The 71,909-nt window shown below is 47.2% G+C and overlaps 1 protein-coding gene across 2 annotated transcripts; it reads left to right on the top strand.

Annotated features, from left to right (window-relative positions):
• The first annotated feature begins 10,388 nt into the window (after positions 1-10,388).
• LOC144124667 (alkaline phosphatase-like) lies at positions 10,389-57,094 on the top strand. Of its 2 annotated transcripts, XM_077657486.1 has the most exons (8): positions 10,389-10,522; positions 12,363-12,697; positions 17,627-17,860; positions 31,092-31,287; positions 39,289-39,429; positions 42,273-42,464; positions 49,806-49,916; positions 56,879-57,094. In XM_077657486.1, the coding sequence occupies exons 1-8, from the start codon at positions 10,438-10,440 to the stop codon at positions 57,079-57,081; spliced, it is 1,497 nt and encodes a 498-aa protein (XP_077513612.1). In that variant the 5' UTR covers positions 10,389-10,437; the 3' UTR covers positions 57,082-57,094. The 2 variants fall into 2 exon arrangements, with proteins under 2 accessions (XP_077513612.1, XP_077513613.1); XM_077657487.1 differs by lacking the exon at positions 39,289-39,429.
• The last annotated feature ends 14,815 nt before the right edge of the window (positions 57,095-71,909 follow it).

Below are 71,909 nucleotides of genomic sequence, written 5' to 3' on the forward strand. Positions count from 1 at the left end.
GTCAGCAGGCGCCTGTCGATGCGCAGTCGTCGTTGTCGAGCTCCTGATGCGCTGCAGAGCCAGTACATAGCAGTAGACGCGTAGATGGCCCGGCCCGGTAGACAATCCGGTCAGGGTAGGTGTCACTGCGCTGTCAGCTTCAAAAGCAGGAATACGTTTTAAGGTGTGTGCCGCCGGTGCACCGCTTTAGAACTGTGCAAGCCGACTCCGCGCTCCGATTTTTATGGCGTCAGCAGGCGCCTGTCGATGCGCAGTCGTCGTTGTCGAGCTCCTGATGCGCTGCAGAGCCAGTACATACCAGTAGACGCGTAGATGGCCCGGCCCGGTAGACAATCCAGTCAGGGTAGGTGTCACTGCGCTGTCAGCTTCAAAAGCAGGAATACGTTTTAAGGTGTGTGCCGCCGGTGCACCGCTTTAGAACTGTGCAAGCCGACTCCGCGCTCCGCTTTTTATGGCGTCAGCAGGCGCCTGTCGATGCGCAGTCGTCGTTGTCGAGCTCCTGATGCGCTGCAGAGCCAGTACATACCAGTAGACGCGTAGATGGCCCGGCCCGGTAGACAATCCAGTCAGGGTAGTTGTCACTGCGCTGTCAGCTTGAAAAGCAGGAATACGTTTTAAGGTGTGTGCCGCCGGTGCACCGCTTTAGAACTGTGCAAGCCGACTCCGCGCTCCGATTTTTATGGCGTCAGCAGGCGCCTGTCGATGCGCAGTCGTCGTTGTCGAGCTCCTGATGCGCTGCAGAGACAGTACATACCAGTAGACGCGTAGATGGCCCGGCCCGGTAGACAATACAGTCAGGGTAGGTGTCACTGCGCTGTCAGCTTCAAAAGCAGGAATACGTTTTAAGGTGTGTGCCGCCGGTGCACCGCTTTAGAACTGTGCAAGCCGACTCCGCGCTCCGCTTTTTATGGCGTCAGCAGGCGCCTGTCGATGCGCAGTCGTCGTTGTCGAGCTCCTGATGCGCTGCAGAGCCAGTACATACCAGTAGACGCGTAAATGGCCCGGCCCGGTAGACAATCCAGTCAGGGTAGGTGTCACTGCGCTGTCAGCTTCAAAAGCAGGAATACGTTTTAAGGTGTGTGCCGCCGGTGCACCGCTTTAGAACTGTGCAAGCCGACTCCGCGCTCCGCTTTTTATGGCGTCAGCAGGCGCCTGTCGATGCGCAGTCGTCGTTGTCGAGCTCCTGATGCGCTGCAGAGCCAGTACATACCAGTAGACGCGTAGATGGCCCGGCCCGGTAGACAATCCGGTCAGGGTAGGTGTCACTGCGCTGTCAGCTTCAAAAGGAGGAATACGTTTTAAGGTGTGTGCAGCCGGTGCACCGCTTTAGAACTGTGCAAGCCGACTCCGCGCTCCGCTTTTTATGGCGTCAGCAGGCGCCTGTCGATGCGCAGTCGTCGTTGTCGAGCTCCTGATGCGCTGCAGAGCCAGTACATACCAGTAGACGCGTAGATGGCCCGGCCCGGTAGACAATACAGTCAGGGTAGGTGTCACTGCGCTGTCAGCTTCAAAAGCAGGAATACGTTTTAAGGTGTGTGCCGCCGGTGCACCGCTTTAGAACTGTGCAAGCCGACTCCGCGCTCCGCTTTTTATGGCGTCAGCAGGCGCCTGTCGATGCGCAGTCGTCGTTGTCGAGCTCCTGATGCGCTGCAGAGCCAGTACATACCAGTAGACGCGTAGATGGCCCGGCCCGGTAGACAATCCGGTCAGGGTAGGTGTCACTGCGCTGTCAGCTTCAAAAGGAGGAATACGTTTTAAGGTGTGTGCAGCCGGTGCACCGCTTTAGAACTGTGCAAGCCGACTCCGCGCTCCGCTTTTTATGGCGTCAGCAGGCGCCTGTCGATGCGCAGTCGTCGTTGTCGAGCTCCTGATGCGCTGCAGAGCCAGTACATACCAGTAGACGCGTAGATGGCCCGGCCCGGTAGACAATACAGTCAGGGTAGGTGTCACTGCGCTGTCAGCTTCAAAAGCAGGAATACGTTTTAAGGTGTGTGCCGCCGGTGCACCGCTTTAGAACTGTGCAAGCCGACTCCGCGCTCCGCTTTTTATGGCGTCAGCAGGCGCCTGTCGATGCGCAGTCGTCGTTGTCGAGCTCCTGAGCGCTGCAGAGCCAGTACATACCAGTAGACGCGTAGATGGCCCGGCCCGGTAGACAATCCCGTCAGGGTAGGTGTCACTGCGCTGTCAGCTTCAAAAGCAGGAATACGTTTTAAGGTGTGTGCCGCCGGTGCACCGCTTTAGAACTGTGCAAGCCGACTCCGCGCTCTGCTTTTTATGGCGTCAGCAGGCGCCTGTCGATGCGCAGTCGTCGTTGTCGAGCTCCTGAGCGCTGCAGAGCCAGTACATACCAGTAGACGCGTAGATGGCCCGGCCCGGTAGACAATACAGTCAGGGTAGGTGTCACTGCGCTGTCAGCTTCAAAAGCAGGAATACGTTTTAAGGTGTGTGCCGCCGGTGCACCGCTTTAGAACTGTGCAAGCCGACTCCGCGCTCCGCTTTTTATGGCGTCAGCAGGCGCCTGTCGATGCGCAGTCGTCGTTGTCGAGCTCCTGAGCGCTGCAGAGCCAGTACATACCAGTAGACGCGTAGATGGCCCGGCCCGGTAGACAATACAGTCAGGGTAGGTGTCACTGCGCTGTCAGCTTCAAAAGCAGGAATACGTTTTAAGGTGTGTGCCGCCGGTGCACCGCTTTAGAACTGTGCAAGCCGACTCCGCGCTCCGCTTTTTATGGCGTCAGCAGGCGCCTGTCGATGCGCAGTCGTCGTTGTCGAGCTCCTGAGCGCTGCAGAGCCAGTACATACCAGTAGACGCGTAGATGGCCCGGCCCGGTAGACAATCCCGTCAGGGTAGGTGTCACTGCGCTGTCAGCTTCAAGAGCAGGAATACGTTTTAAGGTGTGTGCCGCCGGTGCACCGCTTTAGAACTGTGCAAGCCGACTCCGCGCTCCGCTTTTTATGGCGTCAGCAGGCGCCTGTCGATGCGCAGTCGTCGTTGTCGAGCTCCTGATGCGCTGCAGAGACAGTACATACCTGTAGACGCGTAGATGGCCCGGCCCGGTAGACAATACAGTCAGGGTAGGTGTCACTGCGCTGTCAGCTTCAAAAGCAGGAATACGTTTTAAGGTGTGTGCCGCCGGTGCACCGCTTTAGAACTGTGCAAGCCGACTCCGCGCTCCGCTTTTTATGGCGTCAGCAGGCGCCTGTCGATGCGCAGTCGTCGTTGTCGAGCTCCTGATGCGCTGCAGAGCCAGTACATACCAGTAGACGCGTAGATGGCCCGGCCCGGTAGACAATACAGTCAGGGTAGGTGTCACTGCGCTGTCAGCTTCAAAAGCAGGAATACGTTTTAAGGTGTGTGCCGCCGGTGCACCGCTTTAGAACTGTGCAAGCCGACTCCGCGCTCCGCTTTTTATGGCGTCAGCAGGCGCCTGTCGATGCGCAGTCGTCGTTGTCGAGCTCCTGATGCGCTGCAGAGCCAGTACATACCAGTAGACGCGTAGATGGCCCGGCCCGGTAGACAATCCGGTCAGGGTAGGTGTCACTGCGCTGTCAGCTTCAAAAGGAGGAATACGTTTTAAGGTGTGTGCAGCCGGTGCACCGCTTTAGAACTGTGCAAGCCGACTCCGCGCTCCGCTTTTTATGGCGTCAGCAGGCGCCTGTCGATGCGCAGTCGTCGTTGTCGAGCTCCTGATGCGCTGCAGAGCCAGTACATACCAGTAGACGCGTAGATGGCCCGGCCCGGTAGACAATACAGTCAGGGTAGGTGTCACTGCGCTGTCAGCTTCAAAAGCAGGAATACGTTTTAAGGTGTGTGCCGCCGGTGCACCGCTTTAGAACTGTGCAAGCCGACTCCGCGCTCCGCTTTTTATGGCGTCAGCAGGCGCCTGTCGATGCGCAGTCGTCGTTGTCGAGCTCCTGAGCGCTGCAGAGCCAGTACATACCAGTAGACGCGTAGATGGCCCGGCCCGGTAGACAATCCGGTTAGGGTAGGTGTCACTGCGCTGTCAGCTTCAAGAGCAGGAATACGTTTTAAGGTGTGTGCCGCCGGTGCACCGCTTTAGAACTGTGCAAGCCGACTCCGCGCTCCGCTTTTTATGGCGTCAGCAGGCGCCTGTCGATGCGCAGTCGTCGTTGTCGAGCTCCTGAGCGCTGCAGAGCCAGTACATACCAGTAGACGCGTAGATGGCCCGGCCCGGTAGACAATCCCGTCAGGGTAGGTGTCACTGCGCTGTCAGCTTCAAAAGCAGGAATACGTTTTAAGGTGTGTGCCGCCGGTGCACCGCTTTAGAACTGTGCAAGCCGACTCCGCGCTCTGCTTTTTATGGCGTCAGCAGGCGCCTGTCGATGCGCAGTCGTCGTTGTCGAGCTCCTGAGCGCTGCAGAGCCAGTACATACCAGTAGACGCGTAGATGGCCCGGCCCGGTAGACAATACAGTCAGGGTAGGTGTCACTGCGCTGTCAGCTTCAAAAGCAGGAATACGTTTTAAGGTGTGTGCCGCCGGTGCACCGCTTTAGAACTGTGCAAGCCGACTCCGCGCTCCGCTTTTTATGGCGTCAGCAGGCGCCTGTCGATGCGCAGTCGTCGTTGTCGAGCTCCTGAGCGCTGCAGAGCCAGTACATACCAGTAGACGCGTAGATGGCCCGGCCCGGTAGACAATACAGTCAGGGTAGGTGTCACTGCGCTGTCAGCTTCAAAAGCAGGAATACGTTTTAAGGTGTGTGCCGCCGGTGCACCGCTTTAGAACTGTGCAAGCCGACTCCGCGCTCCGCTTTTTATGGCGTCAGCAGGCGCCTGTCGATGCGCAGTCGTCGTTGTCGAGCTCCTGAGCGCTGCAGAGCCAGTACATACCAGTAGACGCGTAGATGGCCCGGCCCGGTAGACAATCCCGTCAGGGTAGGTGTCACTGCGCTGTCAGCTTCAAGAGCAGGAATACGTTTTAAGGTGTGTGCCGCCGGTGCACCGCTTTAGAACTGTGCAAGCCGACTCCGCGCTCCGCTTTTTATGGCGTCAGCAGGCGCCTGTCGATGCGCAGTCGTCGTTGTCGAGCTCCTGATGCGCTGCAGAGACAGTACATACCTGTAGACGCGTAGATGGCCCGGCCCGGTAGACAATACAGTCAGGGTAGGTGTCACTGCGCTGTCAGCTTCAAAAGCAGGAATACGTTTTAAGGTGTGTGCCGCCGGTGCACCGCTTTAGAACTGTGCAAGCCGACTCCGCGCTCCGCTTTTTATGGCGTCAGCAGGCGCCTGTCGATGCGCAGTCGTCGTTGTCGAGCTCCTGATGCGCTGCAGAGCCAGTACATACCAGTAGACGCGTAAATGGCCCGGCCCGGTAGACAATCCAGTCAGGGTAGGTGTCACTGTGCTGTCAGCTTCAAAAGCAGGAATACGTTTTAAGGTGTGTGCCGCCGGTGCACCGCTTTAGAACTGTGCAAGCCGACTCCGCGCTCCGCTTTTTATGGCGTCAGCAGGCGCCTGTCGATGCGCAGTCGTCGTTGTCGAGCTCCTGATGCGCTGCAGAGCCAGTACATACCAGTAGACGCGTAGATGGCCCGGCCCGGTAGACAATCCGGTCAGGGTAGGTGTCACTGCGCTGTCAGCTTCAAAAGGAGGAATACGTTTTAAGGTGTGTGCAGCCGGTGCACCGCTTTAGAACTGTGCAAGCCGACTCCGCGCTCCGCTTTTTATGGCGTCAGCAGGCGCCTGTCGATGCGCAGTCGTCGTTGTCGAGCTCCTGATGCGCTGCAGAGCCAGTACATACCAGTAGACGCGTAGATGGCCCGGCCCGGTAGACAATACAGTCAGGGTAGGTGTCACTGCGCTGTCAGCTTCAAAAGCAGGAATACGTTTTAAGGTGTGTGCCGCCGGTGCACCGCTTTGAGAACTGTGCAAGCCGACTCCGCGCTCCGCTTTTTATGGCGTCAGCAGGCGCCTGTCGATGCGCAGTCGTCGTTGTCGAGCTCCTGAGCGCTGCAGAGCCAGTACATACCAGTAGACGCGTAGATGGCCCGGCCCGGTAGACAATCCGGTTAGGGTAGGTGTCACTGCGCTGTCAGCTTCAAGAGCAGGAATACGTTTTAAGGTGTGTGCCGCCGGTGCACCGCTTTAGAACTGTGCAAGCCGACTCCGCGCTCCGCTTTTTATGGCGTCAGCAGGCGCCTGTCGATGCGCAGTCGTCGTTGTCGAGCTCCTGAGCGCTGCAGAGCCAGTACATACCAGTAGACGCGTAGATGGCCCGGCCCGGTAGACAATACAGTCAGGGTAGGTGTCACTGCGCTGTCAGCTTCAAAAGCAGGAATACGTTTTAAGGTGTGTGCCGCCGGTGCACCGCTTTAGAACTGTGCAAGCCGACTCCGCGCTCCGCTTTTTATGGCGTCAGCAGGCGCCTGTCGATGCGCAGTCGTCGTTGTCGAGCTCCTGATGCGCTGCAGAGCCAGTATATACCAGTAGACGCGTAGATGGCCCGGCCCGGTAGACAATACAGTCAGGGTAGGTGTCACTGCGCTGTCAGCTTCAAAAGCAGGAATACGTTTTAAGGTGTGTGCCGCCGGTGCACCGCTTTAGAACTGTGCAAGCCGACTCCGCGCTCCGCTTTTTATGGCGTCAGCAGGCGCCTGTCGATGCGCAGTCGTCGTTGTCGAGCTCCTGAGCGCTGCAGAGCCAGTACATACCAATAGACGCGTAGATGGCCCGGCCCGGTAGACAATCCGGTCAGGGTAGGTGTCACTGCGCTATCAGCTTCAAGAGCAGGAATACGTTTTAAGGTGTGTGCCGCCGGTGCACCGCTTTAGAACTGTGCAAGCCGACTCCGCGCTGCGCTTTTTATGGCGTCAGCAGGCGCCTGTCGATGCGCAGTCGTCGTTGTCGAGCTCCTGATGCGCTGCAGAGCCAGTATATACCAGTAGACGCGTAGATGGCCCGGCCCGGTAGACAATACAGTCAGGGTAGGTGTCACTGCGCTGTCAGCTTCAAAAGCAGGAATACGTTTTAAGGTGTGTGCCGCCGGTGCACCGCTTTAGAACTGTGCAAGCCGACTCCGCGCTCCGCTTTTTATGGCGTCAGCAGGCGCCTGTCGATGCGCAGTCGTCGTTGTCGAGCTCCTGAGCGCTGCAGAGCCAGTACATACCAGTAGACGCGTAGATGGCCCGGCCGATAGACAATCCGGTCAGGGTAGGTGTCACAGAGCTGTCAGCTGGAAAAGCAGGAATACGTTTTAAGGTGTGTGCCGCCGGAGCACCGCTGCAGAACTGTCGATGACATCCAGAATATCTACTCAGTGATCACTGACTGGATGTGGATGTCGGTTAAGCAGGGCCCCACACAGATGCGAGGTGAAAAAAAGGCATTCAAGTAATCGCAGATTCTTTGTTAAAGCGGTTGTTGGCGGTGATACCTGTATTTAATTTTCTATCAAGGTCAAGCTGATAAATACTCAAATTTCAGTGAAAGTACTCTCTTTGTAATCCGAATCCGGTAATTATTGTATATAAGCCAACTTCGATTTGTTCTTAGTGTTCCTTTCAGAACAAGAGCTTTTCTAAGGATGAGGACCTATATCACAATAATTATATTTGTGTTTTGTACTTTTTTGCCTAAATTTGGCTGTTTTCCTATTTATGTTTTACTGGCGGCACTAGTGCTTCCAGAGTCCTTAAATATTTACATTGTGATGAGGATTCCCAGCCACTTTGAAATGGCGACAGAAGCTCCCGCTAGGGGCACTACTGGTCATGAAAGGGTTTGGGAGCGGCGCTGGCTGTGGGGCTTTTGACACACATCGCTGCTGAGACTGTTTGCCACGTTTTCAAGTGAGATTACGTGTAATATTTTTGTGTTCAAGAGATTTTTCGAGGGAAGGACCTACAGAAGCAAAACTGGGGAGAAAGTTTTGGCGAGAGCAAACCTGTGTTATTTCTGCGCTGCGATAAAGAGGCCGCATGAAAACATGTTTCTTGCCACTGGTTCTAACCGATAGGGTCAATATTTCTCCAGCTGACTATCATACATGAGCGGCAGCGGCAGCGGCCACAGTCGAATATTGCGTCAGACAGCTCTTCCATATGCTTGGCTTTTTCTGAATGGAAAAGGATAGCATCTGTAAGAACAATGCAAAATCGAAGCTGCTCTCAAAAAGCTGCCGCTGAAAATTTCGCTGTAAACTGGCCTTGCAGTGAGCGACGCATGCAAAAAGTATTCAGACTTCTGACATAACTCAATGCTGCAAAGAATTGCAACTGTCACTATTTGTCAGTCACTTACCGCACTTCTCGTGTCTAAATACCGGCAGTTTTTAACGAGAATGTGCGACAGAATCTGACTGCATACTTTATAGTGTTACGGGGGAGGTCTCCTTTCTCAGACATCGCAATACAACCTCTCCGTCTGGCGTACGATCCATCTCAAATAACGCGATTATTTACGACCACACTCAGTGTTATGCCATCGTGGGAATTTCACGGGCACCTAGAGACAACATCTGCAAGTAATCTGAAGCACCCGAAATTTTACGCCTCGACTTGAATTATTCAGTTCGTAATTTAGGCAATAACTACTACGACTGTAAATACCGCATTGACGCAAACAATTTATTTTCCCCGCTTACGGTTGTCCGCCGTGCATATGGAAGCTGCAAACCGAAGTTGCACGCTTGAGATATCCCAGCAAGTCACGTTTATTTCCAATGCCTGGCAGGATTTATTCCAAAACATCAAACTTAAAAAAGAAAAGTTTGTGCCCAGCCTTCCTGTCCCACCCCTAGGCCAGAAAGTAACAGCAGGTGTCCTCCGCACCCACTTTCCTTGAAGGCTTCGTAGCCTATATTAAAGAGAGAAGGATATGCCCGTTGCCGTTTTATATCAACACTTTTTCACACAGCTGTCTTTTATCATTCGCTTTGTAATTTAATGATTGCTAGCGTTTGCAGGATCGTGTGCTGCCCCTGCATGTCACGCGTACTGCAACGCTTGGTCGGTTTTATAAACGAAAGGCATGTAACAAAATCCGCGCCCGTTAGTGCTTCATACTAAAGTTTTCCTTCCACCGTGGAGATTGTGCGCACATCTTCATTCGGAGCAGCATCTGCAACAGCAGCAGTGTAGGAGAGGCTCGTGCGTAACATCGAAACAGTATCCACAGCCTCGCTGTCAGCTCATGGCTACCTGCAACGTTTTGCAGGCTTTTGTCACTTCATCTCCATGATATCTCGAATCTGTGGCTACTGAATACGCCGGGACGCCATCGAAAATCCACGGTACGGCGTCCGCTTTTAGCTGCGGTGTCTCGAGTTGCGAAGTGAAAAGGCACCTAACCGATTCGCCTACACGAACGACATCACCCATGTTAAAACGTTTTTCATGGACACGGACATGTGGGGAGTCGGAGGTCAAACCCCCGTTTCCTGCCCATGGGTATGGCCCGCTTGCACCTTTAGCACTATTCGGTACCTCTAAGCAAGGACAACACCTTCCGTTGGGTTTGCCTGTAGTCGGAACGGCATCCAAGGAAAAAGATGTTCAGCAATCTTTGTGGCACTCACACGCAACGCGCCAGTCGCAGCACGCAGAATGACCGGCAAAACTTACGCGTCAGTCCATCACGAAATTATTCGCTGACAACGGCATTCACCTTCCGGACCCCCCCCCCCTCCCCCCCCCCCCCCCCGCCCGGTCGTCCTTGGAAGTCTACAAAGTTTTCGCAGAGAATTACTGCGAAGCATTATGAACAGCAAAAATGTTGAAGAACTCTCGTTCTGTTCCGCGGTCTTAATTTCCAGGAGGAGTCAGCCCGACGCGAAAGATATGTGAGAGGCTAATTACAAGGAATTCGGGACAAGTGCGTCCAGTTTCCTCGACTGCCCCCACGTGCCAAATGGCTTTAAACATAAAAAAAAAGTTGCGCACTGACGTCACCCGTGACGTAAGAAAGGAGGAGAATGACCGAGTGGCTGCAGAACAGGGTGTGATGGGCCGCTTGGCTTAGCTGTACTGGCTGGGCACCGTCCAAATTTCCCGGTAATGAGGATCGCAGGCTACGTTTTTATCTTCTGAACACTCCTGAAAGCAGCGCATGGTTATTAGTAGCTAGTACATAACAAGCCTCTAATGCTGGAACCCCAAAGAAACTCTGGAATAAGCGCTGTCTTAAGCATAAAAAGAAAAAATTAAGAATAAAAGAAACAAAGCAATGCTTGAATTGTATATTGGGTAATCCGTGAAATAAGGCAAGGAACGTCCATTACTGCTTCACAAACGCCGGCGCGAATGCCGAAGAAATGTCGTGCACAGTGCCCTTTACTCTCGTACATGTTCAGTTGTTTGTACATTTAATGAATAGAAATGTCGCGACAATAGGCTGTCAAATCTACGGCGGTCTTGAAATGCCACGCTGCCAGTCTAGCTCTGTGGTCGACACCGAAAGACACACGCTTTCACCACAGAAATGAATTTTATAGCGGTGTATATTTTCTCCACTCTCGCGCATACTGCCAGAGGTGCATTTCCTGTCCCGGACATGGCAAACGAAGGTGGGTGTTTGTTGTTTTCTGGCTTAAGTTCGTTTCATGGAAGACATATAAAACACCGATAAAAATTGAAGACACTGCATAACAGCAAGCCACGACAGTCAATTTCAGACAGATTTGATGACAATTTTCGCAGAGAGAAGAGTGGACGGAGAGCTCCTTCTAAGTGTTAGGCACTACGCTGCTTGAAAGAGAGATGCGCACATCGGTGCAAACTTTCAGTGGTCGTCGTTTCCGTTTCCCAAAATTCGTCATATGAACAAATCTACTAAGCCTTAGATTTGACGGTGGCTGAGTGGTTATGGCGCTCGGCTGCCGGCCCGAAAGACGCGGGTTCGATCCCGGCCGCGGCGGTTGAATTTCGATAGAGGCGAAATTCTAGAGGCCCGCGTACTGTGCGATGTCAGTGCACGTTAATGAACCCCAGGTGGTCGAAATTTCCGGAGCCCTTCACTACGGCGTCTCTCATAGCCTGAGTTGCTTTGGGACGTTAAACCCCCATAAACCAAACCAAACCAAACCTTAGATTTGAACAAGTGCAAAATAAACTTGAAGCACTAAATATGTCCTCCTGCGAGTCCTAACTATATATGTCTGAACACCAAGGCTTCTAAATCAAGCGTTGCATATTGCTGTCAATTTTTATTTAAACATAAGTACAAGTTTACATGCAAATATTTTTTAATTCTAACGAACGAACCACCTTTTTTCTATTTTGTCACGCTTGAAGCGGTAAGCTTGGTCCTATCTGCGCTTTTCCTACCTGCTCCCCAGACGACGTCCTCTTAGTATAAAAAAAAATTGTGGTAGGGTTTTAACGCAGTTAAACCGAGTAGACGTGTGAAAGCATGTGCTTAGACTGATTGGCTCAGGGTAATGGTTTGCTGGGTCGTCGGCACGTATGGCGACGATATTAGTTCGACAGTAGTAAAGGGTGGTTTATTGGGACGTGTGAAGCACCGGCGACGAAGACTTGCACAAGTCATCGATGGAGCAGCGGGGCGAAATGCGGGGTCACGAGGAGCAGTTCTCCAACTCGAGCGTCAGCCAGCCGTGTCAAGAGCTTCGTCGTCTTTGGCGCCGGCGCATGATCATCTTTTTCATTCCAGTAGTATTAGTTAATGAAGACGACGATGTGCAGTGCAAAGCGACATAGTGTGTATATTAGTTGCACAGTTGTATTAGTTGATGAAGACGGTGGTGTGCAATGCAAAGCGCGAAAGTGTGTTCCTTGTTAACACGAGGCGTGATCGGCTGCGGTGATAGCATAGTGCTCTCGTGCCGTAGCCAGTGAAGCTGATCTGTGCGCGCCACCTCGGTTTACAATCCAAGTCGCGGTGGTATTTATTTTATGTTTTGGCTAAGGTCACTCTCAAGGAAAAGCTTCACACAATCTCAATGAGAAGGTTTGACCTTGTAAAGTGGTGCTTTCACACTAAAACGGGCATATTGTTACGTGGCGGCCAGCCGAAGAATGGGGCACGAAGAACGATGGCCTGGCCTAGCGCGAGCGCCCACGCCACTGCCAGCTCCGTCTTCTTCGCCGCACTATGTGTTTCTGCGCCAGGAGAAAACAGCACTGTTTAGTAATCGCATTTATGACGATTTTATGATGTGAAACTTTGAGACCTATATCACTGGAGCTCAATCAACACTCTTTCAGTTATTGATGTGGCGCACATCGCAGGGTCGCTTGCTTTTCATAAATCAAGAGCATCAAGGCTGCCCATCATGTGCGCATACACCATCCAGTATTGAAAGTGATGGCTGTAAGACAGTGCCTTGCTTTTATCTCGTTTGACACGCATTAGAAACTACCATTCGTACATACGTTTTTACGCAGCAAGGAGGGAATACTGGAGTAGGCTCGGAAAGTCAGAGATCAAGAAGAAGTTGGACTTGCAGCGAAACACTAACCGCGCGAAAAACGTAATACTTTTCCTGGGAGACGGCATGGGTGTCAGTACGGTGACAGCCGCGAGGATCTTCAAGGGCCAATCCCAGAACAACTTCAGCGGCGAGGAGTCGGTGATGTTCTGGGAGCAGTTTCCTCACGTGTCTCTGTCGAAGACGTACGGACTTGATGCGCAGACTTCGGACTCGGCTAACTCAGCTACCGCCTATCTGTGTGGTGTCAAGGCAAACATTGGAACAGTCGGTGTCGACTCCACTGTAAAGGTACGTGGTGCATTTATTCACTATAAAATTAAACCAGCTTAACGCTTTGACCTTTCTTGCGGTGGTCGTTGGCTCTGCGGGAAACAGATAATTATCTCGCAAAAGTTCAAGTAGGTGTGTTGGAAAGCATTGAGCAGGTCCGGGTCAGATGGTGCAGAATGGCCAAAGTGTAGCGCAAAAATGGCAATGACGGGTAACGTAAACGAGCCAGTTGGTGATTTCGAACTAAGTTTATTTTTTTTTTTTGTCACAGATACGTTCCTCACAGTCACCGGCGCACAAAAACGCACAAAACAACCCGTCGCCACCCCTCTTTCAAGCCATGGAAAAAAAGACTGGCATTTCGGATTTATGATGTATCGCTGCTCATTGAGCGCTGTTGCAAGAAGTGCCTGCGGACGCCTTCGTATCCGCAGCGTTTCATCCCCGCAAGCTTCTAGGTTCCCGCAAGTGCGTCGGACAGGATTTTTAAAGAAAATATCAGATCCTCGCTGTTTTGCGAACAGACTACAAACAGTGCGCGTGCAAGCGACACTTTGGGAACTTCGCAGTCACAGGCGGCTAGCTTTAGGGGCGCGTGCGAGATCACACAAGTTGCCCACATGTACTGAAGTGTTGACGTATGTATGAGTCGCCCTTTGGAGAGCTGCCCTTTCTGAAATCAGCAAATATCATGACTGTCCGATGAACTTTCGATAATTGCTTTGTGATTATAAATTTTGAAAAAAAATGTGCAGCTTTGTCACGAAGCCAAACATCTGCAAAGTTTGCCGGCAGTTTGGTTTTAAGTTAGTTCTGCTTGCTACATGGCGCCCCGATTTGCTCACTGCAAGTTTGGATAGCAATGTTCAAGATACGACGCTGCGCTTCATTATTTGCGCGTATTCTCAGTCTACATCCTGAAAGAGATTTCGCATACCAGACGGCGAAATGGAAATAAAGGTGTTTTTGTCCGTCACAGTAACCTCAGATAAAACTTTTCCTTGTGCAGGTACACGAATATTTTCAATAAAGGTAAATGCATGTTTGGCTGCAATATAGCGCCATGTGGGTATGGTACCATCCTTATTGCCGCCCCGGAGCAATAAAGACAGCCCAGTGCATATTAAGCAACATCTGAAAAGGTTTTTGCGAAGATATAGGTTGCAAAGCTTGGAAGATGCGCAAAACTTTTGCGATAAAGGGTAGGTGAAAACGTTCTTGCGCAAGCACTGCCCAGCCACATATTGCTAGCAACGTAAAGAACTGTCAACCACAGATACACCGAAAACGCGACTCCAATTATAAAAAGGGCTGTGGTTTAGCTCTGATTAAACCTGGAGTGACACGATAGGTACAGCTGGCCGAGTGTAACTCGCTCAGTCGAATAGCAAAGTCAGTCTTTCGCCGCTCCGTTTCGCTCGGCGTTCCTTCAGCCGCTGCTCCGTACCACGTCACGTACCACGGGAAGCTCAAGGGGAGCCACGCTGAAAGCTCCAAATGCTAGCGTAGTGTAGCTATCGCTACAATAGAATACCCTTGCAACATGTTTTGATGAAGAACAGTTCTGACTAGTCGAGCGGTGAAGCTGTTGATAGACAGTTTTGGTATAGCGTGAGCAAAAGCTTTGCGTACGTAAGGAAACTGCTGGTCGCCAATGCGGATACTCAGTGCGCATAGTATTCTCTGCGGCTAGATTACGGATACAGCTTTCAAAATTTAACGTTGCAACCTTTACGGCGCCTGCGGGGAATAACGTTGACGACATGGCGGCGTCCTTCTTGCACACTTAGGGCCTAATACAGCATCGCCGGTTTAAGAGACAATTAGGCTTCATTTTTGAGAGGTTTGCAAATGTCAAGCTTGGAAGCTGAACTTTATGTGGTGTGTATTACCGTCATAGCAACGACACGGGGAGATGCACTTTTCTAGATATGCATCGCATTTCACATTCCTCTTTCTTTCCAAATTATTTTACTCTTTCAAAAACTAAATAGACTGCGCTCACAATTTTCATTAATAACAGCGGGAAATTTTTCCGCGGCGCAGCGCAAGTGTGCTTTATTTTCACAGGCACTAAATGGTGCCGGAGTGGTTGATGTTAGTGGACAATGCATCTGCCGCGCTCAACTACAGGTGCCGTTGACAAGACGTTTAGCATTGGGCCGCAACGAATTGCGCGCGGAAACATCAAGGGAAGCTACGGTAACTATTATTGTCTTATGTTTCGCTTGCGGAATAGCCATGTGTATCTGTTTCGCTTGCGGTCATATCAGTCAGGCGCTGAGACAGCGTTTCCTAACAACTAAAAATAATGAATTGGAGCCCTCTGTGCAATGCGTTCATAATCGCCTTGAAAGCAAAACTGAGACAACTAAGAGACCCTCAATGACACTGTTTATGGAAGATATCGCCGAAGAGTTAAGCGGCGATTTGGAGTGGCAGCGGCGTTATTAGGCTGAAGAGGAATTCCAGAGGTCGTGGCGACCTGCAGGGTAGCCGATGATTACTAATGTTGGATAAATGAGGACTAGAAGCGTAGACAAAGAGAAGAGCTGAGGTAATGGCAGTTATAATGAGCCTTGAGTACGACACTGTGAAAAGGTGTCCCAAGCTGCTTTCTACTCGGCCATTTCTCCGATAGCACTTAGTAAGTAGCGTCGCCCTTCTTGTAGCATAGAGTATGATTTTTCTTGATTCATCAGTTAGATACAGCTGAATATAGATAAAGGACCAATACAGAACGGTTTTTCGCTCCACCTGTGTTTCCGTTGTTAACAAATCCGTAACCAGAGCGAAGCAAATCACAGGGACACACAATTTCATTGTGGCTTGGCAATGCGATAGCAATCAATGCTGCTGATGCCTTTGCCAAAAGTGACTGGTGGGGATTCGTGCTTTCCGCACGCAGATCGGGTTGCCGGCCCGATGGTGCAGCACTTCGTGCGTTGCATCGATTACATCTCGCCATCGCGTCTTTATTCACCGCTCGCAAACGATACGACACTGGGCACCCGCGAGGAAAAAGAATAAAGTTGAGTATGGGCTGCGAAAAGGGAGTGCACCCCTTATAAAAATGGTCTACGGACAGTCTATAGACTCCCTATAGATATTTCTTTTTGTCTACTTATAGTCTATAGACAAATGGCTACTAAAAGTGTATGGCCATAAATCTATACGTTTACCCGCCGCGGTGGCTCAATGGTTAGGGCGCTCGGCTACTGATCCGGAGTTCCCGGGTTCGAACCCGACCGCGGTGGCTGCGTTTTTATGGAGGAAAAACGCTAAGGCGCCCGAGTGCTGTGCGATGTCAGTGCACGTTAAAGATCCCCAGGTGGTCGAAATTATTCCGGAGCCCTCCACTACGGCACCTCTTCTTCCTTTCTTTTTTCACTCCCTCCTTTATTCCTTCCCTTACGGCGCGGTTCAGGTGTCCAACGATATATGAGACAGATACTGCTCCATTTCCTTTCCCCCAAAACCAATTATTATTATTGTCTCTAGAATATCTATAGGATTTGTATTGCCTATAGATTGTTCCCTAGGGTTCATCTACAGAGAGTCTATAAACTTTATAGACAGATGTCTATTGACATCTATAGACCGTTTAAAGAAGATTTTGTAAGGATGGTCCGGGTAGATTGCACTTTCCCGCCCTAGCGGAGCCGCGTATGTTATGGCTGTGCTTGGTACAGACCCGTGTCATTCACCGCTGAGCGCGTGAAACTATGCCACTCTCTATACGATGCATCGAGGTCAGCGGCAGAAGTGCTTTGTGCTGTACGATTGTCTGTCGTGGCATGATCTTGATGAAACCCATGGTAAGAACGCTGCTGGCACCGATTATAACCTATCGTAGACAGTGCCCCGTCGGTGCTGCAGAGCATTTCATTCTTACAATTACTCTGGGGGGCGAGAGAGTTTTGAATTTTTGTGAACCGTGCGAGTAAGGCCTTTGAATCAGCCACCACTTCTGCAAAGAGTGGTACAGAATTACACGACGAGAAATACACAAGAGCGGCTCAGTGCGCTGGTGTGATTACAGCTCAGTGTTAACATTATGACGTTCAAGCCGCCGCACTACGGTCCGTTAAGAAGAACGCTACATTTTTCGGGTTCCTGATCAGTCGAAGAGGGTATCTGGACAAACTTAAGGTACGCAGGCTTGAAACTTGGAAGCATCCATCGCTGCGCAGCTATTTTTGAACTTGCGAAAAAGCTGTTGACACCTCTATAATCGTTTCTACTATAACTAACAAGTGACGCAAAGTAGAACTAGTGGAATGACAAAAATCTGCAGGGAAGCTCTTAGGCTTAGGCATGCGAAGATTGTCTCTTGGCGTACACTTTTATTTTTGTAGAGCGCTAATGGCAACGTCAGAAAGCTTCATATGCTTCTTTGTGTCGTGAATAAAACAACGCCCAGTTTTTATATTTGCCTGTGTAAACATTGTTCGCCCTTATTAAATGTTTATTTCTTGATTTCTTCGTCATTTCGTAGAGAGTACAGCTCGTGCGAAATAGGCTAGTACAGTCGCGAGCAATATGAGAGGGAACAAAATTCGAGCTTTCATTAGTGACCACTGCAAAATATTGTGTGACGAGTTTTTTTTTCTAAATTGTTTTCCTCTTGGCGTAGAATATCCAAAAGTCATTTTCTAATTTAGTTGAGAGGTAAACAGAAATTTGGCGATTTTGTGCAAAAAGATTATTCTCCCTCTTACTGCTCACTATTATACCTCTGTTATAGTCTACAAACATTCCAAATGTCGGCATTACGCTTTTGAAAACAATTGTTTCGCAGCAACGTGGGCGTCATATTAAGCCTCTGACACCAAGGTTTTTTTGCATTTAAATGCCCATGTAGCCTTTCTCTAATTGCGAGCTGCGAAAAAGTGCGCACAGTATTTGAGAGAAACAGCGCACTAACTCAGACCGAAATCCACGCAGGCCAAGCAGTGTCACAATGACACCGCAGCATACGTGGAGAGCATCATGAAGTGGGCCCAGGATGCCGGCATGTGGACTGGCATCGTGACGACAGCGAGGGTAACCGACGCCTCCCCCGCCGCGGCATACGCGCACAGCGGCTACCGTCGCTGGCAGCAGTACGTCCCAGAGAACTGCACTGCCCAAGACATCGCTCAGCAGCTCATATACGGGCTGCCTGGCTCTCAAATTAGGGTAATTCACTGCAAATATTTTTGGAAAGCTCAAAAAAGACAACATTGAACTACGTTTGAATGTGTTTCTGTTCCTAATGGATGGTAATTCAAGCTTTCAAGGCGTGCCTTTCGTTGATGCTTTCTAAACACGTTATTTCCTGCGAAGTGATCTTGATGCTCAAGAAGGCGACTGCTATGGGCGCATAACATCATTGTGCTGCTAGTGTAATAAAATGCGCCGTACTGCCTGCTTCCAACGCTCAAAAGTTGTTGTTAGTGTTAAATCGAAGCACAGAAAATAGATTAGAGATAGATATTATGTAGTGGCGTTTTTACCATTAAGGTCACATCGTCTAGCAGAATATTTATTATTTAGAAACGCCCAAAAAGTTATATGCAGTCGGCATACGCTGCGTAAATTGTGAGCAACGCACCGACATGCCTGACTTATGAAGGTGTGCATGAAACGAGCATCTTAAAGGGTGGAGAGATGGTATGTGCTTTGAATCTTCATGACATCTCCCCGAAGTCAGCAGAACATTACCTAATAGGTGTCGTCGTTTTCTGTCCACACCCCAGAATGTTTTTTTGTTTGTTTTTGGCATTAAAATGTCCTCTCTCCATTCTCTGCTCTTTCTCTGTTTCGCGAAAAAGCGCGTGATTCCAGTGTGAATTGGCGCCCCACAATTCATGAGCCACCTGCCATCGCACGCAATGTAGACGCAATTGCAATGCACAAACTTACCCCAGGCAGGAACGAACCTCGGGCCGCTACTGTGATGCGACTGCATCCAGTGTTTTCCGGCAGTATGCACTATAATTCGAAGCATGCTTCACTAAAGCTAAGCGAACACTCAGCCATCTTTCAGCAAGCAGCCCCATTTTTCATCTGGGTTTTCACACTGCTAATCTGCCATTTTTCCATTGATTCAACCACCAGCTGTTACCTCGTTTAGCCCAGCGCTCAGCAACCAAGAAAGTACATCATCGATACACGACTTTTTTCCATAGCGATTTTGTTAGATCGACCTCGTTCCACTGCATGGACCTCGTTCCACTGCATAGAGTTGGAGCATCTACATTGCGCAACGAAGACAATGATTTGGAATCGCAATGTTGCCTTAAATACCTACTATATGAAAAAACGATTGTATCTCGCATCTCGTCGTCAGAGGAAGAAATGCTTTGAAGGAAAGGCTTAGAGTATTCTAGGATAACACAGAGGGTAGCAGACGCGCTCATGCATTGGCCATGTTCTCGGACGTGTCTCCGCACTCGCCCACTACTTCATTCGAGCCAGACAGCGCAAATGGTGCTACCGACTGGCCTTCATGTTAAAAAAGAAACTCCTGTTAACAGAATTCAGCAGGCAGGCCTGCAGTACTGCTTGATACCGGCGACCAGAGCCGAAGGCCTCTGAGACTATGCTATTCCAGGTTGGACCTTACTAGAAGCATTTAATAAGGAAACGAATAAACACGGGTCCCCTCATTAGAATAGAAGCTGACAACTACCTACCACACGACTGCGGTAACCCCTGGCCTTAGCCTACAGCGGCTCCAAATCACTTCAATGTCAGATGGGCGGCGCCAGACAGGAGAAAAAGCTAACAACCTCTGTATCCGGACAGCCACCGTACTAAAATGAAAATGGCAGTATTTAAAGCAAGAGCCTTGTCGAGTGACGGTAGCCTAGCGGTGATGCTGAATAATGTACTCGGAAAAAGATGGCGTGCTATTCTTAGCAAAGTTAGGAGGGTTGATGAAGGCATGGGTGGTGTTAAAAGGCATACTCGGGACAAATCGGTGTTGCACGATATCCATAGATAACCGCGTTCTAATGACAAGGCTAGTTTCACTGAAAATGGGTTGTTTATAAGCAAGAAAAAAAAGCAATACAGATATATCGACCAACAGGCGTTTTTGTAAGCTAACTACCCGTGTGTAGCCTAGGCTGGCCAGCTCCGCTGTTCACTTCCAAACGTTCCAAATTGTTGCGCGGAAAAAAAAATCACATTGGGGTCCTATTCACTCAGCTAGGAATACTTGTTTTGTGTTTGAACAATTCTCAGCATGACCTGAAAGGGGAATAGAAACGTTTTTTGGTGAGAACAAATATGACCTCATTGTCCCTCCCCTCTGACCTCAGTGACGTAAAGACCTATTTCCCAACCACTTCAGTTCAGTGGAGCTGAGGACCGGGGCAGGGCTAAGAGCGTGTCGCGTAACCATCATTACTCCGAAAACGACGCTTAAAATGCTTTTTACAGCGGCAGATTTATCATGTTATGATCTGATAGCCCCGCTCGCTTATCCATTAGGGTGTTGCTATTTCAGCTACTCATTGTTTTCTCGCCTGCATCAAAACGACGTAATTATTTCTTTGTTGGCAAGACTTCAGTCTCACAATAAGGTATTTAGAGCAAGTACTTCAGAGTTGGTTTGGTAATTGAGTGAGAGGACGCCTCTGGTGCCCAGTACCCGAAGGCACTTCCGGCGACATGGCGACACATACTACAGGGCTATACGGATCCGAAATTTGAAGTCACATGCACATACATTCATTCTTGTCAACAGATATGAGGGAAAATCAAGGAGAGTCCACTGAGAGCAAGAGTGAGAGACGAACGGAAAGGCAGGGAGCTTAACCAGGCGACACCCGGTATGCTACCGTACACGTGGATTCATCTTTGGTACTATAGGCGCGAACACACACACAGAACACAAGGAAGGAAACGCGACAAAGCGCCCCCGTTTCCGTGGAAACGTGGAAACGGGAACGGAAGGAGAAATAAAAAGGGGAGAAAGCAAAGGAAGATCACTTTTCCACGTGTCCGTTAGCCATTACTTGCCGGGTACACAGGGCACACACTGATAGCTCACAACCTTGCACTCAGTTCTGAGTACTGTAAGAACCTGAAAAATGTCTCAAAAGTTGTCCACTGCGATGAAGGCTTACTCCAAGGACCCAGAATCTTGGCTTCAGTGAGGGGCCGACGATGTAAGGGGCTGTCTGTTGCAACCAGGAGGACACATCATCATCATCATCGTCATCATCAGCCTTACTACACCCTCTGCAGGGCAAATGCCTCTCCCATGTCTCTCCAATTAACCCTGTCCTTTGCCAGCTGCATCCACCCTTTGCCTGCAAACTTCTTAATCTCATCCGCCCACTTAACCTTCTGCCGCCCCCTGCTACGCTTACTTTCTCTTGGAATCCACTCCGTTACCCTTAAGGACCAGCGGTTATCTTGCCTTCGCATTACATGCCCTGCCCAAGCCCATTTCTTTCTCTTTATTTCGACTAGGATGTCATTAACCCGTGTTTGTGCCCTCACCCACTCTGCCTGCTTCCGGTCTCTTAACGTTACACCTATCATTTTTCTTTCCATGGCTCGCTGCGTTGTCCTTAACTTAAGCTGAACTCATTTCGTTAGCCTCCATGTTTCTGCACCGTAGGTGAGTACCGGTAAGATAAAGCTGTTGTACACTTTTCTCTTGAGGGAAATTGGTAAACTGCCACTCATGATCTGCGAGAACTTGCCATATGCGCTCCACCCCATTCTTATCCTTCTAGTTATCTCCCTCTCATGATCCGGATCAGCTGTCACTACCTGCCCTAAGTAGACGTATTCCGTCACAACTTCCAGGCTCCCGCTGTCAATTGTGAACTGTTGTTCCCTTGCTAGGCTGTTGAACATTACGTTGGTTTTCTGCATGTTAATTTTTAGACCCATCGTTCTGCTCTGCTTGTCTAACTCATTGATCATGATTTGCAGTTCACCTCCTGAGTGACTCATCAAGGCAATGTCATCAGCGAATCGCAGATTATTTAGGTATTCTCCATTTATTCTTTTTCCCAACTGTTCCCAATTCAGGCCTCGGAATACCTCCTGTAAACATGCGGAGAACAGCATTGGCGAGATCGTGTCTCCTTGCCTGACGCCCTTCTTATTGGAATTTTATTGCTGTTTATGGAGGACTGTAGTAGCTGTGCAGTTGCCATATATATCTTCCAGTATTTTGACATAAGGCTCTTCTAACCCCTCATTACGCAATGCCTGTTTCCACTGAGTCGAATGCTTTCTCATAAACAATGAAAGCTATATTTATATATAGAGGTTGGTTATATTCTGCGCATTTCTTTATCACCTGATTGATAGTGTGAATACGATCTGTTGTGGAATATCCTTTACGAAAGCCTGCCTGATCATTTGGTTGATTAAAGTCTAACGTTGCCCTTACTCTATTAGCGATTACCTTAGTAAATACTTTGTAGGCAACGGATAGTAAGCTGATCGGCCTGTTATTTTTCAAGTGCTTGGCGTGTCCCTTCTTATGAATTAAGATAAATTTTGCATTCTTCCAAGCTTCTGGTACAGTCGAGGTCATAAGGCATTGCGTATACAGGGTGGTTAGTTTTTCTAGCACGATGTCCACTCCATCCTTCAACAGATCTGCTGTTACCTGATCCTCCCCAGCTGCTTTTCCCCTTTTCATTGCTTCTAAGGCTTTCTTTACTTCATATTTCGTTACTGGCGGAATGACGCATTGCTGTGCACTGCTTTCTTTCTCATTAACGCTCTGATTACATTGGGTACTGTACAGGTCTGTGTAGAACTCTTCGGCTACGTTAACTATCTTATCCATATTGCTAATGACATTGCTCTGCTTGTCTCTTAATGCATACATCTGGTTTTTACTTATGCCTAGTTTCCTCTTCACTGGTTTTAGGCTGCCTCCGTTCTTTAGAGCATGCTCGATTATCTCCATATTAAACTTCCTTATGCCGGCTACCTTGCGCTTATTTATTAACTTTGATAGCTCTGTTAGTTCTATTCTGTCGGTAGGGTTAGACGCCCTCATGCTTTGCGCTTCTTAATCAGATCTTGCGTCACCTGAGATAGCTTTCCGGTATCCTGTCGAACCGTCCTGCCGCCTACTTCTACTGCGCAATCCGTAATTATTGAGGTCAGATTATCGTGCATTGTATGTACATCAAGATCGTCTTCCTCAGTTAAAGCCGAATATCTGTTTTGCAGCGCTATCCTTAACTCCTGTGCTTTACCTCTTACGGCTAACTCGTTAATGGTCTTCCTCTTCACTAGCTTCTTCCGTTACCTCTTCAAGTCTAAGCTAATTCGAGACCTTATCATTCTGTGGTCGCTACAGCGCACCTTTCCGAGGATGGCCACATCCGGAATGATGCCATATTTAGCGTATGGTATGAAGTCGATTTCATTTTTAGTTTCACCATTGGGGCTTTTTCAGGACCACTTCCTGTTTTCTCGTTTGCGGAAGAAGGTATTCATGATCCATAAAAGTTTTTTACCCGCGAATTCGACTAATAGCTCTCCCCTGCTATTTCTAGAGCCTATCCCATTGTCACCTACCGCGCGGTCGTCAGCCTGCTTCTTGTCCACCTTCGCATTGAAGTCGGCCATCAGTACAGTGTGCTGTGATTTTACTTTATTCATTGCCGATTCTACGTCCTCATAGAAACTTTCAACGGTCTGGTCATCATGGCTGGATGTGGGTGCGTAGGCCTGCACCACTTTCAGCTTGTACCTCCTATTCAGCCTAATTACTATAGCTGCTACCCTCTCGTTAATACTATAGAGCTCCTCTGCGTTGCCAGCTATGTCCTTATTAATGAGGAATCCCACACCTAGTTCTCATCTATCCTCTAATCCGCGATAGCACAGTATGTGTCCGCCCTTTAGTGCTGTATACGCTTCACCTGTGCTAACTTCGCTAAGACCTATCACATCCCATTTAATTCCCACTAGTTCCTCGAACAGCACTGCTAGGCTAGCCTCACTAGATAAAGTTAAAGTGTTAAACGTTGCCAGGTTCAGATTCCAATGGCGGCCTGTCCGGAGCCACAGATTCTTAGCACCCTCCGCTGCGTCCCAGGTCTGACTGCCGCCGTGGTCAGTTGCTCCGCAGCCGCTGGGGACTGGGGCCGAGGGTTAATTGGTTTCATCATAGAAGGTTGTGGCCAAGTACTACACCAGGGTGGCCAAATCCTGCTCTGGTGAGATAGTGCGTTGTCGGTTCTGGTCACTGAGATCAGGCCGCACTCCAGGCCTGGTTATGCAATTCCATCGACACGCGGATTTTTTTTAAAACCCGGTGGAGAATTGCGCGCCACCAGGATTCGAACCCCGGTTCTCTTGCACGCGAGGCGGATGCTCTACCTCTACGCCATCTCTGCAACGCCATCGCAGGACACGCTCACGCTGAAACCGAGGGCAGTCACAAAGTAGGTGTTCTATTGTTTCGTCGCACTCACAGTTCTCACACGCAGGAGAGTGCCATTGCGATTAAGTGGGAGCAGGCATTTGTAAACCCCACTCCCAGCCACAGGCGACACAACAGCGTAGCATCGCAGCAGGAGAGGCCGGACGGAGGACGAGTTGAAGTAAGGGGTCGAGGCGGTACAGATGGCCTGCGGTGTTTCCACGAGAAGACTATGATGCTAAAATCTAATTTCGGCCAAGCATTCGCAGATGTCTTGCTGCGTCGGCTCTTGTCAACGGTATCTGGTCAATGTTGGCACTGCCGTGAGCAGATCAAGCAGCAGCATCAGCTGCGTCGTTTCCGTTAATGCCACAGTGTCCCGGTATCCACTGGAAGACGATGTCGTGACCCCCTTCTTGTGCCTGGTGGTGAAGATGTCTTAATTCAGCTACGAGTTGTTCGTGATCACCATCGCGTAAAACATAATTAGGACATTGTAGGGCTGCTTCTGAGTCGCAGAGCACAGCCCATTCGTGGGGTGTTTGTGCACGGATGTACTGCACAGCCGCACGAAGACCGGCCAATTCCGACTCGGTGGAGGTTGTCCGATGCGAAGTTTGCTGGCTAATACTGGACTGTCTCTCAGGAATGACCACGGCGCAAGTTGAACTTGTACCCGAGACCGAACCATCTGTATACACATGAGCGCGGTCACTATATGCAGCGTGGAATAGTATGTAGAGTGTCAACTGTTTAATGGCCGGCGTCGATAAGTTTGATTTTTCCGCTTGCCCAGAATTCTAAGGCGCACACATGGCTCTTGCAGACACCACAGCGCAGAGGAAGGCCGTGCTGCGGGGGTGAACTGTCTTGGGATAGGCGACTGGTGGGCTGCTATAACCTTTGAAAACGCTGCGTGTGGTCTTTGTACCGCCACTGACACAAGGTGGTTCTGGGGAATCCTTGTTAGATGACGTATCTCGATATGCAGGGTGTCAAGGGTTATTTAAGTCAAAAGTGGGTAGTCCTTGGTGATAGTAATGGTAGCAACTGTTCATGCACTGCGAGGGAGACCCAGGCATGTGCGAAGTGCCGGACCTTGTAGAGTCTGGAGGGCAAGAAAATTCGTCTTGCATGTGCTTGAAAGCACGGGTGTGTTGTGTTGGGTTTAATGGCGCATAAGCAACTAAGGCTATCATGCGCCAAGCTCAAGGTCCAAGGAATTGTTTTCTGCAGATCTTTACAAAGATAAAAACTATGGCGGTGTAGAAAGCTTAAAAAGTTATTTTCTTCTACTTAGTATTCAGAGCAAAAACAAGATTTATAAATGGCCAACATTAAAAGTTGAAAAAAAAGGTTGGGGATCCTCATCAGCTGTCCTTGGCTGGGCAAGGACTGGAGGCCCCTATCTAATAAATAAAACAACCTCAGCCCATTTCTCCGGAATGGGAATGTGGTTGAGGTGTACTAAATACATCCAGACCAGTGGGTTAAAAAAATTAGTCTCTTTTGAGAAATACGGTTTCTTTTAGAAACCTAAAAACAGATGATATATCAATAATCGCATCATCTCCTAAGAGCAGTGCAGGATGAAAAGGAATGCATTCGTTATAAAATTGAGTAATTTTTCCTTAGTTTTTTCGGTTTCGCACAAGATAATAAGATGTGGTTAATTGTAACTACGTCTCCGCATTCTTCGCAAGCAGGTTGATCTTGTTTTGTTAGCAGGAAATTGTGTTTGAGGTGCGTGTGTCCTATGGCAGATAATCACTTCCTTAAAACGTTCCTGGTGGGTGCAGGACCTTCATTCACTTATAACTAGTTTTACATTGTGTAGTTAGTTTTTTATTTATTTTTATTTATTGTTTATTGTACACTCAGGGCCAAAGGCATTACAGAGGGGAGTTCGATGTCCCACGGGACTGCCATTTCTGTCTTATGTTACGATGTATTAAGTTAATGAAATCTTTTAACGGAATATTTACTTTCTTGATTTGCTTGTCACGTGCTTGAGCAGCGCATAAGTCTGCTCTCTCGTTGCCTTTAATTTCGATATCACTCGATACCCAGAAGAGTTTTAGGTTTTGTCCTTTAGCTGTGGCTATTACTATGGTGTGTATCATATTGACAGGTATATGAGTGGCTACATATCTAGAGGGGAGGGCTGTAAGTAAACTTAGGGAGTCTGTGTAAATAATACTGTGTGTGAGGTTTTTTTGAATATTTGTTTAATGGCTACAGACACGGCGTAACATTCGGCAGTGAAGATTGATGCACACTGTGGAAGCCTCACTATATCATTGTGAATCCCTTGTACCACTGCACTTCCAACGTAAAAATCTGTTTTTGAGCCATCTGTATGAAAGAATGTGCAAGTACAGTATTTTTCCAGGAGTGCAAAAAATTCTTGTAGTATATGCTGTTGTGGAGTTTGTTTTTTGCTGAAATGTGTAGGAGTGAGATCATAGATTTCTGGGAAATTGCACCATGGCGGCAGTGGATCTCATCTTCCAGCAATGCTAGGCAATGTGTCGAGTACCCTGAGATTTTGGCACATCTCTTCGAAACGCAAGAGCAGTGGCCTGGTACTTTGCGGTTTGTTGTTAAACAGTATTCTGGATGGGCACTTTGTGGCTATTTGACTACAGATGTGTTTAGGCAGTGAACGAATTTTTTGAATGTAGGAACACGTTAACATCGTTCTTCTGCCTCTAAGTGATGGTTCGTTCCTTTCTACATACAGGCTGTTTATGGACGATGTCTTGTATGCACCAGTTGAAAGACGCAAGTCTAAATTATGTACTGGATTTAGCCATTTAAGGTACGGTGGTCTCGCTGACTCATACACTATACATCCGTAATCCAGGGTAGAGCGTACTACAGAGCGGTAAATTTGTAAGAGACATGTCCTATCGGCTCCCCAGTGTTTTCTCGACAGCACTTTGAGTATGTTTAGGGATCGAGAAGGTTTCTTTTTCAATGCAATTATGTGAGGTAGGAAAGTGAGCTTTCTGTCAATGTTGTACGAAGAAATTTATGTTCAGTTTTCACTGGTAACTCCATTTCGTTCAGGTGTAGGGTGGGATCTGTGTGTATGCCTCGTCTGAGTGAGAGCAGAATTGCCACCGATTTCTGTGGGGAAAACCGGAAACCATTTCTGTCCACCCATGTTTCCAGGTTATTTATTGTTATTTGTATTTGTCTTTCACATGTTGATGCATTGGAGGATGTACAAGCTATTTGATGGTCGTCCACATAGACTGAGTGCATAACGTACCTTGAGATTATTTTCTTAAGAGAGTTCATTTTTGCAACAGAGTTGTGCTTAAAATACATACCAGAGGTACTCCGTTTTCCTGAATGAAATTCATCGAAAGGGTTGCACCCAGGCGCACATGAAATGAACGGTTAGATAAGAAGTCTTTTAGGCAGTTAAACATTCTTCCTCTGATGCCATGCTCGGCAAGGTCTTGAAGAATCCCGAACCGACAGGCCGTATCACGTGCCCTTTCTAAATCGAAAAATACAGCAAGACAGTGTTTATCTTGAAAGAAAGCTTCTCGAACAGTATTTTCAAGACAGGCTAGGTGATCTGTCGTGCAGCATCCCTTTTTAAAACCACACTGATGGGCATCAAGAAGTTCGCGGGATTGAAAGACAAACGTTAACCTTATATTAAGGATACTTTCAAAGAATTTTGCGAGGCAACTAGTAAGTGCTATGGGTCTATAACTGCTAGGAGAGGTTGGGGGTTTCCCAGCTTTAAGGAAAGGTACAATAATGGCATTTTTCCACGCTTCAGGTATTTTCCACGAAACCCATACTTTGTTAAAGAATCTTAAAAGTGCCTCTACAGCAGGCTGGGAAAGATTTGCCAGCATTTCATAGTGTATTTGGTCAGGTCCTGGAGCTGCGTTTTTTCCGGCAGACACTACTCTAGTGAGTAAAGCAGAAATTTGGGCAAGTTGGTACGTATCCATTTTGAAACAGCGCAACAAAGACGGGACGTGGAAACTGAGGTGTAAAGACAAACAAGCGCTGACTAACAACTGGGTTTATTGAAAAAAACACGCAAAATATATACAGAGTTAGGAAAGACTAATCGCCACCATAGTCAACTCATGCCACATGTGACGCGAGATATCCAATCTCCCCTTCGGAAAGGGCGACCGATGGGCAACTAATGCACGTTGCGCCTTTCTCACGTATAAGAAAAGCTTCAAAAACTTCTCGCGTCATCTTATCACAATGGCGAAGCACGATATTAGTGTTCTTATAGTCGGGGGTACATTTGCATTTCTTGCAACGGAATGCACCTTTAGTGAGAGGGTCTCCTTCTGTTTTTCTTTTTTCGTACTCTTTTTCGTGTTTACATTTGCACCTTCTGCAGTGGACCGCCACGTGTGACAGGGGGTCTTTTTTTCTGGTGTTCTCATGTTCCATGAGTCGCTTGTTTATGCATCTTCCTGTTTGGCCAATATATGTGGCGCCACACGAGAAGGGAATTTGGTACACTACCCCTACCTCGCAAGGTACATAAGGGGAAACATGGCGCACCTGACAAGCCCTTTTGTTTCCCTCCTGCCTCTGCCTTACCTGTCTACACATTCTGCCTAATTTCTTCGGGGCAGAAAATACGACGTCAACGCCATATCTGCCTGCCACTTTTTTGAGCCCATGGGACATGCTGTGCGCATATGGAACCACTGCCGGCCTTTTATTTTTATTTTCATTTCTTGCACTCGGCCGAGCCCCATACTTCACGTGCCTAAGCAATTTTTCCGCTGCCCTGGAAATGAGGTGAGCCGGATAGCCATTCGCGCATAATCTGTTTGATTGGGCTGCAATGCTCTCCCCAATCATTTCATGGCAGGACTTCTTGAGTGACGATTGGAGGCACGACAAGATAATGCCTTCTTTTATAAGCTTGGAATGACCTGACCTGAAGTTTAACAAGGGCTTAGCCGATCTTGGCCGATAACACCAGCACACGTGCTTGTCTCGGGAAAACAAAACTAAATCTAGAAACTGCAGTTCCTTGTTCGTGGGTACCTCTGTTGTAAACTTTAGCCCACGCCCGTACTCATTAAACACAGGAGTTCGAAGGAGTTAGGGGTGCGTATTTTTCGTTATGTCGACGACTATTTGGTGTTTACCCCGCCAGACAGCCTGCCTAGAATGTTAGTCGATGTTCTTAAGGTGTTTAATGAGTACGGGCGTGGGCTAAAGTTTACAACAGAGGTACCCACGAACAAGGAACTGCAGTTTCTAGATTTAGTTTTGTTTTCCCGAGACAAGCACGTGTGCTGGTGTTATCGGCCAAGATCGGCTAAGCCCTTGTTAAACTTCAGGTCAGGTCATTCCAAGCTTATAAAAGAAGGCATTATCTTGTCGTGCCTCCAATCGTCACTCAAGAAGTCCTGCCATGAAATGATTGGGGAGAGCATTGCAGCCCAATCAAACAGATTATGCGCGAATGGCTATCCGGCTCACCTCATTTCCAGGGCAGCGGAAAAATTGCTTAGGCACGTGAAGTATGGGGCTCGGCCGAGTGCAAGAAATGAAAATAAAAATAAAAGGCCGGCAGTGGTTCCATATGCGCACAGCATGTCCCATGGGCTCAAAAAAGTGGCAGGCAGATATGGCGTTGACGTCGTATTTTCTGCCCCGAAGAAATTAGGCAGAATGTGTAGACAGGTAAGGCAGAGGCAGGAGGGAAACAAAAGGGCTTGTCAGGTGCGCCATGTTTCCCCTTATGTACCTTGCGAGGTAGGGGTAGTGTACCAAATTCCCTTCTCGTGTGGCGCCACATATATTGGCCAAACAGGAAGATGCATAAACAAGCGACTCATGGAACATGAGAACACCAGAAAAAAAGACCCCCTGTCACACGTGGCGGTCCACTGCAGAAGGTGCAAATGTAAACACGAAAAAGAGTACGAAAAAAGAAAAACAGAAGGAGACCCTCTCACTAAAGGTGCATTCCGTTGCAAGAAATGCAAATGTACCCCCGACTATAAGAACACTAATATCGTGTTTCGCCATTGTGATAAGATGACGCGAGAAGTTTTTGAAGCTTTTCTTATACGTGAGAAAGGCGCAACGTGCATTAGTTGCCCATCGGTCGCCCTTTCCGAAGGGGAGATTGGATATCTCGCGTCACATGTGGCATGAGTTGACTATGGTGGCGATTAGTCTTTCCTAACTCTGTATATATTTTGCGTGTTTTTTTCAATAAACCCAGTTGTTAGTCAGCGCTTGTTTGTCTTTACACCTCAGTTTCCACGTCCCGTCTTTGTTGCGCTGTTTCAAAATGACTACTCTAGTGATTTCCTTCAGGGTAATTAATCTATTGTATTCTTCGTTAGCACCTCCAGTTGTGGGGAGTCTGATTTTCGGCCATATTTTTGTACTTTAGATATGACTGGGTATAATGTGATGAACTAGAGACTGCAGCGAAGTGTTCCCCTAATATGTTTGCCTGTTAAAGCACGGGTGTACTATACCGCAAAAATCCCCAAAAGAGTGCTCTGTACAGCCGCAGAATTGACAGAATCGACGAACCCCATGATTTTCCGCCAAGAAATGTGAGCAGGTGGGTGATAGGGATTAGCTTTTTCTTTACAAAGCTGAAATGCGGGCTCCATGATAAATTCTGTTTTTTGATAATTCCTAAGATGCCACAATAGCGCACTCCTCGGCTGACACGCTCAGACCTTGCTTTCAGAGATAGGAGGAAGTTATGGTTGCTGCCCTCTTAAGTCTTGCTCCACAAAGTATGTTTTTATAGCATACGAATGTAATATAGCAAAGCAGCATTGTAGTTGGCTTGGATGATGGGAGTCTGCCAATTTAGTACGCCGCATATCCAGTCTCATGTGATAGCGCGAACGTGCAGAGCAGCCCATCAGATTCATCACTCCTGCAAAGCACGTATGTGTATATAGACACAGAAGAGGGGTAATGAATGCTATTGTTCTAACTTCCATTGACGATTTATCATTTCAGGTCATCATGGGTGGAGGTCGGAAAGTCTTCTTGAGTAATAAATCATGTGATGAAGAAGGAAAGCCAGGCGCCAGAAGCGACAACGAGAACCTCATTCTGAAGTGGCAAGAACTCAAGGAAAATGCAAGTGCTGTCTACGTCTGGAATCGAACTGGGCTTCTGGAAGTAAACACCAGTTCGACTGAGTATTTACTAGGTAAATGGACGCTATGTTAAGCACTGTACTCGTAGCGTAAGTAGATACATGTGAAAAGGTTTTGCTTGTAAGTCATCAGGTTAAGTTTCCTTAACATATCACAGATGAAACTTATTTTCGGAATGCTGGTCTTGGTTTACGTGCTGCGTTTAATAGTTGACATGAATTTTCATTTTGTGGATATTGATATTTAAAACTTCCATAGAGCAATGGTATTTACGTGGTAAATAGAAACATCGGCAGGAGAGCAGCCGTACCGCTAGTCATAGGCACTTCTCAAGCTCTTCCTAGACAAGCTTCCTCTGCTCCATAACCCGGATTTCATTTGGGTGAGGTTGTGTACAGTTATGAGATATTAAGAGTAACTTGAGGCTTACAGCTTTGCCCGGCTTTCCAAGACCAGAGACCAAGCAAAAACGCAGCGTTATAAACGCTAATTTACTACGCAGTCAGACTGTGCTTTGCAGATTGATGCCCTCAGGATGTGGTCCGACAACGAAACACCCTGACCCCTACGTGCACTCGAAAATGTCCTTCGATTCTTTATATATCCCAATATCTTGCTCATCGAAACGATAACCGGTGCTGCGCAATAACTTGACGTTGAGCTATTCTTACCCTTTAACCATGGTCGGCCTTTACTGTTAGTGCCTATGTCGTTTCTATTGCCTTCATCTATTGCCAGTGCGTGAGGATGAACGCAGCCAGCGCAACAGGGGAGCAGGCGGAGAGTAACGCCAAGGAGGCGAAGCCCATGGCAGTGGAGGCCAACCCTCCGCTCTGGTGAGGGAAAACGAGGCAGAGCTGTGGGGACTGGGAGTGCAAGTCTGCACGGGTGAGGAGCAGGCACAACAGAGGCTGCGAGAAGACGAGGATATTGCGTAGACAGCTTTGCCGGTCGGAGCGTGTCTTTGAACTACTAGAAAGAACCACACGTGCAACAATAGCACGGGCACGTGCTTCAAGAACTCGAGTACGCGCTGCAGACTCAACGCATCACTCATGGCAATAGACGAACCGATTTTGTTCGTGGTGTTCCACGCTTCCGCTGGGTTTTAAGATTTATGCAGCATTGCGTATCTCGTATCTCGTTAGGACGATCGACTGGAGTTCATGCCAGAACACCAAGGCGGCTCAGTGCCATTGGCGTTCGGTTGCCGGTCCCAAGGTTGCGCTTCGCATGAGCCTCACGGGAGCTCGGGTAGAGCAACCGAGGTTTCACAAACTTCACCGGTGGCTGTTTCAAACCGCCACCTGCCGGGGCAGTCGCGCATCGATTAACCGCTGCACCACTGCGCAGCAGTGGTATGAGGACTCGTCGGTATCTATGAATGCGATTGAGAGGGTCGTCACGTCATCAACGCTGCTTGACCACCAGTATGCCAAACATACGGCACCGCCAGAAAAGGTGAGGGCCCCCAAAATTGGGACGTTGTCCCACCGGCAATAATTTCTGACTCAAAATTTTGCAGGTAGGCTTACCTCTGTAAATGAATTAAGGTGCATTAGTTAGTCGTATTAGTATAATCCCACATTATAATCCAATGGAAGATACTTTAACATTCTAGGTGGTGACTTATTCAAATCATATGAGCGCAATGAAACCGATTCCAACAGGAGTTTTGGCGGGAAAATGGCAAGAGCATTAGAGACTCATTAGACATTATAGAACATTAGGTTAAATGCTCTCGCATATACGCCAAATAAAGAATATGGTTAAGGAGGCCCTCAAGTTTTTAAACTATAGGCTGCGCAACTATTCCCGTGAGAAATGAGCAAATATTTATCTCGACTTGCAAATTAACCTAAAAATGTTGACCTTTTGTGGTCAGAGCAGTTAGCGTCCCTGCTGGTATCGAAAACCTAAGGGTGGTCACGCTCCTCGGCTCTCTCGTTTGGTACGATACGCATGACGCGTCCATGTTCTCAGACATTTAACTTCATACCTCCGAAACATAACTTGCAGCTACGTATGCACGACAGTGATGATTGACGCTACACCCTTCCCTCATGTGACGCCGCTGTTGCGTACAGCGTTGTTGACCGCGCCAGCTGTACTTGTGTCTTCCGGTTGGGAATGTGTGCATGCACGCCTGTCTGCACTGACAGGAGAAAGGCGCGAGGAAAGGGCTCGTGGTGAGTGGGTCGTGTGAGTGCGAGTGCTTTTCGTCATTGTAGTTGCAAACGCGGGGCAAGCCTTGAATGACAACGCGCCTCATTTCACTGAGGGGCTTTATTGAGTGACTGCGTCAGACGGCACTGAGATACCGGGTCATGTGAACACACAAGCCTTGCGCCGTACACGGGAGCGAAAGCGCTGAGACCACGAAGACAGCTCGTTGTGTAATAATAATAATAATTGGTTTTTTGGGGAAAGGAAATGGCGCAGTATTTGTCTCATATATCGTTGGACACCTGAACCGCGCCGTAAGGGGAGGGATAAGAGAGGGAGTTGTGTCGCCGAAGCACGAAAAAAAGCATGAATCTCAGCGGACGTGCATGCAGGCGAGAGGGAGGAGGGTCGTCCGTGTGGATCGTGGCGCTGCTCGTCAGCGGGAGGCCAGAGCACGCAAACGTGAGGCGGATGGAATAGAGATGAACCCATTGAGAACAATGGCTGCAGACAGGCTGTGCGACAAGATCCAGCGAATGCCAAGATCCAGATGTACAAGGCAGCCAAATCTTTAGTGGCGTGCGCTACGGCCGCTTTTTCCGCACTCCTGCACTTTGTAAAGAAGGTAACTTGCGGAAAGCTCAATATTAAGCACGGCATAATTGAGCCTGTGCTTAGATTCGATATTTTTGCAAGTTTGCTACGTCATGTGCTGCAGGAGCAAGGAAAACGCGTCCGTCAGCCACGCCAGCTAAAGATGTGGCCGGCTGTACGTGCCCGTAACATTAAAGCCAAACCATTTAGACGTGAATATTCAGCATTCGATGCAGAAGCTACGGCTGAAATTTGCGCTTTAGGTGGGAGCTTGTTAAGCACGATATATTTTAGCTTCTTTTACTGGCGCGTCTCGGGTGACCATAACGCCAAAACGAAAGGAAAAAGAGCGACAAACTGGAGGCGGACCATAGAAACATCAGGCAGGCAAACTGAAACGAACTTTGGCGAAATTTCGTCCTTCTGCTGAATACGGGCTGCACTGCCGACGCAGCAGCGCTTGGTTCATGAGCAGCGCCTTTTTGTGGTGGGCGAAGCCAGCGCGAAGAAACGAAGAACCCTACGCTTTGTCCTGCATCCCGAGCGGTGCACGCGCGCTCGTAACGACTAGTGGGCGAAGCCAGAGCGTCGCGCACTTTGCGAAATCCGCGTGTCCGTGGTCTCATGTAAAGTTTCTTGGAGATAAAGGTGCTTTAGTGCCATGATGTGCTTGGCGCTTTCCTTCGGAGCGGCACAGGACGGTTGCAAGCAGTGAGCGCATTGCACTCAGCCTCCCGAACCACCCTGCGGTAGTACGGTTGTGTTTAGCCGAGATGAGACTTTGCCTTGCAACAAGGTTCAGTGTCTAAAATGTGCTACGTCGTTACTCTAAACCATTTCGTGCTTTCGTCTAGCTTCGACCACGAGATAGTATTTTTGAGCATGAAATGCTTTTAGCGCCTATTCTCGGCGCTGCGGGTGAGCTTGATACCAGAAAGGAGAGAGAACACAGAACCGAAAGGAGAACACAAAGGCGAACTTAAACGAAGTTTGACGTAACTTTCACTCTGCCCTCTAGTGCATACGTGCTACGCTGCCATCGGAGCAGCGCATGCGTCAACAACGTCTTCATAGCAACGTGTTGGGCGAAGCCAGAGCCGGCGCCAAGGGGTCTACGTTGAGTTCTGCAGCCAGAAAGACAAACACGCGCAGACCTCTGGACGTGGGCCCGAGCGCCGCGACTGTTGTGCGCAACCAGTACCGCCTCACTCATTGTTTGGTGGGTGGATTTGTAGTAATCGCATATTTCCTTAAAAGTGTAAACCGGATTGAAATCGGAGTCCTGGGCCTTAAAGGGCCTTAACGCAGCGTGCCCGGGCTGCGGCAACCGCCAATGGGGTGCCTGATTAGGCATCCCCACCTAGTGGTTGTAAGGGCGCTACCCTTCAGGTCACGGACCCCAACACCTCTCTCTATAATTAATAAATGTTTTTACCACCACCACCACCTCACTCATTGTTTGCAATGGTTTCCGTGCCGTGCCGAAGGATGGCGCCACGGCCCCGCGCGTGCCGTTGCACTCTCCCGCCTAAGTGACGCTTCGGGTGGGTGGTTGCGTTTCGCTGCGATGAGACGTTGCCTGCAACGAGGTTGAGCATCTGGATGTGCTACGGCGGCGCTGCAAAGCATATCATGCGAACGTCTAGGATCGGAGTGCATTTTTTTTCTTCTTAGAAGAACAGCAAAATAAACAGTTCCGATCTTCCGAACTTGCACTTCACCACTGGAGACGATGCGCAACAGATGCGTTCGGAGCTGAGGAGTTGTGTGCTGCTCTGTAGCACGTAATAAAAAATTGCAAAAACACCGTTGTGTTCGCCAATGCTGCGAGAAGTACACCAAATAAAGTTCTACGGGGATACGACCACCTCTGAGCTTCAGTTTGTTGAGACGTAAACACCAATCGCGGTCACAGAAAAATTTGTTTGATTTTAATTATTCAGCATTGGCGACGACAGTTGTCTCACTTTGTGTCTGCGTCGTCACGTAAGCTATTTGCAAAAACTGCTTTTGCGTACTGTCGCTCATTTGGTTTCTAAAAAAAAAGTAGTGGAGTTTTAACACAGTTAAACCGAGTATATGTGCGAAAGCATGTTTTTAGCCTGGTTGGATCATGGTTTGGTTTGCTGGCTAGTCGGCACGCCTGGCGACGATATTAGTTCAATAGTAGCATTAGTTCATCAAGACGACGACGTGCAATGCACAGCGTGAGAGTGTGTTGCAGTTTAGCTTGCGGCGTGATCGGGTGCGGCGAAAGCGTACTGCTCTCGTGCAGAGGTCAGCGAAGCTGATCTGCTGGCGCCGTCGGGGGTTCAAATCTGTGGAAATACGGCGGGGGACTGCCTTCCGCTCCTGCCGCAGTCCCACTCCGCGTATGCAGCGTTCCCGCTCGCTAACCGCGGAGGGGTTCGTGCTCGAGGGAAACAAAGGGAGGGGACGACACAGCGTGAACACTCATACGCTATTTATTACACTTGCAATCAATACACAAAGCGGGCCAGCTAGCTGCAGAACATCAACGAGGCACTCCTCGGAAGTAGAAGGCTACGTAGGAAGGACTTCCGACTTACCGGCTAGGGCAGGGGCTCGACTTCGGAGGTATCGGCGGCGAACGTTTGTATGCGCCGATAATGGCGGCCGGGTTTTCCCGTGCGCGCCGCATTCTTGGGGCAAGGCCAATCCCCAGCATTTGCCGGGGAAGTTGCCGAGAACGCGCATTTGCTGGGCGCGCTTCGCTGCCTGAAACCAGAAGTCCAGCGGCAAGGCACAACGGATCCCCTTGCGCCTGCCGCGGAAGGTGACGAGAGCGTGCGGCTCCAACCGCTCGTAACGCTGGACGGATCCCGAAGAGGCTCTGTCCGCTCCCGCAGAATTCCGCGTAACCTACGAGGTGGCGCTCCCGTCTCCGTTCCCTTTCCCCCATGAGGGAGACTTCCCTCTTCGCCCAAACGGTGCTGTCCTCACGGCCGACGATTTCAATATACATTATTTATTTATTTACCTTATTTCTGCATGCAAGGTCACTTCAAGGTCAGGCTTCAGCGGCCTAAGGGCTTTTGCGTCTTTGGTCGTAAAGTGGAGCTGCTGCTCTAAAAGAAACAATGAAAGCCTAATTTTGAACAACTTTTATCGAACTTTTTTCGTTGCTTCTTCAGCATGCACTACCTTCTGTGTTCGTTGTTAACGGAACGCTGAATACTTGTAATCTTTTTGAAAGTGTAACACTGAGCGTGGTTCTCTATTCTCTAGTTTTTTCGTTGTTTGCGAAGATACAGGATTGAAAGAACGATGACTCCCTATTGATAAAAACAAACTTTTTCGAAAATAGTTTTACATGAAATAAGCGTGATGTCTTGCATTCAGATTAATAGTTCATCCTGCTGACTAAGCGGCCTTTTAACATCGATCACAATCGATTCCAATGACCATGGAACTCCTCGATATGCTCTGTCGAAATACAGAAGGGACATGTTGATGACGAATATGAATTTTTTTGGAGGAAGGGCATCTGCGGCCAAAGAGCGGCATGGCACAAGGTTTTTCCTTCTACGCGAGGTGGAGTGAAGAAGCTATTTCCCAATCATCATCATCATCATAATCATCATCATCATCATCATCAGCCTTACTACACCCACTGCAGGGCAAAGGCCTCTCCGATGTCTCTCCAATTAACCCTATCCTTTGCCAGCTGCATCCACCCTTTGCCTGCAAACTTCTTAATCTCATCCGCCCACCTAACTTTCTGCCGCCCCCTGCTACGCTTACTTTCTCTTGGAATCCACTCCGTTACCCTTAAGGACCAGCGGTTTTCTTGCCTTCGCATTCCATGCCCTGCCCAAACCCATTTCTTTCTCTTGATTTCGATTAGGATGTCATTAACCCGTGTTTGTTCCCTCACCCACTCTGCCCGCTTCCGATCTCTTAACGTTACACCTATCATTTTTCTTTCCGTGGCTCGCTGCGTTGACCTTAACTTAAGCTGAACTCTTTTCGTTAGCCTCCACGTTTCTGCCCCGTAGGTGAGTACCGGTAAGATTATGCTGTTGTACACTTGCAGCACTGTTGTACACTGTTGTACACTGGGCTTGCAGCGATGGCGTAGAGGTAGAACATCCGCCTCGCGTGCAAGAGGACCGGGGCTCAAATGCTGGTGCCGCGCAATTCTCCACCAGGTAAAAAAAAAAAAAATCCGCGTGTCGATGGAATTGCATAACCAGGCCTGGAGTGCGGCCTGATCTCGGTGACCAGAACCGACAACGCACTCTCTCAGCAGAGCAGGATTTGGCCACCCTGGTGTAGTAACTTGGCCACAATCTTCTATGATCAAACCAATTTCCCAATCATTTCACCCTAAAGAAGCCGAGCACCAGGCAGGGTAGAGCTTGTGCCCATCGTATCACCGGTGTGTACCCGGCACGGCGGCACTGGGGATCGAGCCGCGCACCACCTGAATTCGAGTCGGGTGCTCCAACGACTAGGCCACCGCTGCGGTTACAGAAGGAACACTATAGCCGTAGTGTCCCTTGACAATACGGAAGTCGAATAGTCGCAGCTAGTACAAAAGTATTAGTACCATTGCTTTTTCGGTAAGTAATCAACGTGAGAGCTCCAACGAATATATCTCAAAAAGATTTTATGAAGGCGCTATAGATGTCCACATTTTTATCGAAGGTTGAACCTATTGGGCTTCGTTTCGGCTGACAAGCGGTTTGGCCTCATAGGCAATCTCAGTTTTCGTTGAATTCTAAAGTGTTATTTGGCGCGGTGATTTCTTTGTTTTCAATTCACACATGATTTTCGACGGCGAACAATCTCATAAGAAGCCATGACACACGTCGGCGAGGAAAAACCCCATGAAGCGCTTTTGGTGTATGACACACATAAATACTGGTCCGCTTCAATGGTAACTTGTGGTGCCGTAGTGCATGAGGCTTTTTCGGCAACTTTCTGTCTTTCTTTCGCTAGCATCTGAAATTCAGCTTGGATGGGTAGTATACACCATGGTCAAAACATTTTATTCATTCATACTGCTTTCTTCCCCCCTCTTCGTTTAAATAAAATGCGTAGTGTGATGTAATGACAGAAAGGAGCTCATTTTTGCACCCCAAGCGTTGCCCATAGCTTTTGTTTCAGGCGATAACAAAAACGATACCAAAAAGGGTGCCTTAATTCTTTTAAAAATGCGTCTCCTAATGACGAGCTTGATGCTAATTGTGCTGACTTTAATTCTCATTTTCATGGTTCTCTAAACATACTTTTCAAAGGGCAAGTTATGACTTTGTCGTTATTTTCAGGACTCTTCGACAATGACCACATGCCTTACTGGATAAACCGAAGCGAACCTGGTACAACGAAACCTAACCTTACAGAGATGGTGAAAGTTGCAGTTGAAATACTTTCGCGGAATCCCAGAGGATTCGTTCTTTTAGCTGAAGGTTTGTAATATCTTTTCCTACTCATCACCTATGGGCAATTTTGCTATTGCCGGCTCACTTTTCTTTGAAAAACATTGGGTTTCTTCTTTGAGCTGTAAAGAGCCCTAAGGGCGCATAGCAGATGTGACGAAGGAAGCGCTTCGCATTCAGAAACATTTAAAGTCGCAAGCACTATAAGAGGGCACAATCATTTTTGCACAGAATTGTGAATTGTTCTCGACTAAATTGGAAAATGACTCTTGGATATCATAGGCCAATAGGAAAACTATGTAGAAAAAAATCTTTGCTTGTGAGACATAATTATGGGGTAATAAAATAACGAATGCTAAAGGTCTGCTCCCTCTGGTACGGCTCACGACTGTGCTTTCGGGGACAGAAGTGCCGAGGACGTGCGGCCCCTTACTCAAATACATCGCTGCATCACCATAGGCACCTAATGGTCCTACAATGGTGCTCCAGCGCCAAAGGGACCTCGTACGCAAGGGTCTGCTCCACCTCCCTTGGGCTTCGTTCCAGAAGCAGCCCACACGATTAGTCGACAAGCTGGCGCGCTTCCCGGCGCATGTCGCCACTCCGATAAGGCGTCGGCAACCTGCATTTATTTTTATACTTGACTAGCTGTTCGGTGCCACAGGTAACTGCATCATTGCTTCGCATATCAAGCAGGAGAATTAGAAGTTAGTTACGGGTACATTGTCAGACGACCGCCCTTCTAGCAAGAATGGACACTACGTTATCAAATTGTTTCGGCGCCCTCGATACATTTTTTTCCGGCCGCTCGCGCGTCCTGGGCACTAATGTCACTAGGCGTGAGCAGTATCGAAGATACTTGTTTCTTCGATACTATCTTTCGATACATACCGTGTATCGGTATTAGGCACCGCTTGCCAAACTTAGAAGTAAAGTGCAATCGGCATCGAAATTACATTTATATTGTATCGTGTGCTCTAACGATACTCTACATTGAAAAAATAAAGATGTGCCGCACATTCAAGGCTGCTGTGAGTCAGACGTGGGACCAGCGGCCCCAATTGCAACGAGTAATTGTAACATTTCCTGAGGTAAAATCGCGCAGAGCTTATTTGGTACAGTTGTTCTATTCTAGAAAAAAGCGCAGTGACTGGTGGAGACTCGGCCGATGAAGTGTAAAAGTAATCACATCGGCTAAGATGCTTCTGAACACGAACAATTCAGCGAAAACCTCTCCTGCTATGGGACTCCCGCTGCTGTTCGACTTTGCAAGTGCGTTGGTGGTCCGCAGCGCACGTTTAGTCGACGGTGGCTCCGTCGACAGCCCGGGCCGGGATTAAGGGAGCATTGAGTCAGTTCGGATGTTTCCCTTTTAAGCTTGCAATAGTACTCAAAATATATCGTGTTTATCTGGCGACGAGTTCAGTTTTACCGCGAAGCCTAGCGCGTGTGCACTGCACCTCATGTACGAGTACATTTTGCCGCTGCCGAAGCTTACTGGGAATCTTGGCTGGTGACTGTTGCGGAGGAGGAGGCAAACTTCATTAAAGAAAAGTTTTTAGACGCGGGTTGGGGTGGTGCACGCCTCCCCGCAGTGGGCTTCTCGGCCGGACGCCAGGTGGCCGACACACGATGTCGTTGGGCGACCTCTTCGGCCGGTTCCGTGATTCGGAGTTGAACCACCGGTTCCGCGCTGAGAAGCGCGGCCTCCCACTCCGATTTGGTAGAGAGCTGCAGACTGTGACGGCTTGTCTTGATTACATAAGTATATGAGGCTTTACATAAGTAATGGGGCTTTTTCAAGCCACTGCATGCGGCTTTTACCCTTACGTCCGCTCTCATTCTGTATTTTGTGGAAAGAGAGAAATAAAGATTGTTATTTTTATATGATGCGGGGTGTGTCTGCCTTTATGCCCACTGAGAGAAAAGACGAGTATGAACTTCTCTGGGATCTGATTGGAGTACTCGTACGGATTAAAGAAAGTGTCCGCTGCGGGTCCGGCGGTGCTGCTTATGCCTTGCAAAAGGAACTGCACGCCTAGTAGTTCGACCTTAGCTCTGAGCCTCCCCCCCCCCCCCCCCCCTCCCCGAAAAAAAATATGAAGCGGCCACAGGTGCGAGAAAAACATACGGCTTATTCAAGAGAACTTGCTACCACATTTTAGTCGTTTTGAAGAAAGGAAATAGTGCAGTAACTGTCTCACTTCTTCGTGGACACCTCAACCGCGGCTTGGGTGAAAGTGGGAGTGAAAGAAGACCTCCAGAGCTGACACAAGATAGATGGATAAAGAGAGAGAGGGAGGGAGCAGGGATGTTAACAAGGAAGGCTTTCGGTTGGCTTCCCTGCATTGTGGAAGGGAATGAGGGGATTAAAAAGGTAAGAGAGTAGGTACGGGAAACACAGACACAATCTGCCAATCAAGGCCGTCGTTCGTAAAAAGCAAAACACTGCCTTGTAAGCCTTGATGGCAGTCGACTGTAGTGGCCACGGACCGTGGATCTTGTCCTGTGTGAAAGGGCGATGATCAAAGCGGTCCAGAGCACAACGCAACTTGCGTCAAACTGCAAACCAGCCAATAAGAGCGAGTAACGAACGGTCTTTGCAGGTGTACATGCAGTTCACTTGCACTTTCTCTCGAGAAAAGTTGGTGTTTCCGTGTTCACGCTTCACTAGACGCTGATGGCACGTGAGCCAACGTTGAAACACAGAGGAAAATCGCACACTTTTTCAAAACTATAGCGCGCGTGCCTTTGTTTGCAAATGCAAGTGTGGCATCAAGATAGGCGTTGTTAATGGTAAGCTTCCAGCCATTTCAATGAAATTAGATTAGGTTACTTATTTCTAAACGTTTCCTGCTTTGTTTCATTTACAGGAGGCCGCATTGACCACGCTCACCACGCCAACCGTGCCAAGCTTGCGATGCAGGAGACAATGGAGTTTGAAGAAGCTGTTAACAGAACGACCAGTGCTTTACCAGACAACGAGACCCTCATCGTGGTAACTGCCGATCACTCACACACGATGACTATTGCTGGACATCCTCCGCGTGGAACCAACATTTTCGGTGAGTCGCTTTGGACGTTTAAACGCACCTCAACTAGCTAACGTGATTCCGAAGCATTCTCGTCTTACTACCTTCCAAGCTTGGTACCTGAACTGTGGCAGCGTTCAAAACGAAGTTTCAACCGCTCTTTGAAAGCATTACATTATAATCTCGCAAAAAGGCTGACAGCACAAGCTGCACACTCCAAACATCGTCACGTGTTCTTGATAGTCGGCGAGTGGGTGGAGGCCATCGAGCTGCTTCGGTTTGGATTTCAGCACATCGGACCGAGACCTAAGTAATCATACATAATGTGCATTGGAGAAAATATGTTCTTTTAAAGCAGCTTTTGTACCCAGCACTTGTGAAAAAGTAAAACTTCGTTACAGCAGCGCTGAAGGCATGGCGCAGCACAACTTTAGAGCAGTAGAACATGTTCGATAAAGGAGTCAGGATAAATAAAACTTGGTGCTTCTCAAGGAGCACATTAGATGTGCCACTGTTATGACCTCACCATACATGTACCTCTGTGCCATCTAGTCTAGTGCTGCAGCGCCAAAGAAGGCGCTCCCAGAGTACCATCGCCTTTGACTGCCTCCGGCAACACGTCCAGTGCGTTTATTTCATGCGCTATGATTATCCCGATAACTGACAGCGGTTGTGCCACATTTAGAACCTCTATACCTGAAAGAAGTTTCTGCAGCCTTCAGTTGCGCTCAAAAGCAGCGGCGCCCACAGCCCCCGACGAAGAGGGCGCCATGAGGGGCACTGCGTAGCACGCACAGTGAACACCGCTCTAAACGAGCGCTAATGTCTGCGCTAGGAGGGCAGCCTTGACAAGTATCGCATGACAAAGCCTTTGAATTTCTAACGGGCCATGAAATAAAGGGCTTACAGGCCCTTTCTGTAGCCACTCTGTAGACGGAGCAGCGCACCAGAACCAGTTTCCGATCGACCTGGCCAAGCCCTTCTGGCAGGCTGGGCAGGATGCGATGCCTCAACAAGAGGCCATAAATAGGCCAGAATATGCCATCGCTTATATTAATGTGATGTATGAAAACAGTGTAGCATCACATATGGCAATAGCAGGCCCTTATCCAACGAAGAACGGCGAAACAAATTAAGTCAATATATGGGAATCCCCCAAGGTTCAGTGGGTTTCATTTAAGAAAGTAATAAACTCATTAGCATGAACCTGGTTGCAACCATAGAAGCGATTACTTATTAGACATAAGGGTTATGAATAATTACTTTCTTAATTAAAATCAAAATGAAATCATGGGTTGTGTCCCTAAATGCACTGAACTAACCCCTCTTGGCTTAAGACTGAGAAATACTTGCCGTCGAGGTCAGCTTGATTGGTGGATTGAATGCACTAAACTAGTCGTGGTCCCGGGTTGCAGCCCCGGACCAAGACTGTCAGCAGTGCGGCAGCACAGCAGTTGTTCTTCCGAAAAAATTATCAGCACGTATTAGTTTGCTGCAATCACGTCCTAACCGTTGTATTGCTTAGTCACTGGAGGCTAGTAGAAGGCTTGTCACGAAAGTGGCAAAGTTTGCGACGAAGTGAATTAAGTGAATAGCGTGTTGGTTACGTTAATAATTCTATAGCATGTTGCGATTGCTTGACACTCAGAACCCAGTACCTGCCTTGAAAGCAAGCAGCAAGCACTTTAGAACTAAATGCCCGCGAGTGACCGTGAAATAATATTACGCATTTAGAACAACCCTATTACTAGAGTGCTTGACAATGACAACATAAACAATTTGTAGGGCTTGCATTACCGGCTCATCGCATAAACCAGTGACAGCGGTTATAGCTTCGATTTAGCTGTATAGCCCGCATATTACCGTGGGACCACCCTCAGGTTGCGCGTTTATCGGCCCTCGTCATAACCTCCTCCGTCCATGATGGCCAAATTCTAGCTGTAATCGTAGCAGCCAGCTTCCGGATGCGCGTTCCTCCGTTCTCGCCTTAGCCTCTCAAGCCACAAGGCAACCCGTTCCCCCTGTCCACTGTGCCAGCTTTGACTGAAACAAATAAGTTCGATTAATTTATTTAAATTAACTCACTAAGTAAGAAAGGTATCACGGGTGACGCTGCAGATTCCACGGTTGAATGCAGGACTATAAGGCCAAATCAAAGATATAACAGCTTTGGCCATAAAATTAGCAAGGGTGCCAGGAAACCCTCAGTCCGCGAGACAATGTTCCGACAGCAGGACATGTGTTCATCGGGACAAATGTGGTCACCATTAGCAGGGGATGAGTGGGGAGTGGGGATGGGGTGGGAGTGGGGATGGGGACATGGAGTGAAAAGTGCGAAAGAAAGGTTGACGGAAAGATGGAACGGTAACTTGAAAAACCTTTTGTCCAAGTGCCAAAAATTTCTGGCGTGCACAAGTGGAAATTAGGTCGACCTTTAAAAAGCGAAGAAAAAATAAAGAGCAGTGCCTGCAACAGCGAAGCCGGAAAGTAGATGAAAAAGGTATAAAAGAAGAAAGAAAAAAACGGTACAAAAAATTGTGTTAAATTTGAGAATGCCAAAAGAAATAAGGAGGAGAAGTCAACTTAGCATACCTTCCTGACATCACTCTCATCCAGCCGACCTTGGAGTATGCGAGTATAGTGTGGTTCCCGCACACGAAAGATACCACCTACAAGCTCAAAACGATGCAATAGAAGGCTTTACGTTTTTTTATAACTGACACAGTCGTAGGGACTCATCCACTTGACTTTTACACCCTGTGCACGCCTGCCTTCGTACCCTGACCATTCAAACAAAGCTGCAGTGTTGAAAGATCAAGTACTTTTGCCTCAGAACTTCTACAAGGTAATCCTACAATTTTATAAACGCTCAACGCAGACGACGGACGAACCATAGAGATCGGAGCGAAGCTTTGTGACGTTTTATTGTGCCCAAATCCGCCGGCAGGCAGCTACATCATTTTTATTTCTCACACGAGGTACGACCAGATTTACCTGGAATTATTTCAAGCGTGCGCAGCTGCTTCAACGTTATTCAAGATTGCAGTAGGCGATTTTAACGCCTTTTCTCGTAGGTTCTTCATCAGCTTTAAAGTGAGCGCGGCCAAACATGGCGATATTTCTCATCTTAGACGACCGCTGAGCACTATTGCTGTTGTCGCCGCTACCGAGTTGAGTTCTTTTGTGGGCGGAAGTCACACCAGTAGTTTCATTTACAAGCTTTACGCTGTCTTCCAGCCAGTCGGATTGCCATCACCACAATGTGGCAGCTGGTAGAAATGCTGCATCTTCAATCCTTCATGCTTCCGAAGACTGAGTTCGCTGCAGAAGGCTCATCGCTTGCCTTCAGCATCCCGGGTAGCCGCCTACTCTGCACGGTCTACACCACGGAGACGTGAATGCTTGGACCAATTTGATCCTGTGACAACGTTCCGCAGGTGAGATGACCGGACCCACTCCGGTACATCATTTCCTTGGATGGCCCCAGCACGAATCGATATGAGAACCACGAGACTTTCTGCCATACTGCTACGAATGCAAGAAAGAACTGCTAAAAACTCGCCGACATCCTCCGTAAGAAAAGTGTTGAGTTGCTGCTTCAGACACGCAGTCACCGCCCAAACGAGACCGTGACTGTCTCGATGAAGTCGCCTCTTCCGTCGCGACGACTCCGAAGTGACAGAACAGCAGGAAGTAAAGTTCCTGATGCGAATCATCAAGGAACAGGTTTTCGCCCGTCTCGTATGCAGCCCGCCGAAAAATTTCGTAGTCCATTTATTTACTTTGCCCGCTGATGTATGAAACCAACGCGCAATACCGCAAGCTAGAAAGGGTCAGAAATCATGAACGCACTAGTGATGTATCCACAATATATGACGTCCTTCTAAAGTTTACGTGCTCCACGTGTCTAACATCTCCCCTGTGTATATTCAGAAAAATTTCCGGCCATTCGTGGTACAAACGGCAATTATAACCACTTTCGTCCCCCTAACAATGAGTTCGTCAGGAAAATCAAAAGCTCCCGTTCTGGCCCATGTCTTATCGTCTTAGAGCGCAGCTCTTAAGGGCCCATTCGTGGGTTTAGCGGTGTCGCTCGCCGTGGGCGTGACCGGGCGCGCGAGCGTAGACTGCCGCCGCTTGCTCAGAGATGGCGCCAGAGTCGTATGCGTCGTAGCGTGCCAAAAGCCGGTGCAGCGCAGTAGGAATCACTCCCGCGCGTACCCGCAGAAGGAACCAGAAGCTTGGAGAAACAACCGTCTGTCCCCATGGAGAGCGCGTAACGCCCTCTCCGCTTCACAGCACTGCGGCGACTTTAAATTTGAGCATTGTAATTCACCAGTTCTAAGGGATATGGACCCTTGTCTGTGTATGGCTGCTTAGTTGTAGGGTGTAGCTCGGGATGTAAATTGGCGAGAAATATTTTGTCAAAACGCCGCACAGTTATTCACGACTTTGAACGCGGCATGAAATAACGTGTGGACAGCTGTGCACAAGCCTACTAAGTAGGGGCAGAGCTCATGAAAGAGCGAGATGCGCGCTCACGGCGTAATTTGTACCGATCAGTAGTTGTCCTGCCTGCGCGCATATTGAAGCATAAAGAAACTCTAGATCTAGACTTTATAGCCACTGTCACTGGCATATAGCGCTGCTGGCATGCAATGCATGGCAAACATGCATTACGAGTCGCCCAAAACGCAAAAATGCACGTCTCAAAAGTGAGGCTGGTGTATGGAAAAGTTTTGTCTGCCGGTAAAGACTAAAGAAAAGTCCGAAATTCTAAGAATAAATGTTTCACATACGCTGGCGTAAGGTGGAGGTTAACGAAAGAGTTAAACTTAATTTTGGGCAACGCAGCGAGCTATGGAAACGAAAATGATTGATGTAATGTCGGGAGACAATGGGTAGGCTGACTCACGGAACAAACGCGGGCTAATGACATCCTATTCGAAACGAAAAAGCGGCCTCGAGCAGGGCATGTGATGCCAATGAAAGGTAAACTGTGGTAATTAAAGGTAACAGACTAGATTCAAAGAGAAGGTAAGCATAGCAGGGGGCGACAAAAAGTTAGGTGGGCGGATGAAATTAAGAAGTTTGCGGGGTTAAGGTGGCTGCGGCTGGCACAGAGCAGGGTTAATTGAAGAGATTTAGAAGAGACTGCCCTGCAGTAGGCGTAGATATGATGATGAAAATTAGGATAGCGTACTTCTGAACACAAAACGCTCACGTTCCACCAATAGCGTCAAACGCTGCGTATAACCCATAAAATCTCGTTTAACAGTAAGCTCGAAGATGAAATTTCCATTGTATGGGTGGTTTATACAGAATACAATGAAAGTGACAAAAAGAAAGGCCGCCACCGTCTGGAAGACGTTTAAGTAACGAGCGTTAGCTGTTTTTTTTTTTACTCGATGAAGAAAGCGAAGAAGAACGCTCCGCTCGTCTCGAGAAATGGAATGCAATACCTTTTGAAACGGGGTGGATTCCCACCATGCTCGGCTACGTGTGTATACACGCCGCCTAGCGGAACGATCGCCACCTAGCACCACCTATCAGAGAAATTTCGATGCACGTCTCCCCATTGTCGAGTTGCACCCCCTCAAAATACGTCCGAAAGGGAATTTGCTTTGTTTGGGGGGTCAAAGTGAGCCTAGAATTCGGCTTGCGGTGCGATATGGTAATGGTTCAATCAGTAATTGCATGTATAAAATTTTTTAAGTATTATTTAATTTTGCTTTTATTTTATACCACAACCCATAAGGTTTTATTTGCCTACCATATTCGGTATACAACTCTCCCCGGATGGGTGCCCGTTGTTGTCGAAGTATATATAGCGGAACGAATGTATACATGCATAGCGGTCCCGTAACGGGACAGGACAGTTTTCCTGCCCGCTTTAGGATTTTTTTTGGTAAGGAGGGGGAGGGGGGCGGAAGAATGAGAGGGCGCAACTAATTTTAATGGCCGCCATCTTGGATTCGAGAAACCGGAACTGACGTCTACTCACATAGTTCAACCTCTATCCACGATACTGGACCGTGACGTCTTCATTGGCACGTGACAGGTGGCTGTTTCTACAATGCTATTGTAGATGGCGCTACAAGTCTCTATGCGAGATGCTCTGTTCTCTAGTTGTAGCCACAGATAGCGCTTTGATTTCAGTGTAGTAGGAGACCTCACGAAATCTCGAAACGTGATGAGTAGTTGCTGCCACAGATGACGCTGTGATCAAGGGTGGTAGCAGAACCCAGGAAATCACGAAACATGATGAGTTAGAGCTAACGCTCTTGAAGTAAAACGATCAGGCTCTGTAGAAACAGAAAATTAACGTGTGAGCCATATGAGGCCCGGATTAAGCCAACGTCGTAGATAATACTGACATATGAACTGACTGGCACAGCATCTCGAAAAAAAAAACAGTGCAAAAAACGACGGGCATAGAAAAAAACAGACACCACAAGCGCTTGTGGTTTCTGTTTTGTCTACGTCCGTCGTCTTTTGCGCTTTTTTCCCCCAATGTCATAGATAACATCGGATCCCGGCGAAATCGTGATTCTGGTTTAATTTTTGAGATTACTGACGTTTCACTAGCGTCATGGCGGAAAAAGCTCGTGCTGGACTTGATAACCTTTCTCATCGTCGCAAACTTGCTAGCTCAAAACTTTTTCACAAAATTTACCATCATCCTTTGCTTCAGGACGATTTCTTTTATTCACCGTCAGCAGTCTCCCCACACCGTGAACACGAATTCAAGATCAAACGCACCACATGCCGCACTTCGACTTTTGCCAAATCTTTCGCTCCCAAAACTACTATTGACTGGAACCGGCTGCCTTCTACAATCGCAACTGAAATTAATCCGCCATTATTTCATAACTTTTGAGTAACAAAAGCGATGTGTAATTTTTCTTGTAGTTCTGTTGACCATAATGCGTTTGATTTTTTATTTGTCACACTGTTTATTATATTGATATGTTTAATTTGCGTGCTCTTGTTCCACCAAATATTGATACTTGTTGCCTGTTCATTTGTTCAAGTTTTCTAGTTTTGTTTATTGTTCAGTTTTTCATGTTGTTATTCCCTGTCATGTTTGTATTTTTGCCATCCCCCTATGTAGTAACCTCGTAGTCGGGGCCCTTAACGGTTTCTTGAAGCAAATAAAATAATAAATAAATAAATAAATAAAATTATTTCAGTTAGCTGTCTTTCGTATGCAACCTCACATTTTATCGCCCCCTTCACTTTTATGTGCCCTTTTGTATGGGGTCCCATTTCACTTTTAACATGGGCGTTGTGCTTGCGCACCGAATGTGGTCATGAGCCCTTACCATAACGGAGTACTCCTTCAATCTCACAGAATATTTTTTCGTCCCAAAGGTTTTGCGGGGAACACAACGAGCAAGACGCCGGTTCAGTACACGGTGATCTCCTACGGCGTGGGACCACAAGGGGCAAGAACACTGACAAACATGACAGAGGAAGAAACAGGTAAGTTTTCTTCTCGAGCTGAGAAAACGCCTTCTTTCCTTCCGGCTATGAAATGTCGGACTATAAACCCGCAATAAAAATCGTGAATGCAGTAGGTCCGATGCTTAAAACTAAGAGCCGTGTTGCGACCTTCGCAATTGGTAAAAAGCAGTCTCCTCCCGCTTCTTTCCCATGTGGCTGGCCGGTGTTAACATCCCGATCGAAGCAGGCAGCACGAGGAAGTGAATGCCACGAATGCTCCAAACAATGTTGCTACTTTTGTTTTGTATTTAAGTTTGCAGGGTGGTCTTATTACGATTCTGACCTTGCAGATATTGTGATTCTTATTCGAGGGTCAAAATATCGTACACCTTTCGAGTCACTAGGAATTCCTGCGTCTTAGTTTAATGCTCTGCCTCCACTGGCAACTTTTAACTGAGCGGAAGCACGGCAGCCAACAAGCCTGCTTAAGAGCGCTAAAATACTTGCCCCCCTCATCACGAAATTCGCTGTATACCTGAAAAAAAAAATGTATTTCCTCCTAGCTCGGAGCCACTTGTTCTAGTCTGTGAACTCGTAGCTTGTTCTATTTATGTTTTGATCTAGTAAAGGCGTTCTAACGCAGTGGTGAACACGTCGCACAACCAGACTGCATGCCTGCAACACCACGAGCAGAATCGTCTTGGCCGCGGGGGCCGCGTTACCACGGTGGAGAAGCACAAAAGGGGCCCACGTGCCGTGCGAAATAAGTTCACGTTAAATAACCACAGAGCACCCAACTAATCCGGAGCTCTCCCCTACGCCGGCCCCCCAAGCCCGCGTGTTGCTTCGGTACATTGAACCTCAGAATTTGCAAGTTACGATCATGACAAAATCGTAATTTTTTGAGATTATAACCTTCCTGACATCGCATGGTATTCTTTCGACATTGGCGTAACCGATGAAGTCGGAGAGGTAGCATTCTTTGATGTGACCTTCAGCTTCAAATTAAAGCAGAGTTTGGAGCAATAGACACGTGTCACCTGTACGAGCTGTAGTGCCCTAGACCAAACTTTCATAATCGACAGGATTCCCCTGAGTTGATGTTCCATTGCCTAGATGTAATGGTAGCATATGCGACCACAGGGAAACAAAATTACGGTATCGCTATCGAAACACGACGCCAAGAAAATCCAACTACTCAGATTTTTAGCTAGGCTAAGCAGATGTCATCAGTATTACAGTTCACTTTGACAGCGGGTTTGAAAGCTTCTCCCAGCGCTTCGCTGACCCAGCGGTGTCATCAGGGAATGCTTGCCATTGAAAGCCGTTTCCCAGCACTGGTTATCAACTTTTGTTCCCATTAAAGTAAAAATGGTGCGAAAAACTATCCTTAGATTTCGAGAGGAATTATTGAGTTCAAGCACAAAATTTAAAAATTAAGGAAACTGAGAACAACGACCCCACTTTGTCGCTAAAGCGAGATGATTCGAGAGTTGTCCAAAACCCTTATCGAACTAATAAATAAAAGGTATAGATGATGTTAGGACGACACGAAAGGAACAGGGACGAGAGAGGCACAAGAACACAACAGGACAGGTGCCAACTCGTGACTGGCAAATGGATACGGCAATAAGGTTGACACATGCAATGACAGGGTCGGTTCGGAAACTTGTATGAAGGAAAGAGCCCAATGCAGAAGAAATATGCTCAAGAAGTACTTTGGTTTGACCTAGCTGGTTCATAGCTGTAGATGATTTCAGGACGGCACGAAAGGAACAAGGACGAGAGAGGAACAAGAACGCAAGAGGCCAGGCGCCAACTAGTGACTGGAAAATGGATACCGCAATCGGATACCGATATACCAACGTTAATGCCGTATCCATTTGCCAGTTACGAGTTGGCACTTGTCCTGTTGTGTCCTTGTGCCTCTCTAGCCCTTGTTCCTTTCGCGCCGTCTTGAAATCACCTACAGCAATGAACCAACTAGCCCAAACCAAAGCACTAATTACAGAAAAAGGCTTCGGCATCAATGGCAGGGCGTTTGGAAAGGTTTGCGCCGGCGCAAATGGCGCGCTTCGCGCTGGTTTTGATAAGGCAGCGCGGCATGGGAAGCATTCCGTGCAGTGCTTGATAAGGCGCCGGTGCAGGCAAAGCGCGAGCTTTCGATGCTTGTCTTCAAAGAATAAGTGCTGTGGGGCTAAGTCGCAGTGTTGCCAGAACAACAAGCGTTCGTCAAAACCCTGTTTATTAAGGACATTTTACCACTGAATGACGATTTAAATAAGGCAAATTAATTAAGCGATTATCTTAGGTCTGGTTTAACTCTTGAGAGCGGCATCATGCTACAGTTGTCATTTACTGACAATTTAAATTATATACTCAAAGATTTAACCCTAACACAGACGGGGATACTATAATTATTGTTTAATATAGCTAAAAGTAAACGAATGGCCCCGAAAAGTTAATTAACGGTTCTGAACTATATGTGATGTGAGTTTCGAAGCATTCAAAACTAGTTTTTAGAAAGCCCTTAAAAAATACCGAGCTGCCAAAGATTGGCAGATAGCCAAAATAGTTCCGATTTTGAAATCAGGTGATAGTTCGACAGTGTGAAACTGCCGTCCTGCTTCATGCGCCTGTAGCGCGCGCAAGATACTTACACATATTATTCTTAAAGACGTATTAATTTTGTCAAAATTATCCATATTCGTAACCCAAACAAGCCTGCATTTAAACAATGCTTATCAAATACAAGGCAGGTAATAGGAACAATTCATGACGTGCTAATCACAATTATTAATCGTGGGCGGAGTGACCTAGTCTAAATTTATCTAAAGTGTTTGACCGCGTCTGCCAGACCGAGCTGCTTACCAAACTCACTGCTATATTGGCAACCACGACGTCACTAAATGTGATCTTGTAGACAGTCGTCAGTTTTCCGCCATGAAAACCAATCTTCAAACCTAGAGTCGACGTATTAACCGGGTACTGGAATACCCCTTTCTCGCAATGGTACTGCTTCTGTATAGTAATGAAGCACGCAGCCTAGATAAAACTGCTGCAATGTATGATGAAGATAGTGTCATAAACAAAGACTTTAGTAGTCATGAACATTAATTTGGGCTGCGGAACCGTTTTACAACGATATATAGCTTTTGTGAGGCCTTGGAACTAAAAATCAATCTTGAAATATCTGTTTCCATGGCTGTGCCAGAAAGCAAAGCCCACTTGCATTTTCTTATAGAATGCAGCATACAGGATTAAATCAAGTGAACTATAACAATGCCTCGGAGTTATAAATTCATGAAACCTAACATAAGATATCTATGCATCGTCTGTTCCAGGCAGAGCTTTTCTGCACTCTCTTCGCTAAAGTGGACGACCACATCTGCTGAACCAATACTGGCTTATGCTTCATTAATTCGACCTGTAGTAGATTATACTATCATAGCCTGGTTGTCATTTGCCGAACATCGGTCAGAAATTTTAGGGGGTGCAGAACGCGAATCTATAAGATTTGTTTTCATCCGGTAAGACGTAATGATTTTCCAACCGAACTTTTGCATCTAGCTCGCCTTCTAATTACGCTGGCGCAAAGTTCACGCGCGTCAAGTTTGTCTTCCTCTTGTTAAATCGCAGCCTTAAAATTAATGCAGTTAGCTTTTTGTGTTCATCAACTTCACGCAATTGGCAATTTTCATGACATAAGGTGGCGCCTCAACTGATCCAATTTGGCGGCTTTAGGTAGGACTAATCCTATCGTCAGTTCAGGCAGTAGACTATTGCTTCGGTAGAATCGCGCTTGTTTGTGGATGGTGCAACCTCATGTGAGGCAGTCGCTAGTTTTTAGAGGGTGTACAGAAATAAACATGAGACAAGACATATATCGCTGTCTGGCGTAACGGAGCGGTAAACGCTTGACGTGCTTTGTAGGTAATTTAAGATAATTAACACAGCAGTCAAGAATTGTACAAGTGAATTACGAAACTAGAAGCGCAATGGTTTGCATGTAGCACCACGGTATAAGATATATTCTCACACCGTGCTCAGCACTACAGGTATGCAAGACCCAGCGACTGTCATAGTGCTACGCAGAAAAGAGTCGAGAACGGCTTGCCAGTCAATGTCGCTTGAATTTTAACTCCTGAAGGTGCACCATTATGTTTTTGTATTTTTGGAGCTATAAATCCTGTTATCTATGCGCTACCTTATATGTGAATGTAGCTTTCTAATCGTTTGCACATGTGAAAAGCGAGAACCATGTGGCCTCTTTTTTGTCGCGCGCTGTTTTGTCGGAGCAGTCAACCGCGCCTTGTGCTCTCAGTTTGTCCATAAGCAGTCGATGAGAGGCATGCAGTGAATATAAGGTCATTGTGATACAATTCCTTTCGTCTGCTTCTATTCAATTTTTACTATCCACCCGTCTGTCTGAGCAATTTCTGTGACGGCGAGGGCATAAAGGTCAACAACGCGGGGAAACCGATCAGGGTGAAATGAAACTGCAGTGAAACCATTATATCAGTCCACATTTTCTGTGCACAACAATGTACAACATTACCACGTGCGTATACTGCGTAAGGCTTGAAATTTAAGAGAGAGTAATGCACAAATATATTCATTCATGAAATGTTGTGAGTCGTGTGCTCAGTGATATCTTCAACGAAAAGTGCCTCGTATTTACATCGGAACTTCTTCTCCAGGCAAGCATTGTTTGTAGAAATATACAGAGATTTCAATTTACCTGATGGACGAAAAAATACCTCAGCTCAAGCTACTCGTCTATTCCATTGCAAACGTTGCTTACAAAGGAACATATTATTGTCTACGTCCATTGAAATGAAATTTAACAAAGGCTTCTTTATATTTTCTGAAATCAATAGAAAACTGCTCTCGGCTGCACGTGCAGTTTTCGCAGAGGCTAGCCGCGAAGTGGATCAGGTATGCTGCGCCACCTTCCCAACGACAACATAACAGACGTCCGCTCCTCGGCGTCCATTCCCTTTGGCTCAATAGAACGGCATATCACCACTCTCGCCAGACACACTATGCATGGTAGTCGGAACAGAAAAACGTTAGCCTTTCTCGCAGGGACAATACAGAAAGCTCGAAGTCATCAGAACAAACAGACCGTCGAAAGCAGACTTCGCCGAAATAAGGTAGAAATACAAGCAACCAGTCGTGCAGTGCTATTGTTAGTGCGTGCATAGCTACTGCTGTAACATTGTCAGGGTATTTTTAGTAAGAGACGTGATGACTCCTATTTGTGGTATTAATGTCAGCGAGTAGAAGAAATAGCACTTTCAATGAAACCGCACGACTCTCCTATCAGCAGGAGTTATTACAACGTTTCACTCACGGCCAGTTACGTGGCGCAACGTGTCAGATCCGCTGCTGGGTTCGCTTTGGGAAAACTGTACACACAGCCGAGAGCAGTTTTTCATTAATTCCGGAAAATGCCGCCAAGTTACGATGTAAATTATTAATCAAAGAACGTACACCATAATATTCTTCTCTGTGAGCGATGTTTGCTGTCTAATAAGGCATCAGTTTGCGCAGACAACGTTCAAGTCCAGCTTTCCAGGAAAAGAATTTTGAAATAGGAAAGCTGTAATACACTGTTATAGAAATATTGAAGATGATGGTTAGTTATTCTGTTATGTAGCGAAATCTTTCGTTTAAAGTGTTTCCAATGATAGCTTCGAACACTTAAGACTCACATAGAAAACCAATAAGGACGCTTTGGACGATAGCAAAAACGGGGACAGAAAAAAAAACAAGACTGCAGTCGGGTGATTTGCAGATATATTGACTTTTATTGTGAAATCTTCCATTATATGAAAAAAGTTTGTTCATAAACGGTTTCCCGCTCGAAAGAGCTTTTGTTCGGAATTGCTGGGTATGTTTCAAAATTTCGGCAGCCAAATACGAAAATCGCTACAGACGGAGCGCCTGATAAGAACTGCGCTCTCGTAGTACTGGGTGCGCTCCACTATAGCGTGGAGCGGACCCTCTGTGCTGCTCACTCTGTACTGCTAGCACAATAAAAATCAGGCAGTGGCATTTAGCAGCTGTATCTCGTTACAGTGAAAACATCTGAATAAGAGCGTTTCTAAGATACGTTATTCCAACAAAACTATGATAACGTCTGAATGTGCCGGAGAACCACCCAAGCAACGGAGGAAACGATGGCTCCGCGCGCCGATCCTTCTCACGGCCGGTCTCGAGGGGAGCGCGCGGTTTTCTTCTTACGGCCTCCGCAATGGGATCTGTTTCCGGCTCCCGCCGCACCTCGGTGGAGTCGCCACTGCCCCACCGCTCCAAGAATGTTTTAAGAATGTTGCAGAGCGCAATATGGTAGTGGTACTGGCGGGGCTAAAGATGTCCTGAATGGTGAAACCGCAAAAGTAGTGGAAAGATTAGCGGAGGGAGTGGATTTAAGGGCGATAGCACAGCAAGTCCAGATCGTGGTGTGCACAGTGCCAGAGGTGCGAGGAAGGAACGGAGAAGTTGTCAAGCACGTTGTGGCTGTTAACCGAGAGAAGGAATTTTAAGCAAAGAATGATGCAATATTACTCAAATTTATGCTATATTTTATATCGACCAAGGTTAACTTGTTCAAATCAATCAAAACCATAGAAAATCTAGAAAAACCGTGCATGCTAGCGCACGATAATTCGTGATTAGCCCCAAGCTAAACCGCCCGTGGCTTTTTAATCGCTTCAAGCAAAATTTGTGAAATTGTAACTCTTTCCATTTTCTTCGGTTCGTTAGGCTTGCTGCTTTCAACCACTCTTCAATGTGTTCATAAATGATGGGCACTTGCGGTTTATTTTTTATTTTTCACTTATTTCCTTTGTGTGATACAATGCCAAAAACCTACCATACCCAAACAGAGGCTAGCAGTATGTTTTATATAATACCTAAATATCAATTACACTATTCTGATGGTTCTGAAACAACAAAAAACACTCCTAATAACAACGTGCATTTCTTCCATGCAGCTAGTATTGATTTCGTCCAGCAAGCGGCGTTCCCGCTGTGGTCAGCCCCTCATGGAGGCGAGGACGTGGCAGTGTACGCCCGAGGGCCCTGGGCGCACCTCTTCGATGGCGTCAACGACCAGACGTACATTCCATACGTCATGGCCTATGCCGCCTGCATTGGGCAGTTTAACGGCAGCGAGTGCCATGAGTGTCTAAAATAAAAGTAGAATAACCCGTGTCATATCATGTACCGGGTAGGGTACGCAAAAGATGCAGTTTTGGATACTTGAAAGCGTTAACGACCATTATACGTTTCAACATTGTCTACAACATACAGGTATTCATAGCACAATATTATCAATCGGAAGCCTATTAATGGGTATTGCTTGGGTTCGAAATAGTGTTACGTGCTAGATGGATATTCATGCGGTGCATATTAACTCTTCTTTCACTTGGTTTAGGGAGGCACGAAAAACCCGTTTCGGCCACACTACCATTTGAAGATTTATAGATTTCGAACAAAGGACTTGAAAGAAGAAAGCCAACTGATTGCTTAGAAATCACGGAAAAAGAAAACTACTAAACGTTACTTTGTGTCCCATTTCGATATGAAAACTGCTCATAAGCACACTCAACCCAAGGTGGCGAAAGCCCGCTTTCATTTGACAAATCGCATGTCACGCAGCAAAGTTCCTGCATTGAGATGTGAAGGGTACATATGAAAATATCAAGAGATTTTTTCTCAATAAGCCAAATCCAGACCACGAATATCTTCGGGTGCACTCGCCCTCAGAACTTTCACGCGTCGTTGGCCTGCACTCGCTGTCATTTTTTCACAAGTAATTTATTATTAGAATCAATTGCACCCATCAATTACACCCCAGCCAACCGTGGAGAAACTTATCTTATATTTCTTTCAGCATGAATGTGTTAATTTCTTTCAACTTCAGTGTTTCTTCTAAAGTATTTGTGAGATGCAGGTGCCGTTCTGATTTTATCAGTTGGTTTCTTTTTTATGGCACATAGGCTACATGTGTATAATCCTATTCTCGCTTCAAACTGCAGCCTATGAATCTATACTTGTCTAACCTCGTGTTTTTGTCCACTCCTGTAAAAAAAAAAAATGATTGTTAGCAGAGTTCGGCTATAATTGTAAATTTTTTCCTTTGAAAAACTATCAAAATTAAATGCAGCTTATATCTAGCATTTTAAAGCCTTTCACGTAACAGCTTCCAATGCGTTGGTACGAATAAAAACTTCCGCGTTTTTCTCGATTTCTCTCAAGGTAGATTTGGCTCATTTTTTAAAACAAGCTCCTCTCATGACGGCTGTTGCAAGGACTGGTCATTCTCGCATTCCCCTGTTCCGTTACTGTTGTGAGGACAGATTCGAAGGACCCACTACCTTGGCCGAGTGAAAGGGCGCACTGAAATGAAATTCTGGGAGCTTTTAGACGTTCCTGGGTTCGAACCCGACCGCGTCGGCAGCCTTTCGATGGAGGCGAAACGCATAGGCGTCCGTGTTCTGCGGGATTCCAGTGCATGTTAAAGACCCTCAGGTGGTCGAAGTTCTAGAAAAGGCAGTCGCGGCTGCGCCACTCCCACCAAGATAGTGTTCTTAAGCCTACCCCATTGGATTTGCCGATCTGTATTCTCAGCTTCAACAGGTTTAAATTGCATATGCAGTCAGCTTCTACCATATTTAGTTGCAATGCAGGAAACATGGTTAACTACAAATTTCAATTACCATCTCAAGAATTACCGTCCGTTCCGGCATGACCGGTCATCACGAGGGGGAGGGTTGTTAGTGCTCATCGCTACAAAGTTTTGCTGTAGGACATGTATTTCTTTCCAATATGCGGACAGTGAATATGAAATCCTTGCGGTTGAACTCAGTGTCCCCAGTCAACAGCCCTTTACGGTAGCTAATGCATATTTCCCGTCTGGTGTGCATGACACTCGGCCCCTTGACTCACTCATGTCTAGTAGCCGTTCTCAGGTTTTATTACTTGGAGACTTCAATTCGCACCATGTGACGTGGAGGTTTAAAACAGACAGTTTTGGTTCTAGACTATTTGATTGGGCTTCTGACAACAACTTGATCTGCAACAATTCCGGATTGCCTACGTTTGTTCGCAGTCAATGCCGCTCTGCCTTGGATTTAACTTTTTCCTCCCCAGGAGTCTCTGTTATGTCTTGGGCGCCTGTTGACAATGCAACAAACAGTGATCATCTACCGATTAGTTTCAAGTTTGCGTGTAAATTAACTCTTCCTGAGCGACATCAGCGCACGTTAATAAATTACAGTTGATTTGAAGACAGGCTAAAATCAGCTGTCCAAATCACTTCAGACCTTTGCGCTGAGACAAGTGCCGAAAGCAAAGCTACACATCTTTGTTTAGTACTGGACCATGCAATGCAAAAGTCTGAATTTTTGGTTAAGGGAACCAAGGGTGCAATCGCGAACAATTGGTGGAATGCTTAGTGCACGCCTGCATATAGACGACGGAAAGCAGCTTGGAAGGAACTTCTCATCAATCAATGCCCAAAAGATTGGTTCGATTATAAGTATGTTGCAGCAACATTTAAGCGCATGGTCGCCCGTGCAGAGGAGGAGTATAATACAAATCATTGATTTCCTTTCCCAATCAGGAAATAAAGGAACTTTATTTAATTACATGAGGCGCAACAAGGTGATTCCACCGGCTGTCAACATTGAATCCCTCGTTCAGTCCCCTGCTGACATCGCAAAGGCCTTAGAGGATATTGTGTGTGGCCTAGAGCTTCGTTGTACATCTGCTCTGCCTTCTCCTGCTATATTCACATGCACCTCAAGTGATTTCACTGAGGTCTCTATGCCTGAGCTGTCGCAAATTGTTCTGCGCTTATCCCCAGCGGCTCCTGGCCCCGATAAGGTCAGTTTATCTATGATAAAAATTTTGCTCAATGAATCTCCTGAAGGCTTGTTGGCTCTAGTTAACCATTCCATTAAAGGTCCTTGGATACCTCATGAGTGGCGTCTTGCTTAAATAGTTCCATTGCTTAAAAAGCAAGGGGAGTGCTTACCTTTAGACAACATACGCCATATATCATTAACATCGAACCTAGTGAAATTGGTGGAAAGCGTCCTTCTCAGCCGTGTCATGTAACTCATTTCAGAAAATGCTCTCTTGAATCCGTGTCAAATTGGTTTCAGGCTGTGTTGTTAAATTTGGTGTGCTCACACTGACCTAGAGAGTCGAAATAAATTAGAACGGAATAGAAAACAGTTTGCTGCGGTTGTCACCTTGGATGTCAGTAAAGCATACGACAGCGTTGAGCACTCGACTCTGTTACTCAGATTACAGGAACTCAACTTCCCAAGCTTTTTTGTAGCCTGGATTTCTGCTTTTTCGGAAAATAGAGAATTTTATTGCTGCCAAAATGGTGTTTGCTCAAGGAGATTTCAAGAGACAAGAGCTGTACCGCAAGGATCAGTTATCTCACCTGTACTTTTTAAACATTTTTATAAGCTCAATTCTATGTATTGAAAATGTGAAAACTTATGTGTACGCCGACGATATTGCATTTTTTGCATCAGCAGGGGACATTCACACTCCTTATCGAACCCTGCAAAATTACCTCAATGTTCTTGACAACTGGTTGTGAAGAAATCATCAGTCCCTCAGTGTGAAGAAATGCGCATTGTTAGTATTTCCGGTTTCTGTTCCTGTAAATCGGCCTGCTCTATAGAAATAACATAATTCCTCAAGTTCAGACGGTGAAGTATCTCGAAGTAATATACGGCTCTACTTTATCCTGGCGGCCACACATTGAGCAAGTTTCTTCAAAAGGAGTTCGGGTCATTGACATACTGCGCAGGCTTTGTAGTGCTAGGTCAGGCATGAGAAGGCATACACTTCTGATGATTTATAAAATGTACATCCGCCCAATTTTGGAGTTCGGGTGTGTTTTATTCTCAGGAACTCCTGCCTGTATACTTCGCACTTTTGTGCTCTTGGAGCGTGAGGCGTTGCGCCTCTGTCTGGGGCTTCCAAATTAAGTCGCCAATGCTGCCCTGCTCTTTGAGGCGCGAATCCCATCGTTATCATCTAGGCTTCGCCTTTTAACAGTTCAAACATTTTTAAAATTGTGCGACTCACCTCTTCACGCCTCCAGTCTAATATTTCTTAGTCAACCTTCCGCCTGTTTAGTGCCTCCTGGTCTCGTTTTCATACTCCGCAGATATGTTTCGTGCAGTCCCTCCTTGATCCCATAAACATTCATTTCACAGATGTCTACCAAATGTATAACAACCCATCTTCTCTCCAGATTGAATTCGATGACATTTTTCCATCGAATGCAGAGCTGCAGCCCTTTCCGCTTTTTCAGGGTTTATTGCAAGACCGTGGGAATTTTTTCGCCTTCACTGGGTTGGTCTTTTTCTCTCCGTCTTACTGACTTCACTCCAATTTATCTGGCTGAATTATTACCAGTAATCTTAGCCTTACGAAAATTAGAATCTACCGTTTCCCAGGTAGTGGTTATGACGGACTCTCTGTCCATTTGTTCTTCATTATTCTCACCCACTGAGTCTCGGACATTACGCCTCTCTAAGTTCCTGATTCCGCTCCATCTAAATTCGCTAAGGTTGCTTTGGGTACCAGGTCACATGGGCTTTCAATTAAATGAGGTTGCAGATTCCTTAGCAAGTGCATTTCTCTGCGGCGGCCCAATTGCTGGTGTCCTGCTAACCTGTGCATATACAGCTGCGGTGAGGTTTCGCAGCTACACAATATTTCAGGGATTTGCTGCCTTGACTCTTACATCATCTCCAGAATATCAGCATCTTCTGCATCTTTGAAATCGCAAAAATTGGCGCTCGCGCAGACTAGAGGTCTCTTTAATGCGTTTGCATTGCCGGGTTCCCCTTCTAAATTTCTACCTTCACAGGTCTGGCTTGGCGGCTTCCCCATTGTGCCCTTTTTGCGCCGAACTTGAGGCAATAGATCCCTTCCTGCTGTTCTGGCGCCGCTTCTCTCATTTGAGGAAGCGTCTTTTGCAAATTCCATTTCATCAACTGGGTTTGCCTGTGTCCTCCGCGGTTGTTCTTTCCAATGGCACTTCTTTGCTTGGACGAAGCTTCACGAGTGTGCGCTCTGCTCTGCAAAATTTCCCTCAAGAAACGCAGCGACTCTCATTTTAATTTCTTTTTCCCGTTCTCAGTCACTACGACATTGAAACATACAGGCATTGCATACTCTTATGCACATTAAGCCATTGTCCCCACTTCGATCTTCAAGTTAACAGGACCTCTATCCTTGCGTCTTCCAATCTATCAGACTACATCCTATTACCACTCCTTTTCCCGTCAAAACTTTCCTGGATACTGCAATTAACCGCCTGTGTCTTGGCCACTCCCCCGCCGTGGGTATGTGCCAGTAATGTCTGAGGCCTACCTACGTACATGGTCGAAGTTATTCCGGAGCAATCCTCTGCGGCACCTCTAAAAACCCAATTTTTTTAAAGCTTTCAGTAGGTTCGGAAGGTACGCACTCATTGTGCTTCGCTGAAGAAAAATGAGGTACACCAATCATCAGAAGATTGTAAGGGCTGCAGTTGAGCTAAGTTTTGAACGTGCATCAAGACTGAGGCGAAGGACAGATTACTCCTGCTTCAAAGCGCAGAGCGCTCACATCTGGCCAAGGTCCTCAAAAATTGTTGCCAATTATAGGGAAAAAAATTATTTTCCCGCCATGTGCTGTCTACTTATCTTGAACTATGATATCTGTAAAATCGTTTGTTCGGGCTATTTGAAAAATTGGTTTTTGCGGAAAGGAAATGGCGCGGTATCTCTCACATTTCGGCCGACATCTGAACCGCGCCGTAAGCGAAGGGATACAGGAGGGAATGATAGAAGAAAGCAAGAAAGAGGCGCCGTAGTGTAGGGCGCAGGAATAATTTCGACCACTTGGGGATCTTTAACGTGCACTGACATCGCACAGCACACGGGCGCCTTAGCGTTTTTCCTCCATATAAACGGAGGCGCCGCGGTCGGATTCCAACCCGGGAACTCCGGATCAGTAGCCGAGCACCCTAACCACTAAACCACTGGGGCGGGTGGCTAGTTTGTCTTGAAGCATGTGGCTACCGTTTTATAGGCTAGTTCGTCGTGAAGCGCAGAAAACGGTAGCCACGGAAAAGCGCATCTTTTTACAGCGATAGCTGTAAGGCGACCGTCCCTGCTTTCTCGTCGTCGGCGTCGTCGTCGCCGTCACCCGTCACCCGCCTGCCAGTGCAGGGGTCACGTGACTAAACGCCTATGAATATCGCGTTACATAGTCGTAACCACCCTGTGACTTTTTTTCTAGCGATACAAGGGAAGCAACAAACAATGCGAGCGCCGACTATTGGCTCAAGGAATCTCACTGCAGGAAAGCCAAATATTCATCTCGTGGTCTATTCCCTCCATTGAAACAGCATAGAAGGTTTTGTTTTGTTTGGGTTTAACGTCCAAAAGCGACTCAGGGTATGAGGGACGCCGCAGTGAAGGACTCCGGAAATTTCGACTACCTCGGATTCTTTAACGTACTCTCACATCGCACAATGCACGGGCCTCTAGAATTTCGCCTCCACCGAAATTCGACCGCCGTGGCCTGGATCGAACCCGCGTCTTTCGAGTCAGCAGCCGAGCGCCACAACCACTGAACCACCGCGGCGGCTGAATAGCACAGAAGGAAAGCCAAACAAAACGTAGATCAGCAAACACTTTTCCTTTTCTGTTGGAGTCGCTTTACGGGTAAGGGGAGGCGAGGGAGCATTACGTAGTGCAAGGTTTTCCTTTCGGAGGGTTGTGACTAGGGCTTCTAGTTCAGCTATTCTAGAGTTGAGGGCTTGCAGCTCCGTATCTCTAGTGGAGGTGGGGGAGGGAGGGAGAAGGCTATGGCCGCCCAGCAAACCTTTTTCAACGTTGGAGAGCCCAGTGCTGACTTGGCATTTTTGGAGCCGAGTGGCAGGAAAGACGTGCTGCAGCTCTGGCCCTTGCTTCTGGATCATGACTGGCGCTCCTTCGGTCCCCGCGTGGCGTAGAAGGTCTCCGGCGCTGGCGATATCTGCATCGGTTTTGTTTCGGAGTTTCCGTTGTGGCTGATGCCAGAAGATCTAATGGGATAGGCGCCTCTTGAATCTGCCATTGCATTGAGGCGATCCGGTGGCGTGCGATCGGAGCATACGGCGCACTGAGGGATGCATTCGTGTTCTTCGGTTGGAATTTCCACTCCGCATTCCGGACAGCGAGTCTTTCGTGGTAATGAACGCACATCATCTCGGTGGTCGGTTTTGCGGCAGTTCAGTCGTGCTTCTGCCTTATCCCCGAAGGTGCAGCAGCGTACCAGGGCGTTGGACCACTTGATGTAATGAAGAACTTTGGCGACATCGAAGGTAATCGTACGGAACTGATCTTGCCTAGTCGGCGAGCGTGCATGATTTGATGTGGGGTGTAGGGGACGAGTCCCTGAATTATCTGTTCTGGAGTTTCATAGATTAATTGCCTCTGAATCACTCTTAGAGCATATTGTTGTGTAGTGCCTTGTAGGCGGAGATTCCATAGGATTCTTAGCCCTTGGAGGCTGGCGTAGTGCCCACCATGGTCTAGATACTGGGGGCTCACTGTGATTGTGTGGTGCGAGTACTTGATGTAGATGGTATCTATTCCTGATATAGAGTGCGGGAGCTTGGACCAGGCGGGGATAGTGCGGTGCAAGGGGGTTTCGTCTCAGGATTGGAGATTGAGGTCGCCACCTGGCCGGAAGATCGCCTTGAGGTCGTCGGTGAGGAAGCGAGGAGTTGGCGCCCTGGCTCGCTGATACGGGCTTTATTGTGATGCGGTTTGCGACAGCTGTTTGGCGGGAGCGCGCACCGGAGTGGTTGCGTTCGCCGGCGTCTGCTTGCTGAAGGAATGCGCTTACATGACCTTGCCTGTCGGCAGCGGCGAAGGCGATCGTTTGGGAGGCGAATTTCTTGGCTAAGATAGATTGGCCGGATGCACCATTTGGCGATATGGTTCCAGTCCGTAGGGCCAAAATTCCTATACTTTGACAACTTCTCCTTCGACCATAACCCCCATGGCGAGGTAGCGAAGGAGAGGTGAGCCCTCGAGCCGGCGAAGGTAGGCCTAGCGGAGCGGCTGTAGGCGTCATTCCCCAAAAGTGGCCTATCTTGTGGCCTACAAGAATTATGGGCCCTTACCAAAGAATCGTGACTCTCCATGAATAACAACACTCTTTACTGTCCTGCAGCCCGAACCTAGAGTGGCTCTACAGGATGCAGACCTGGTAGATGTCGCCTCACTGAGTTTGTTGACCAAGCAATCCACTTGCATTACTCTGCATACTTGCTGTGGGATGCCATTGGCAGCGTTAAGGTCCCATTACCGGACTCAAATGGGAAGACTGAATGAGCGCAGAGTAGCCCCAATGGAGCACACTTTTCGCCAGGTGAAGCAGTTGGTGCATGTTAAACGTCGTGCACTCCTTATCATGCAAATAATGTGCATAACCATAGAAGGTCACTATGTGCACTTCAGCAGCCTTCAGGTCTGGGAATGAAATTTTTTCTACCAACAAGTGGTGTATAGCATCAAGAAGGTGTGCCCAGTGACCTGAGTATTTTTCCCAATAAGCCTTCAAGAACTCGTAGGCTCAAAAAAGAATCCAGTTTTCTCATTGTTTGGCTTTCCACCAGCTTCATTCACTTGTTAGCCTTGGAAAACTTCTCAGTTCTTTTGGAGGTGCTTCTGATTGGATGTTATTACCGACTTGTTGCTCTGAACCTGTATAGTATGCGTGAGCTGAGGGCTAGACAGAAAACAATGTTTTAGGAGAATTTTGTTTTTAGCAAGGCAATTATTTTTGCATGCACACAACTTTGCTAGATTTGTATCACGATCTGAGAATCCAAGAAAAGCCTGCATCAGTGAGCCAGATGTCAGTAGGCCTATCGGCGCTATCAGCTGAACCACGTGAGTGTCACGTGAAAACCACGTGAAAATATCGCGTACGCGTTGCTATTTAATCGTGGTCGCCTTGCTTGAAAAGTTTTCTGCAGTATGCCTTCCCACGCGTACATACGCTACAAGGAGAAAAACAAGCTTTGCTATTGTTCTGATCAAAGATTTGAAAGGTTTTCATCCCGAAAACGAAAATGAATTCAAAGCTCGAACTTTTGTCAAGTGGACTGACGCCGACGGCGAAAGCGACTAGTATGCTGCAAGAATCTTAGTCCTTGGAGGTGAGTACAAAACTGGGTTCATGTAATGCGTGAATTTGGGGCGCATGTGTGCACTACTGGGCGTTGTGCAGTAGATCGGCACTGCGCACTGTGGCGCGCAAAATGTTGTGAGCGATCATACTGGCTAACTCTAATTTATTGAAACCTGATCTCCTGTTATGCGCTGTAAGGATTTGATCATCTGATATGAGAAATGATGGCTTCGTTTTAAGCCATCAGTCGACATAACATGTGTAGCAAAAATTTCAGTGCAACAAGCAAATGGTTCAAGCCACGTGGATTCCTAAACATGCAGATAACAAGCTTCAGAGGTAGTGATTTTGAAAAATTGAGAAGGTAATTGTCAGATCTGATGCAAGAATTGCACCTCTGCAGCATACCTAATAATGCTCGTAAAATAAAATTGGAGACGCTACAGAGAAGTATGTATGCGAGCACCTGTGCTCACTGTGGTATGCATGCATACATCTAATAGCTCATTTTGTACCAGATGTTCTCTCTGACCTATAGTGGCCGCGCGCTTCAAGCCTTCAGTGTTTATACTGCACATGTCTGTAAAATCAGTTGGTGCACTCATTTTAGTGGTAGCATACTAGTGCTTGATATCTTTAAAAACATTGTGCTTGATATTTTGTATTTTATTTACGTGTTAAATGTGTATGATAATTTTTTCTTGGCGGCAATTTGGAAGTAGCTTAGTGTTCTACAAGCATGTTTATTTGATGCCAGATTAGTGCAGATGTAATAAATTAAACAATGCCAGTGTATTGTTTAAAAATCTCTGGTAATTAATACCAGATTCTTAATCCATTTCCAAATTATTTCCAAATTCATGCTACATTTGAAAGAGGGTGGCTGCGTGTGCCAAAAAGCTTTTATTATAGCCCCAGCGAGGACGAGCCTCGTGAGATACAGTGTTCAGTGTAGTGGTGCGATGATCACACTCCTTGTCCAAACATGTCAGATGTGTAAAAAGCTGTTGACTTTGTTTACAGGTGGAGAAGGAAAGAGAAAAAAGAGGACAATGCCAAAAAGTGACCTGCCGGAAATTCTCGAAAACAAGAAAAGAAAAAGAAATCAAGCCGCAAAAAAGTGAAGACATGGAAAATATGCAAGCAATGCTGAAAGATCTCATAAGTAATTGAAAAAAAGCACATGACAGCAAGCCTGAAAAACACAATATAAAAACAGGACGAAAACATACTGAAATTCTCAACTCTGAACGAGGGCCTTCAGGAAATCTTTAAAAAATTAAGGATGTTGAACGTATGTATCTTATTAGTTACATTTGCAGGAGTAAATTTATTCCATAACTTAGAGTTGAAGCATTTCTCAAATACCCTTCAGAAGGAAGGTTGTCTTCAAGAAGACAGCTGCTTCTTAACCTTGGTATAAGCAGAGAACCTGCTATAAAAAGACGCAGAAATCATCTGTGAGGTGTCGCATGAAACCCAAGCTTTACCCTTTTTGCTGAAATTATGCATTCTAAATGCAATGTGATCACAATAAGAAAATAGTGAAGTGAAAGCAGCGTGGGTATACATCGTGATTTACCTGTCCCGTGTAGGGTAGCAGTGCATACCAGTAAAGGATCTTGCAGTGCAGTAGTATTTGTTGGTGTTGCATTTTGCTCGTTTTGTGATTTTTTTTAATGCAATCTTGAGCCAATGCGGAACCTCTTCTGAACAAACTAATGGCATTCTTTTTAATGAGCTGCTGCGTCTTTTGCGCATATTTATCGTGACGTCTTACAGCTCCTGTTGGCCTGAAAGAATTTACAGCACCATTGAGTCCAGCAAAACAGCACGCCACTGCGCGCTATTCTGGTGCTGTTCGTGCAGAGTCATGCATACGGAGCTCTGCTTCCTTTCCGAGTGCCTTCGTCCGTTGAGCTGCCAAGGAAGTAGATCCCTTATCGGATAAGGTGTGGTGGCTTTCATACAGAAGCTAATACCTCACTTGGCAGCCTTGTTATTCTTAGCTTCCTGACAAGAGATATTGTCAGGATTTACATTTTGCTCCAACCATCAAAACGCAATTTTACATTTTAGCATAATTTGGCAATGTGGAAGAGCATTTAAGCTGTTCTGCTTTTCTTATTGCGTTTCGTCTTGCACTGCCAATATCACTGTTTGTCGCAAATTAAGGGCAAGTAGGTTCTTATATATTTCTACGAAGTTTCAGAAACTACGAAGTTTCTGAGAAAGCTGTATAGCTTTTCTTTGCGTCCGTATGGCTACGCTTGGGTGGATACCAATAATTAATTACTCCCTTATTAGAAATTTACTCCATCCTAGGGGATTCCCCTAAACATTTGATCAACAGTGTTCCCACTTCGAGGTATTGATCAATTCGCTCTTGCCCTATCATAAGCTTGCCCTCCCGGTTAGCTCAATTGGTAAACCGACTGATCAGGTGAAGCGGTGGTCTCGGGTTCGAACCCCAGACTAGGACGAATTTATTTTAGCTACAGAGTTTCTCGGAAAGCTGTATAGCTTTCCTTTGTATCCGTATGACTGCGCTTGGGTGGATGCCAATGAGTAATTACTCCTTTATTACAAATGTACTCTGTCCGGGAATTTCTCTAAACATTTGACGAAGAACAGGCTAGTCCCCATTGTATCTGTCGGCCCTCCACCCTATTTTCCTTACGTTCACGATGTACAAGCTCTAGGAACACATTCTCGCTGCACGCCGTCATGGTGGCCATGGAATCTTAAGGCGCTTATCCGATATCTCAAAACGGGTTTCGTCCACTAGTTGTGGCGGCAGACGGCTTTCTGCCTTTGCTGCTCATAAGCTTCACCATTTTCTGTAGAGCCACCTTGTTTGTACAGTAAGACATTATGAAGGAAAATCACAATTTAAATTTTTCCATGCTTGACTCCCTTCACACCATGGTTTCCCGCACCACTTTCTCCTTCCAATTCAGGCTTTCACAACTAACCAAACTATTTAGTTGGTGCACAGCTCAAGTGAGATATCTTGAAATCCTTTCTCCCCTCTTCTACCTGTCAGAAGCAAAGCTTGCCATCAGTAATCCGCACAGCTCGTGATTGGTTTCTCAGCCTTCTCATGCCTAAGCACAAAGGAGCGGCCTTCGCATGCTGATAACAAAGTACTGTAGTCCAATTTCCAGAGACACAGATAGCTCAAGGTCTACTGAAGCTTGCCTAATGTATGACATGGGCGTGGCTCTGCAGCTGAGGCTGCGACATCTGATCGTGCAGGCGATACACAAATGACACCCAATTATTCTGCGGAAGTAGGAGCTTGCTGGAAATATATATGGCAGAAATTCGTAGAAAACGACCCGGAAAGCCAAGTCGGACAGTGCATGTCATGCCAACAGCAGGGCAATATGCCGTCAAATGCACCACTGCACGCATGTTCGTAGGCTGCACGATAATGGCCCCATGTGCATACTGACTTTCCAGCTCCATTCTGTAATCGCATGCTGGCTTTGGCAGAAGCCATTTAAAATCTCCAAAGATATAGTTATAGTGTCGCGGTTTGCTGAAGAAGCCACAGCAAGTTGCAAATTGTTCGCTTGACACGGTGAGCTGTAGGTTGTTGTGAGGTATCAGGTCTCGCACTGTTTGGCGAGTGTTCACTTCTTATGCGAAATACAACAACCGACTGAAATATCTTTACAGACAGTAAATAACATCACACGCAAAAGCCCTGAAAAGAGAGTCTTCAAAAAAGGTCGAAATTTTGCAGCTCATATCGAAATAAACCTCACGCGACGAAGCTTCAAACGCCTTCTAACCTTTTCCTTGGTCGCCAGCCAGCTCAATCATGTACTGTCACGATGCAAAACTTGGCGAGTGTTCATTTCTTATCACTCTAACGACAACAGCAGACTGAAATATTTCTGTAGACAGTAAAGAGCATCACACGAAAAAGCCCTGCAACAGAGAGTCTTCAAGAAAGCTCGAAATTTTGCAGCTCATATCGAAATACACCCCACGCAACGAAGCTTCAAACGCCCTCTGACCTTTTCCTTGGTCGCCAGCCAGCTCAATCATGTACTGTCACGATTCACAGTTCGAGCAAACGACTCGAACAAGTGCTGACCATATTCTGTGTTCCGCTTGCTCTACAAAGCGTTCCAGTGCCTTTGAGAGATGAGAATCGAGTGACTTTTCAGTGGGTTCGTTATGTCTTGAACACTGTATTCAAATGTTGTGAGCCGCCGTGGTGGATCTGTGGTAATGGTGCTCGGCGCTGACCCTAAAGACGCGGGTTTTTTCCCGGATGCGCCGGTCGCATTTAGATCAAGGCTAAATGATCTAGACCCGTGTACTGCGCAATATCAGGACACGTTAATGAATACCAGGTGGTTTAAATTATCCCGCACCCCTTAGCTACGGCGTCACTCATAGCCTGAGTCGCTTTGGAACGTTAACTCCATAAAACCAAATGACTTTTCAAACACATTGAATACTTTGTATAAAATACAATGCAGGGTAGAGTCGTTACGTTGTTTTTCATCTGAACGATCTGGTCCTTTTATGCATCCGAGGCAATTCGGAACAATAGCCTTTAAAATGATCTTCGGCGTGGTCTGGACTAGCATCTGTGCACAACGCGTTCGCTACGGGCACCAACCGTGATTATGGACCATTGGGTTCTTGGAATATGAAAGCCCCAGATGCAGCAGCGGCGACAGGAAGAACATGCTCTGCATCCACTGAATCTTCAAAAACACTCGTTTCAGATATCAAGTTCTTGATATTCAACAGGGAAGACGGTGACAAGTTGTGTTTGCTTCGATGCAGCGTTCCACGTCCTTACCGGGGTGCAGTGTATGTGAACAAGGCTCAAAGAAGGTACAGCCGACACCACTGTACACTTATAAACGGGGTGGAAGCAGGCGGAAGCAGGATATCGCAGCATCATTTCCAGGAGAAAATTTTGTGGGTGCTGTTTGGTCAGACGACAGAACAGTTTCAAATCAGATTACACATTGTGGTTTTTTTCGTAGTCACGTGGAGATGAGGACATAAAAACGAAATAAAGAGGTGCACAAGAGACCTCTCACGCGTCATGCAACGAGAGAGACGAATTTAGATGAATTTATTGAAGCCCCAGAAGTGGCTGATAAAGCTGATAATTCCTGAATTCCGTCGATAAGGTACATACCTCCTTGATCGCTCTAAATTATGGCTGGTCAGAAGCTTCTGTGAAGTGGTTGCTGTATAGTTCAGTCGAAGAGGCATGGAAGGCCACTGTCACTCAGATTAACAGTTCTGCCGAAAAAGAAATGTCTGAGTAGGGTCACCTTACCGTTATAAGAGCTCAAAGACTTCAGTTACATGCTATTTCAAAGAAATAGTCCTAGGTTGCGCTTCTGTCTTGACTTCGCTTAGCACTCAACTTCTCCGAACAGGATCTATGGTCCTATGTGCACACTGAGACAGATGCACTTTCAACTGCAGATTGTGGCCGTTGGATGCCTCGAAGAACGTCGTTGGTGAAACATGAAACGATAATGCACTCATAATAATGTTCTAGCCATTTTCTCCTCGAGACATTTAAATAGGCTTTGTCTCCTTGCCTTTCAAATTTCTCTAAATTTTATTTCTTAGGTCCCTTTGCTTTATATTTAGGAGTGAAGGTTATGCTCCGCCGTCCTGTATTACTCTCCTTTCCCACCGCTTTCAAGACGTTGCAGCCAGCAAGAGATGTTATCGTTTTGTCTTTGGCCACACAGCGCGTGTAAGTCATAGTGTGCGGCCACGTGGCTTACACTAAGCGCAGCTAAGGAGTGAGGCGCA

Source organism: Amblyomma americanum, chromosome 3, assembly GCF_052857255.1.
Source record: "Amblyomma americanum isolate KBUSLIRL-KWMA chromosome 3, ASM5285725v1, whole genome shotgun sequence".
Lineage (NCBI taxonomy): Eukaryota > Metazoa > Arthropoda > Arachnida > Ixodida > Ixodidae > Amblyomma > Amblyomma americanum.

Excerpts from the sequence above, each read along its gene's own strand:
- LOC144124667 (XM_077657486.1), top strand. The coding sequence starts at position 10,438 with ATGAATTTTATAGCGGTGTATATTTTCTCCACTCTCGCGCATACTGCC. Across the intron at positions 10,523-12,362 it reads CCCGGACATGGCAAACGAAG|CAAGGAGGGAATACTGGAGT; the intron begins GTGGGTGTTTGT and ends GTTTTTACGCAG. Across the intron at positions 42,465-49,805 it reads GCGTGGAACCAACATTTTCG|GTTTTGCGGGGAACACAACG; the intron begins GTGAGTCGCTTT and ends TTCGTCCCAAAG.